We start from the raw sequence: 70,884 nt of genomic DNA on the forward strand, positions 1-70,884 counted from the left end.
AAGCGAACACTAAGAGCCTTTCCTGAGAGCTGTGGAATACTGTAGCGTCTGGCGCTAAATCATTGTTTGTTTCACAGATATGTCAAACACTAGAAAATATTCAGAAAACTTGAAAAATTCTGAAAAAAATCAATGTTTAATTCATGTTCTGATATAGCACTGAATTGATACATTCATAATGTTAAAAATTTTAAAAGCCTGATATTTTGTTTTGACCCGTAAGATCAATCATTAAGAAAAGCTCTTTTTTTTTTAAGAATACTTACAATGCGAAACGAGGAAGAGGAAGATGGCCGTGTGTCGGGGACTTTAGCGGGCTGGCACTTACAGGACTGCATCGGCCATGTTGGTGGGCCATTCATAATTGAAAGCCTAAAGTAATTTTTTTGTCAAATGTCATCATCATTGTTAGGTGGCCACTCATGGCATTGCTCCAAAGAATACAATACCATTTTAGTGCCAATATAAAATTAAAATAATTATAATCACAGTTTAACTGATTGTATTTTCCTGTTATTTCATATCTTGTTGATGCTGGGGTGACTGGGCTTTATGAAAGTGGATGACGCTGGAGAGGATCTACAGACTGCTGAACCAGCAAGTATGAACACAAACAGCATATACCTTAAACTGCTAACTAACCACGCTTTACCTTTTATGGGAATAGCAGTAGCACAGACCATAAACTGATGATTTATGTCCGCACTTAACCTTTTTCAAACCTTTTCTAACAGGCTGGGTTGTGGTATATGGCCAGAAGTGGCAGGAAATAAACAAACATGATGGTCTGGTCAGCGGAATGCCCATAATGTCCTGTAAGTAGTCTTAGTCAGATTATAGTGACAGCCGTTAGTCTTAGTCAGATTATAGTGATAATTGATAGTTTTCACAATTTATACAGGCAGTTTCCCATATTTCGATTGAGCCTAATCCTACACTAGATGTTTGGGTTTTTTTTTTTTTTCCCCAAAAGGAATCGTTGAAGTCCTTTGGTCATCAGCCATTGTTATCGAATAAACTTAAATTGTATAACTTCTCATTGATTGACATTAATAATAACAAAGTGAGTGAATGTTGAATGTTGACTTGATTGTTGCTGTTACAGTTGGCCTTGACTTCAGTTTCCCTGCCCCATCCGAATGGGCCCTTGACCACCTGGAGGTCTGTGGGTAGACCATGGGGTGCAGGACAGTTCACAAATCACTGTGTGGAGAGCCAAGAAATTGACTAGATCTACCCCTTCAGCTGTTCAGCTGCCCTTGAACAACTGAGCATCATTACATAACATTGTTAATACAATATTACTACCACTATCGTTAAGATAACCGCATCCAAAGTTGATGTTCATCTACTTTATGGAGAGAGAAAGAGAGAGACAGCGAGAGAGAGAAATTGACTGCAAGACAAAGTGGGATTTCTACGTGCCCAGGTCCATGAGTGTGAACCGCGCTCAGAGCAGCTCCTGAGACCATTCAGACACAGGACTCCTTTCAGGCCACCAGAATCACAACAAGCATTGGGGAGACCTGTCTGTTCTCACAGGAGAAAAAACTCATTATCGGATTAGAGGAAGTATCACATTGGGCAGAATGATTACCTCACTTATAGCCCTCACAACTCCCACCCCCCTTCCTGGTCCTGCACATCAGAAGCGAGTGTTGAACACTGATCTATAAAGAACCTGGTCAGTGGTGTTGAAGTGTTTGTGACTCACATATTGGTCATAATTGTTGCTGATAGGGTGATGCACTGCTTGACCCATCCCAATTGTCAGATATACATACGGTATTACAAGTGACATGTAGATAAGAGATATTGTACCAGTTCAACACTGTTTTCACAAGTTGTTCAAGTAGTTTATTGTTCTGTACTCAGAAAAGGATACAAGTGATTGCATTATTGTGCTCAAGACCAGCTCAACTAAAAATAATAAATTAAAAGTAGTAATTGAAAAGGTATATTGTGTGTGTGTGGGGCGGGGGGGGGGAGGGGGGGGGGATTCCAGACTTTCCCAGCTGCCCTGATCTGATACACTGTGAAGTTATTTCTATTTGGAAGTACTTGAACCCTTTGTGGGAAGTTGGAGTGAGTCAAGGTTATATTGTCTCTCAGGTCTTTATTTGAAAGGATTTTTTTTCTAAGAGTGATTTGATTATGAGTCAAGAACATGTCAAAATCACGAATATGGAGAAACCACTTCCTGCTGCAGGGCTTCCCTTTCTCACAAACTCAGGAAATAAACACTTGTGTAATGGTTGGTTATATGAGTTTTATGAGGAAATCAACTTTCCTATTGCAGCAAAAGTTCTAAATGTTCCAGGCTACTTTGGCAACAAGACTATAAGTACATTCACAAACACTAGCAGAACCTCGTTCAACTGTTTGCTTATTTTTTGCTATCAGCAAGCTTGTAGAATATGCTTACAGTTAAGAAAGGTGGGTTAGTACACCAAAATAAGCCACAAAATAAATTGAACCACTAGATGGCGGAAAAATCCCACCTTAAGCACAGGATCATGGACTGAGATGTTGTTTCTTTCCATTCTAAGAAAGATCCTTCAAGACATCACCATGACCTTTGACACTTTGACACACAGCTGGTATATTTCAAAATAAAACATCTTATGACAAAACAACATATGACTTGACAAGATGCACAAAGGAAAAACTACTACAAATTGTACGCAATATCATTCAAAAATATTTGCAGTAAGTGCCACAGGTGGAAAAGTCCAGCTTCAGAAAGTAAAAATCCAACCATGTATTGGTTCTACCTGTGCACTTAACACAGGTGATCTTACTAATTAGCTGCTCTACCTGGCTGAAGAGTTGCACTAATTAGAATCAGAATGGTTGGCACATATTATGTGGTAGGACTTTTACTCTGAAGCTTGTCTTTTCCACCTCTGGTAAGTGCTATATGAGCTGTATATGAAGAGTGTGGCCGCTGATGTTTTCCCCTGCCCATCACATGAGTGTGAGGCTGCCATCTTGGGACATGTTGGAGCTAGACCTGCTGAATAGACGGGTCATCCCAGGCTTGTCCTTCGCTGCCCTCTTCCGACTCCTCTTCTGGACCAGGCGCTGGAGGTTCCTGCGGAACTTGACCCCGACGAAGGCGTAGAGCACGGGGTTGATGCAGCAGTGCAGGAAGGCCAGCATCTGGGTGAAGATGACCGCCCGGTCGGCGGCCTGCCGCCGGACGCAGTCGAACTCCAGCAGCCGCGCCCGCATCAGCGTGTCGGCGACCACCACCAGGTGCTGCGGGCACCAGCAGAGCAGGAAGGCGGCCACCACGGCGGCGATGACCCGCATGGCGCGGAACCTCTGCAGCCCGCGGGTACGGCGGAGCCGGAGGGCGGTGGCACCGTAGCACGCCAGCATGGTCAGCAGCGGCAGCAGGAAGCCCAGCAGGTGGCGCAGGATGCGCGTGGTCAAGCGCCACTCGGCCGCGCTGCCCGTATCGAAGTGCTCGCCGCAGATCTCCTTCCCCGCGGCGCCGCCCCCGCCCGGCACGAAGACCTCGTTGTGGAGCGCCGTGGGCAGCGAGAGCAGGCCGCCGAGCGACCACACGCCGACGCACACGGCGAAGTTCCACGGCCGGCCGTCGGGCCCCCGCCAGCCGCCGCCCTTGGCCTCGCCCGCCCGCGCCACCGCCAGGTAGCGGTCGACGCTGATGCACACCAGGAACAGGATGCTGGTGTAGAAGTTGACCTCCAGGAGCATGCCGGTCACCTTGCAGGCCACCGTCCCGAACAGCCACCCGCGGAGCATGGACGAGGCCCAGAGCGGGAGGCTGAGGGCCAGCAGGAGGTCGGCCACGGCCAGGTGGAACAGGTACAGGTCGGACGGCGACAGGCGACGCTGCTTGCTGGAGCCCACCACCAAGCACACCACCAGGTTACCGGGCACGGCGACGGCGAACACCAGCAGGTAGAAAACACAGATGAAGACGTCGACGAGGGCAGGGAGGGGTTCCGGGCGGCAGCTGAAGGTGTCCTTGTCCAGCCCGTCGAGGCTGATGTTGCTGTGATCCGAGAGGTTGAGCTCCTCGTATAGCTCATCAAAGTCCAGCACCAAACTGCCTGCTGTGCATCACATGAGGAGCCATTAATGTTCACCCAATAAATCACACAATGGCCAAAAGCTGTTCTAAACATAGTTTCAAAGTGCTTTACGTATATGAAAGAACAATGGAATCATGACTGTGATTACTGTTACAGCATAATAATAATAATAATAATAATAATAATAATAATTATGATATCAATAACAATATTTTTATTCCAAATATTTTTTTTGTGCAATACATTATTGAGTATCAGTCAGATCACTGAAAGTGTTTATTCAGTTTTAACGTATTGGTTCAACATGGCAGAAACATTAGAAGAAGCGTAGTGTTTTCATAGTCCTGAATTTGCTCAAACAACAAAAATGAAACTCATAATTATGGGCATAAAACAAGTTAAAATTACCAAAGGACAGGTGAAGTAAAGGTAAATCACGTGTAGTGCAGTTTAAGAGCATGTGGGAGAAAAGAGAATGCATGTTTTTTGGTTCTGCTCCTAGATGTAGAGGTCTTACTGACAAACATATACAGGAGATTTTGATTATAAATTAAAAAAAAAAAAACCTACATAGAAAGAACAGGCAGAGCAAATCTAAGAAAATTAATATTTGTTGAATTTAAACTTCTCACCTGCCATCTCTTCCAGCAGCAAACAGTACAGTAGCCCACACTGAGGGAGAGCTGCCCCTTCAGTTCTCAGTGCCTAAGAACATGACGCATTTCCCCTTAGCCTGTTTGCCCAATAGTGATTTCATATACATCCACCTCTTGTGTGCTTCTTTTGTGAAATGAGGATTGCTAATTCCCTAAGACTAACTAAACAACATTTGGGTGTTTTGTAAGAAAAAATAAATAAATCGTCTTAGTATTTGATACTGATTTGATATATGAAAAGTTATATGTGAGAGCAAGTTATGGTTTTGTAGCTATAACCCTGATATCTGAAGAGTACTGTCTATACCCTAGCCTAGTTGTTACACTTGTTTTCTTGTTTTGCTTTGTCTTCTTGTAACCATATACTTGTGAAGCTGTGAAACCACAACCCCAGTAACTCTCTGCAACTACCTTTCTGATGGCAGACTGCGGTAGGATCAATCAACAAAACAACAGAAAATCTGAGTTATAAAAACAGCTGACAAAAAGGGAGGCATTTCTCTGCCTGAAAACACAGATGTGCCTTCTCTGCAGAGAGTAAAGCTTTGTACCTTTCCCTCGGTGTGAATTTATTTTAGGCTATAATACTAGTCAAAACAAGATTAATGTCCACAACAATTGCATCTGTTTTATTGCACTGATTACAAAAGCAGCTCATTTTCCAATGCTGTTTTGAAAAGTGAAGCTATTGTTGGGTAAAAGATACTGAAGATTTTTGATAATACTGTATGACTGACATTTATGTCTCCACACATTCACTCAATCACTATGGTTCGAAGTCATGAATGGTTAGACACACCATATCTTTAACCACATTATCTGGCTCTCACCCGCATAGGCCTGTGACGAAATCTTAAATGGAAACACAATGCGCAACTGAGGAAGTCACTGCACTGACAAACTGCTGTGGAAATCTAAGACTTGGTAATGAAGCAGGGTGGAGAGTTATTTGTTTGTTTGTATCACATTCATAAACAAATATTGAAATAACAAGTCTTTTTTTTTATTCTCAATTGAATATCAAATGAACGAATGGTACACGGACCAAGCAGCACCTTCTTTCCTCTGTTCATAAATTCATGGTCTAATTCTACAGTTTGTTGATTATTATTGGAGGTGGAAAAATCCAGCTTCAGTGAGCAAAAGTCATACCACTTATCTGTGCCAACCATTAATTTAAACCAGCTGATTCTAATTAGCTCAACCTGTCAGCTAGGTAGAGCAGCAAATTGATGAGATCACCTGTGCTAAGTGCACAAGTAGAACCAATACATGATCGGACTTTTACTCACTGAAACTGGATTTTTCCACCTCATAATTGATCATGTAAAATCTATGACTTGTTGGTGTGTGACCTGTTTTGACCAATAGGTGGCACTATTTCATCTCTTCCAGCATCTCCACCTGTAATGTACTTTTTGGGATGAACTGAACCACTGACCTATAATTGGCTATTTTTCACCCATTCAGTATTCACTCTATTCATTCATGACTTATGTTACATTATAAAACAATATAATGCATTCAAATCAAAGGAATTATGGGCCCTTGTGTATGTAGTGTATCAGTGTCATGTCAGAAAGACGGAAAGATTTGGACTATTGCACTTCACTATGTCTTGAGCAACAAATTTAAGGGAGGGTGTGGTGTGTGTGTGTGTGTGTGTGTGTGTGTGTGTGTGTGTGTGTGTGTGTGTAGTGTGGAGTTTCACATTCCCTAGTGAGTGATTAACTGCTGTCCCTGCCCTAAGACCTCACCTCAACATAACAGTAGTCAGGTATCCTGCATGGTCCAGGTCCAGGTGTTCTTCTTGTTGTGGGTGTGGGCCTGCTGGGACCTTTATGGGTGCTTGTGTCGGTGTTTCTCGGTAGTGCACTCTATGCAGCTCTTACCTGCACCGCTTTAAAATGACCACACACGGGAGGGGGCGCTGTGGAATAACTGGCTACTGGGCCCCCACCACATACTGTACTTGCAAGTGTCCACGGGGAGCTGGGCTCGAGTCCGCCCCGAGCCCATTCCGAGCCATTGCCCGATTCCACACAATCTCTCTCTCCCAATCATCTCCTGTCAGTATTTTAACTATCCTATCGTAAAAAAAGGTGAAAAGCTTAAAACTATGTACTTAAAATGACCAAACAAAGGGGCAGGGGAGTGGGGGGCGTTGGTTGTTTGAGTTTACTTGAACATTTCTGAAACACATATATCTGGCCTGAGGAGAAAACGTACATATTTAGAATAAGTTGAACCAAAAGAGGATTCTCTGACCTCTGAATACTGGTTTGAAGAAGCAATGAGGTCAAAAAGTCACCGAAGTTGAGAGATGCATGGTTCATTGTTTTATTGATTTATGGTTTCTCAGCATTCAATCATGAACCAATAAATGATCATTAAAATAATATCTCCCAGCCAATAATCAAGTGCTGGTTGGCAAAATGTGTTTGGTGAAAATGTCACCATAACGACTGAAAATAGCTCAATCAGGGTTTCCTGCCATTATTCCTGCCATTATGAGTCCATGTCGTTCTGGGGTGTGTTTTCCAAGACCATGTGCTAACCTGTTAGCAACTTACTTGGTTGGCAATGGGAAATTGCATTGCAACCAACAAAGCTGCTAACTTACTAACTAATCAACTATGTCAGCACTCTTTAGGGAAGAGAAGGGAACACCATATCAATAACCAACCCTAAACTGAGTTAGCAACTATGTTTTTGGGAAACGTGCCCCTGGATAAAAACATCTGCTGAATATTAGTCAACTTTAACTTTAACCTTAGATTAAAATTGACCACTGCACATTGCATTCACTAACTTGTCTAGAGCAAACAACATGCTATGCCTCTCAGTTAACCTATTACAGTTTTACAGAAAACCTGAAAAAAAGCTAGTTCTCACTCCTGTGTGTGCATTTTAAACATGAAATTCCAAACATGTCCAGTCAAAAAGACCTGTCATTCATTTGAAATAAGTCAGTTTGTTGTCCAAACTTCATGTCTGCGCCGTAATAGTGGTGCCTCAAGCATATTTTCTCTTGACTGGAGGTCAGCTATGTAGCCCATGCAATTTTAGCTCTTAGTAGGCCACTCTGTGTGAGTATGTGTGTGTGTGTGTGTGTGTGTGTGTCTGCACTTGTGTGTTGCTGTGTGTGTGTGTGTGTGTGTGTGTGTGTGTGTGTGTGTGTGTGTGTGTGTGTGTGTGTGTGTGTGTGTGTGTGTGTGCGTGCGTGCGTGCGTGCGTGCGTGCGTGCGTGCATGTGTTTGTGTGTGTGTGTGTGTGTGTGTATGTGTCTGGGTACCTAAGCAGGTTTATTGATGTAAAAAGGAGCATTCCCTTCTGTCCCCTAAAGAAACCTGACAGGATATGAGTCATAGGCTGACACTGTGAAACTTGACAACATTCCTAGGTGCAGAATGCACACAGGTGCATCATTAATGCCTTTAGCCAGAGGCAAACAGAGAGACCAGCTAAGCTGGCTAAAACTGTGATCGTGCAGGCACCACAACACATCCTTTGGCTTTAGAGATGCAGTCAGTGAGTTCTGTTGTGAAACAAAGCAAATGCTTCAGACAAATCTGAAGGATTATGAATTAGCAAATTGAGATGAACAGACAGAGAAACCAAGTGTGGAGAGTGAACTGGAACAGTGGAGGTCACTGTTTATGAATACCTTATTAGTACCTTATTCATGCCTTATTAAGATGTAATTGTAAATCCAATAGTGGTTTAAAAACGTTTTTTTCTCACAGCTTCAAAATCATTTTGATGGTAAACTTACTTGTACCAGGAAGAATGATGTGCCTTCTGCAACTGTATCCTACACGTCTACGAGAAACCAGCCTTGCGACTTCACTCTCCGCCGATCTCAGAGAATCACAAATTGCTTTACAGCAACTCTGCAATAGCCTTACTACATCGTGTAATATTTCCTTGTCAGTTGACATGGCTCTTCAGAGATGGCTGCTTCCTATCATACAGCTTGTAAACCAATCCAAACCCTCAATTTGCTTAGCAGGACAGTAAAAATGAAACCGCAGGCAAGTCACCAAAACGGCACCGTCAGACTTGTGCACCTAAGGTCATGTCTTACTTCACACTTACTGTAGCTTTTTTTTCTGCAGTCACGGTTTGTGAAAAGCCGATTTACAGATCTAACAGTGAAAGAGGCTTTGCGATAGATATCGCTAGATGTTAATGGGGGCGTTGTGCTACATATGACAAGGAGCTGTTGACAAGTGGCACTAAAAGACTAAGGAAGTCAATCCAATCCAATCCACTTAACTGATATAGCACAATTTAAACAAACACAAGGGTTTCCAAAGTGCTGGTCAGTCAGTCAGACAGACAGACAGACAGACAGATATACAGACAGACTGACTGCATGCTTGTCCAAACACGTTTCTCCGAGGGTCTAGAACGGCTCTTGAAAGAGGGATAGAGAGAGATGGAGGGGAGGGGAGGTGGTGTGGAGTGGAGCTGTAGGATTAGCATCACTGACTGACAACGTGCCGCACCCATGGTTTGATCCGCCGCTATCGGTGATGCTTTAGATAAAAGCATGTGCTGTGGCCCCCACTAGGTCCTACTGCTGTACATGAACCAACCCAACCCTCCTCCTGCTTGTCTAAGAAGTCAACTCCAATAGAGACACACACATTAAAATGTTTCAACTCATAAATGGCCTCACCACCTCACCACCAATCTATCAGACCTTAACAGGGAAGCCAGCAAGCACAGAACACACACCATTGCACACTCCATTTGACCACTCGTTTGTCATGCATGCTGCCTGCTCCCGACAGGACACAGATACAGGCCCCTGGCCTGGACATGCAGGAGCTCCCTGTCTGAAAACTGTCAGGTGAATGTACATGTACAGGGATGTTGTGTGGGTGATACACAAAGGGATGTTAGAATGTGTGGTGACTATGTGTACAATATAGGGTGATTGGTTGTCACTGTGCCGGCGCTACAGTATGTGTATGTGTATGGAAATATATTGGGCTCTGTGACAACAAATGTGCTTTATGGACAGACAGAGAGACAGAGAGAGAGAGAGAGAGAGAGAGAGAGAGAGAGAGAGAGAGAGAGAGAGAGAGAGAGAGAGAGCAATGGGGAGCAATAAATGATAAAAGCTCGTGACCGTACAGGTGGCAGAACCAGGCAGAGCTCTTTGGAGGAGCACAGTGGTTGGGAGATGACATAGTCCTGCTTGAGGGCATTCAAGTGAGTGGGTGCTGAACCAGATTCTATAGGCAAGCACAAGCACTAGCCATCGAAATGCTGTAGAGCTCGATGTGCAGTGGGGGTAATAAAATGTGACCTTTTAAGTTGATCAGAAGATCAGGCGCATCACCGCGTTCTGGTACCATCTGACAAGGTCTCACGGCGCAGGCTGAGAGGCCCGGATATCTGTCATTAATGTTTGTACATGATTCAACACAATTCAAAAGTACATCCGTAGTGAAAGATGTGTTGGATACTATCCAAAAGGCATGCTGACAGACAGTCACTTAAACTCGTGTCCTAGCTAAAAGAGCACGCTGAGAAATAGAGATTATATCTGCAACCAGCATTCTCATACTTACGGAGGGAGCCCAGATTAGGGTGGGGATTGTCTTTTCAGAGATGGAACACTATTTTTAGAGCCCAGCCCCATATTGCAATATGTTTTGCGTTCCCTCATAGTACTTTTGACTTGAAAGGGCTCTAAAAATAAATTCCCACCCTGGTCCTTCGGGGGCTCCATAGACACTTACATTCACACTACCAAACCTCAATGCTTCAGATCTGCTTCACTCAGAACTAACAACCTTTACACTCTATGAGCATGGCAGGAACTGTCAAGTGAATTGTGAGTTTGTTTTCAGAAATGTAAAACAATTATTGATACTACTTTATATGAACACAGCATCAACTACAAAAGCACTCAGCGAGCGCAAACCTCCGCCAAGTGAAAACATAACCGCCTCCTGGATCCAGACGGTGATACGGATCACTCCCAAAATGTAATCAGTTCTTCCTTGGGTCGTTTCAGACCTTCCCTGAATCATCAACATCCATCCATAACTTTTTGAGTTATCTTGCGAACAAACAAGCAGACAAACTAACTAACTAACAAACAAACAAACAAACAGACAGACAGACAACCCCGATGAAAACATAAGTTCCTTGGCGGAGGTATTAAAGCATTATGTGTTTATAATATATATAGCTTTATAGGACATTGTGATATGTTAAGCTGTAAGAGCTTATTCAACATCATCAAGATCAATGCAGTCATAATAATGTAAGTCCCTTTATGAATACTTCTATGTATTCATACTTCTATCTAACTTCTATGAATGTAATTCTAATGCGGATACTGTGTCCATAAAAAGTGCCACCCAAGAATTCTACTAAATGTGTTAACTGGATATATTATTAAACAGATACAAAAATCAAAAGGTAAGATCTGAGTTTTCATTGGTAGTGCGTGTGAGTTGGTCAGCCAAATATGGTGGTATGAGAGGGTTGGAATGTTGTGCTTTGGAAGCAAAATTTGCATGTAGTGCAGGACGAGGGGCAACAAAGAAGGATACATGATACATGTTCGGGGGCCCCCAATTGCTCAGTTCTTAAGAAAATTCCAAAGCGACAACCACCTTGTTTGCAGGGTCTTCTTGACAGCCGGGCTGAAAATATGTACCCATTGAAATCGGAGTGTTGAAACTTCCTTAAGTTGCCCGAGGCAGGTATGTCACCACAGTCACCCCTGTTATTTCCACATCTGAGACAGCCGGTAAATTCTTTAAGCCACTGTTAATTAAAGCATATCTAGACACAGAGATAAGGGTGCTGGTAGAAAAAACAAAGCCAACACCGGTAATCATCGGGGATGTAAAAAAAAAAAAGATCAAACAACAACCAAAAGAAAAACCAGAAAGGTTACATAACATATGTCTGCGTGAGGTATGTCTGCTGCGTGTTACCAAGGAGAAGGTCCACTGAGCAAACAGCCTGACGAGGAGCGGCTGTTCTACGCATCCCATTTGAGATGGAGGATGAGGACCAAGACAGGAGGGCAGCGGTCCATTAACCATGATGGCTAGAACGTGTAGGTCTCCTCTGACGAGATATAGGGTCAATCTCCTCAGGTCGTCTCAGGTCTCGCTCCTGTCCGAGAAGTGTCAGTAACATAAGAGCAGCGGTAACTCTCCCTTCCCCAAGCATGCAGAACAGGGAGGAACAACATGCACAACAGAAAAGCGCCCCCCCTCACCCCCCATTCTCTTTAGTATACATTTCCCATCTCTCCCTGGTGCGTGAAGATGAGATACACCCCATCACCATCCACAGACAGCATCAGACCCGATCAGAGCCAATTGTGTTCATCCGAACGTGTGGATAATATCCTCGCCAGAAACCAATGTCCTCCAGTGAGTGTTCACAGCCTGATGTCCTCCTATTGGTCCCCTATTCAGGTTGCTTATCTCATACATCCCTGGCTGTGCCAGTCTCCATATCAAAAGTCAGGGCATGCACACTCTCACACACATACACACACTCATACACGCGCGCACACACACGCACAGTCCTGAGCGCCAGTTACTCCAGTAATCCCTTGTTCCACTCCAAGGGGCCCTATATAACGCAGGTGTCCCGTCACGTCATTTGCATGAACCGGTCTCCTCTCCTACAGTAGCCCTAACCCATAACTCCCCTCCGGAGATGGGGAAGGGGTCTGTTATTTACTCATCCTCTCTCGGGGAGGAGCCTGGCAACAGCACGGCAGCAGCCCAGACTCCAAAACAACATTGACCTTTTCCACCTGCTCTTCTTGTCACCCAAATCTCCCTCTCCTCCTATCACTTCCACTCCCTGCGTATACTTCAGGGCATAGACCCCTTCCCCCCACCTCCCCTTACTTCACCACGTTAGCGTCTTAAAGATGCTGAATGCTGGTGGCCAGGGCTAGTGGGGGAGGGGTCATCAACGTAGCAACTGATAATCTGTGTGACGGAGAAGAGGCAGGCCACAGTTCTAAGAAAATCAGGGTCAAGTTGAAAGGCCGGTTTTTGGAGTGCACGCCATGTAGGCAAATATTTGATCTCTTCAAAGAGCACAGGCCCTTCCTGGTGAGCTTCCTTGTTGTCACTCCAAGTTTCGGTCAAATGGAACAGAAAGAAAAAAACTTTAGAGCAAGTGTCCTTATAGTGAACACCTCAGGCTCTTTCAATGGTGAAGCCATACTAGAACCCTGCTTCATAACACTGACATTCCCATGTCATTAACAGGCTATGACAGCCAGTGATTTGAAGACCACATACTATCCATTAAAGCAACACTGTAGTTATTTGCCCTCACTTTCAATACGGAGAGTTTCTGACTTTTCCAATTATGTTGGTATTGCGTTACGGAGTGTTGCTGTTGTGTGGCTAAGAGCGTGACCTTTTAGGTCCATTTTGATTTAATTGGATAGGGCCTTAGGGTACCCAGTGCACTGATAACTGATGACAAAAAGAGAAATTCCTACAGTACATGGTGCTTCTTTTATGGTCATGACAATTATTGATTATGGCAATATACAGTAGGCTATTAGGGTATATTTCAGAACAATGTCATGTGACGAAGGTAGAACCCTGAATGTTGTCAAAATGAAGCTATGTTTTTCATTTCAGCTATACATGTTGAGTGATGGATGATAACAAGAGAAAAATAAAGTCCACAGACTGTTAATGCTCTAGAGACCATTGATGCCCATTTCAGCCTGTAAGGATGGTGAGCCAAAAACTTTAAAAAATAGTTTTTTAAACCAGCAACATTGCTCGAAACAGCATTAAACCTTGTCGGTAGCTTGCTCTGGGTTCCTATACCTACACATAAAACAGAGCACCAACAATGTAGTTTGTAAACTCTGAGTTTATCACAGAAGACGGTTAAGCACACTTACCTCTACTACTCTGCAGCTAAGGCCATATCAATTTAGTGATAGAACAAGATTTTCTTGTTGACAACAGGCAGTTACGCACACAAAATGCTATCCACCACAAACTCTATTCCAGGAATTCAGTCAGTGTTTTTTTTTAATGCCAACTGCAACAGGATGTTTACAATTGCACACTACAGTACATGCTGCCTGTCCTGCATAATTCTTGCATTGTTGTAACTGTGTAATAGGCACTTAATGACAGGGTATCTTCATGGCCTGCGTCAAGCAGGCTCCTTGTGACCGTATGCCTGGAGGGTGGTCTGGCATATGTGGTTTCAGGCCTTCATAAAACTGTCACAAAAGAGATGTTGGTTAGATGGAAATATGTGAAACTTCCGCAAAGATGTGTAATTGCGGGTACAGCAGGAATAAGACTTGATTGAAAGGTATTCCCTCCTTGAGGTATTTGATTTCCTTCAAATTGCCAGAGGGAGATAGTTGTTATGGCTATTAATTGGTAGTGTTGACGGATTATGGTTAAAATTATGATTTGCTTTTGTTTACAACAATTTGTCTTCTAAATTGTTATGGCATTATGATGTTATGTTTTCCAATCCATACAACATTTCGAAACATTTCAAAACATTCTGTTTCATAACAAACATTTGAGGTCATCTAGCCATAAAAAAAACCTCTTTACTTGTATAACCACACCTGTCATTGAAACTAAGTTTACCTAGAGCCAAGCCCTGATGGGGCCCTAAGCAGAAGTTGATTTCCTCCTATGGCTACCAGTAACATTGAATATTAATGCTTGATCATTCACATCAATGGCAATCCTAGACTAGGCTACATTATCATTTGTTGTCATCTATCTATCTATCTATCTATCTATCTATCTATTAATGCAAGGAACGTCTGTCTGTGTGTCAGTCTGTCTGTCTGTCTGTCTGTGCGCTCCACGCTAATGCAAGGAACGTCTGTCTGTGTGTCACTGTCTGTCTGTCTGTCTGTCTGTGCGTTCCACGCATAACTCTCGAACCACTCATCCGACTGACCTAAAATTTTACACATGTATTGCTAATGACATGCGTGATTGCAGTGCAAAGTTTGGTCGCGTTCGGACAAAAAATGACAAAGATATCGGTAAATTAAGCAAAATACACTTCTACCGCAATCCCACAATTCTACCGCTATCCGCATTAGCCAATCCCCTTCTCACTCCCACTCCAGCATAGAAACAAAAAAGGCCCATTTCGCTGACAAACTCACGTGTTGCCAATCATGGAAATGACGATGTCTCACTTAAACAACGGACCCAGAGCCTGAACGGACCGTTTCAAGATTGTTGATCTTGGATAAACATGCTGGGTCCGACACGATGCACACATGTTGGTAAGCAGGCTGTTATAACGTTGCATAGGCTGCTACATCAACAACCGCGCTTGCCTAGGCCTAGGCCTACTGCCCTAGCGGTTCGGTTGCCTGATCAGGTTGCTGATCTTTCAACAATATGCCGACACACACACGTCGGTAGCATTCTGTTAAAAATTGCATTTAAAACAGCCGCTCTTGACAGTCTCTAACTGCTCATCATGGTCATTCAAACATCACTTCCGTTACAGTAGCATTGGCATGGCCATGTCATGCCCTTAGCTTTATAATTTCCCAACAACAGCAAAAACACAAGGGTATGTAGGCCTAATGTGTCTAATATTGCCATTAGCTGCAACTCAAACGCCTTTCCCCTTCACTTTTTTTTACTAAGTCAGTAAAAACCGCTACTGCATGGGTCTGATTGATTCTTACGGAGCCCCTAAAGGGACCTGACGAAACTTTTATCTTTCATGTGCGCACTAAAACTTTCACGTGCGCACTTAAAACTTTCAGGTGCGCACGTAAAACTTTCACGTGCGCACGTGAAAAGTTTTAGGTGCGCACCTGAAAGTTTCAAGTACCCACCTGAAAGTGTAGACCAGCCGGACGGCAAGATGACAAGTCGAATCAATGGGTTCTGATGGGACGTATAGCATAGCTCAGAGATTATAGTGAGATTTACCTTCATAATGTCATATTTTTTTTATAATGAAACAACATCCGATTTCTTGATACAGATATATTTTGCTTTGTTTTCTTGAGTGTTTTGGGAGTGTTTCCACTACGATTGCACTGTCATCTTGTCAGTCTACAGTTCAGCAAGGGTTGTTATTGCAACCATAAACTCTGAGGGGGACGGCGAGTTCAGTCACAGTGCTAGGATAAACGTTAGCTAGGATAGCTAATAATAGTGTTCAATGGCAGCTAACATTATTTCATATACTTGTTATATTTTGACTATGTTATATCTTGTTAAGAGCATAACAAATAAAGTGGCCAAATCGGTTTGAAATATTTTAGCCCAGAAATACTGGGTGTTAATATAGGCTACAGTAGCCTAGGCTAATGTTAACAGTACGATCTAGCTGCCCTATGTTAGTGCTGTTATCACCAGCTTTAATTACTGTAATATGTTTCGTGGTCGGAGGAGGAGTTAAATCACATGCAGACAAGGAGTCACGTTTTACAATTTATTTAAGGTTACACACACAACCAACCTCCCAAATGCACCCACCCTGCATTCATCCGCATGCAACCCACCTAAAACAGCCCTCTCTATGGCGGAGTTACGCTAGGGGAAGGGACTGGCCATTAACCCCGGCCTGGGGCTAACTATGCCCGCACACACACACACACACACACACACACACACACAGTCCTGTTAGCTCGTAGAGTCCATGGGTAGTCCACAGCCAGCTCGCAGAGTCCAGCGTTAGCTCGTAAAGCCCAAGTAGCCCACAGTTAGCTGGCAGAGTCCAGAGGTAATCCACCGTTAGCTCGTAGAGTCCATAAGTAGCCGAACGCTCCGGCTGGCCACACGACTCAAACCAGCCCAAGCTCTGTCTGGCACACCCCAACTCGCAACTCGTTATCCCTGATCACACACAGTCAACAAGCTGCAGGTGTACCACTCCTCAATCAATCAATCAATCAGTCAATTTGGTCGGTGCGGTGGCACAGCCGTTGTGGCCAGTAACACCGTTCACTACATTATATGTAAATTTGCGATCATAACCCATTTCACCTTAGGCTACAACACCACTGGCAAGTTTATACAACTACCAGACGCTGAACAAATACATTGAACTACAAAAACTGAAGGTGTTCACTTCTCCATAATGTAATTTGCCATAGGCTATCTCCACTTTTTGCCGTCCAGCATGGCACCGTCCAGCGCTGTCACGTAATTGGTCTTATTTCAGGTGCGCACTTGAAACTTTCAGGTGCACACCTAAAACTTTTCACGTGCGCACGTGAAAGTTTTACGTGCGCACGAGAAAGTTTTACGTGCGCACGTGAAACTTTTACGTGCACACGTGAAAGATAAAAGTTTCGTCAGGTCCCTTTAGGGGCTCCGTAGATTCTACATCATCGCCAATCTAACATGATCTACCTGCATCAACGTCATTGGGCAACACGTTTCTTGGAAAACATTGTTTGTACGGGCACTGCACTAGTCATTTGTAAATGGCAGTTGCTGAGAAACAAATACTTGGCAAGACACATTGAACTTGAATCAAACTTCAAAGTATATCAACCATCTGCTTTTACTTCCTTGAATGAAATTTGATCAAGAATTTGCAAGAATGTCGTTATAGCCTACAGCAAAGAGAACAATGTGAAGCAATGTAGAATAAATCAACCTGCTGGACACAAACACTTCCTCTCCATTGTATTTCACTAGAACTTCAGTTATAGGCTACTTACTGCATGTGAGTGTGGTAAATTTTCATACAGGCCTCATGTGTTGCTGGGCAGGAGCAAAGGGATGATGTCACAAACGCGCGCGTGCTCACACATGCATACACGTGCACACATATACACGCACACACACACACACATACACACTCACATACTCACATACACACACACACATACACACATTCACACACTCACATACACTCACACACACACATTCACATACTCACACACACACACACAGACACAGACACACACACACACACACACACACACACACAGACACAGACACAGACACAGACACAGACACAGACACAGACACACACACACACACACACACACACAGACACAGACACAGACACACACACACACACACACACAGTCGTGCGGTCATGCCCCGGTCATGAACCAGGCCTACTGTAGACCCAGGCCTACTGTAGAGTAATTAATTCATCTAAGGGACAGGCCAAGTGGCCTCATCCACGTATGATATCATTTTGGTATTGATTGGAAGATAAGAATCTCCTATTTACATAATTGGAAGACATTTGGGTAGGATTGGCTAGAAGTAAACAAAGGAGGTGTTGTGGGGACACTTAAAACCCCTCTCCCGAGGGGGGCCTCCTCAGAACGTGCGCACCTTCTCCCCAAGGCCTGGGTCGTGGACATCCCGCTGCAGAGGGCATCCATCATTCGTGACTCCTGCTCGGCAACACTTAGGCTCTGCTTGTTCAGAGTTGTGCCTTGGAGGACTCTGCGAATAAAGGCCACAAGCGGCTACTTCTCATCTCAGATCATTCTCCGCTGGTTTTTTGTTCAGAGTGCTAAGTTAGATTTAAAGTTAAGTTAAAGTCCGTGGTTTTTCCACGACATGAGCTTCCTGTTCAACAACAGGGAAATACAATCGGGACTAAGTCACATAGCCTACATATGATCCCTTTCAGATATGGAATGATTTTGAATATACTGCTTCTTGTATATCTAGCTTGCGAACAAACAGACAAACAGACGAACAGACAGACAGACAAACAAACAGACAAACAAACAAACCCCAATGAAAACATAACCACCTTGGCAGAGGTAGTAACTTACTGGATGGAAGTGTAATGATTATAGGTGCTACAGTGTGTGTGTGTGTGTGTGTGTGTGTGTGTGTGTGTGTGTGTGTGTGTGTGTGTGTGTGTGTGTGTACAGTATGTGTACAGTATGTGTGGGTTTGTGTGTGTTCGTGTGTTCTTGTGCAGACATTTTGGCATTATGCGGATCAACTGTGTGTCTGTCTGTCTGTCTGTGTCTCTGTGTGTCTGTGTGAGTGTCTGAGTGTCTGAGTGTTTGTGTGTTGTCTTTCTGCATCTGCTATTGCCAAAGTAACAACATTGTTACATTTCAATTACCTTTGCCTGTTCTGATAAAGTTCTGAGAGATAAGCACCAATGATCAAAAATCTTCTATTTTTGAATCTTCTATGTTTCTATTTTCAGCTTTTTTTTAATAAGGAAATTTCCTCAGTTTCTCACAGAAAACGGCAAATATGGACCAACAATTATGTCTATATCATTGGTTGTTGAGCTAAAGTAAACATCTGTTTAGTATTTTTTTTAACGTAAATTGTTATGACTGTATTGATTTAAAAGCCTGATGATGTGGTGTGTCCAAATGCCGTGTAACAAAATGATGAACCAATTAGAAATGATGAACTAATTAGATTAGATGCCTTTAACTGTTTGTGTCCGTAGTGGCTTTTACTTGGAAACTGGGTGTGCATAAGGATAGTAGGATGCAAGTCATGATGTAAAACTAATGAATACATATTAAACACCAAACAACTCAAAGAGAACCCTTCTTTGAACCCAGAGAATTGCCATACAATGTTTCTGATCATTTGATGAGCACTGCACAAATGACAAGCAAACATGACAAATTATTGTAATTTGATAGCTATTTGTACAAGGAACTAGGGCTTAGCTCCTTCTAGCTATCAGGTTACTAGGCTATTTTCAGAAGTAAGTTTGCTAATAGTTGCATAGCATTGCATGGCATAGTTCCTGACGAGTATTTGACTGCACGCGTGTGTTATGATTAGATGGAGTATGAGATAGACACCAAAAGCACCATTATAAGGACCGCTGCACAGCGAATTGGGCAGTCATATAGATGTGGTCGCATTTTTTGTGTGAAGCAAATTTCCACCAAAACCACCATTATTACTACCTACTATATTAGTATTAATATATACTATTATTACTTATTATTATTATTATTATTATTATTATAAAGTCACATAAGGCTATAAGAACATTTGGTGAATGAACAGCAAAAGGAAATACTGTATGTCATCTGTGTCATAATGAAAAAGTAAAATAAGATTTTTTATGCAAATATACGTTTTAATGATGATTTAATGTAGTCATTGCCATGTACAATTATATAGACCTACTGTATGTCAATCAATATTGATATTTTACATTCCATCAATTTGGCTTTAAGCAAAATGCTCCATCTCATGTTTAACAACTTGCTTCACTCACCTCTTGAATACAGTACAAATATTACACAATGGGACGGTTTAGTGTGAGATTGACAATAATTCCAAAGCAATGACTCAAAGTATGTGTCGACTACAAAGAACCCCCTCTCCTTTGAGCCAAAAAAAGGAATGAAAAGTGGACACAAAAAAAATGCAGCAATGTCCATGGCTCGGGGTGGTGAGGCTCCATATGTCAACACAGTCAAAGGGAACATGACTCAAGTCAATCAAAGCCACCCAGAGATAGGCCCCAGGGACATTTACTGTCTAGCCCTGGCTCAGGGGCTTAAGTGCTCATAAAAGTGGCTACATTGTTCTGTCACTGACTGGGGGTCGCCCACTCTTGTCGTCCTGCTGAGGTGGATGTGCATGTGTCTGTCACTCAGGCAGGCAGAAGACTAAATCAGCTCCCTTTCACAGGATGGGAGAATAAATGTATTATCTCCTTCAATGCACTTGACTACTCATGCTCTTTTTTTTTTAAATGTTGTTTTCCAAATAATTTCAGTGGAGCTGTATTGGGTTATTGTTAGATGATTTATCTTTACCCAATCAAAACAACACAAGTGCACTTTTGCTGATATTACAGTACCTGAAATATACAATTAAATAACATTACCTATTAATGTTTTCAAAAATGGATTTATAGCGCTTTGGAAAAGAGCTCTTCATTGATTGATGCAGTATGTATTGTCGCCTAAGGTCTCCTGTGCATCTAGGAATATTTGAAGAGTAGTTCAGATGCAAAAGCCTCTAAACGCCGCCACCGTCAAAAATGAGATAACGATGGTGAGTGAATAATGTCTTCCACACATACATACTGTAGTACACGTTACAGTAATCAAATAATTTTGCTTCAAATCGCTAATTACCACTCTCTTCCTGGTCTGAAATATTGATTTGTAGGCAAAACCCTGTAGGAGCTTGATAAAATGCTCAACAGAAGTGGTCAGTCCGATTTAGAGGGTTTTCCATCTGAACTCTTGTTGCTTGAGATAAAAGCATCTAAACAAATGTGAAGGGATACATGTCAATGTAAATTTACCCTAACTGATACAATTGATCAAATTAGCTTGAGTGATTTGAAAAGGAATGAATAATTACATCTACATCCACATCTGCAACTACATTTGTCATGTTGGCTGTAGTGTTACACCACAAAGAGAAGGGGGGGGTTGTCTTATGTCACAAAGTACTCATACTCGTGTGTGTGTGTGTGTGTGTGTGTGTGTGTGTGTGTGTGTGTGTGTGTGTGTGTGTGTGTGTGTGTGTGTGTGTGTGTGTGTGTGTGTGTGTGTGTGTGTGTGTGTGTGTGTGTGTGTGTGTGTGTGTATGTGTATGTGTGTGCTTCAGTGGAATTCCAAATTGTTTCTCAGGAATCTCTTCGAGCACATGGTTTACCGGAGACACATCAACATCAGACATCTTTTTGTTTCTCTTTCAAACCTCTAGTCTAGAATGTCAGTGGTCCTTAGTTCTTCAGAATTGTTCCTCTTTACACACGCAACAGATTTTTGAACACAAGCCATCTACGAGCAAAACAGCCGTTGTTGTTGTTTGTGTATGGTGTGTTTGTATGTATGTGTGTGGGTGTGTGTGTGTGTGTGTGGGTGAAACCAAAGTCTGACATGCTTCAAATTGCTAAGCATTACACAAAAGCCTTATCTGTGGAATCTCAAAGCCATCTTTTTATCTGATGACATGTCAGCAGGCCTTCATAATGAAATTATAATTGATATCAATCAAATACAATGTCCTCACGCTCAGCCAAGCATAAATATGGCTAAATAGGGACTGCAATCACTTTGACATCTTTCAGGTTATGTCTTTGATGCATCTGGGTTTGTTGTTGTGACCAAGGTAGGCATAGCATTTAGTAAAGTAAACCCAGCCAAACCATTTGGCTAACCATTAACCTCTGTGAGGAGAGCAAATCAGTCATCACAACTGAAACATTAAAGCCATTCACATCAGGTAATTCTAGCCACCAAGGCACCAACATGCATACTTTGCGTACTTGTGATTTTATAGACATTTGATGCTGTTCAATGAAGCAGAACTTTTTCAAACTGACCCTCATAAATTTAGTTTCAGCCAGATAGGTTTTGGTTAGTTGCATGCATACTGTATCTAAAGGAAAGCTGGACTGTGCTTTCCAGTGATAGATTGCTCCTTCTTCTCTGATTGCTGGTGATTGCTGGTGATTGCTGGTGAAAATGTGTGCTTCGTGTTGTTGTGAATTGAGATTTTTGGCCCAGATGTGGAAAATTGGTGTTTGTGTGCAAAAAGGAAACTTTAACTTTCACTGCCAGACAATGTCCCCTGCACTGTACTCCTCTGTAATCATACGTCTAAACCCACCAGAATGCCTCTGAACATGTATGGACACACATGGCTCGTGCCTCACAAGACAAAACACATGGCTCCAAAAATGTGGTTTCTTCAGCCTAACATTGACCTCTGCCCTTTGTAGGGGCAATACTTTCTCTAGCCAGGGAGCTATAGCGAACCCTGACACCGGGCCTGCTATTGCACATCCCATCCAATGTGCCGCAGGGGGGGAAAGTGGACTGCATTTGCTCATACACTGCATTTGTTAAAAGCTGCCTTCTTCACAAGGATGGCTGTACATTTAGCAGAAGCTTTTGTCCACAGTGACTTAGAAAAATAAAACAATGCAATAGTTTGAAAATGAACAGTAAACAATTTGAAAAAGTATGTAGACTGCATTAAAGAAAATAGCAATAATAATAATGTCAATATGAAAATAAACAGTACCATAGTACCATAAATACTGTATAGATACAGTCATGTTGGATTCATTGAATGCATGGGTAAATATTTTAAAAAATATTATTTTCATATAAAATATAAAATGCAATCTGTAATTTTGTCAGTGAAAGACCCAGTTCCCATTCCTCATGGCCTCTTTGAGGACAAGTGCATTCCTATCTAGCCCCTCTGTGTTTCACCCCCACGTTCAAATGCTTTGCTCGTGGATGGTGGGCGTGGTCGGTTCTAACCTATATTTTGGTGGGCTGGTAGAAATTTTTGGTGGGCAACAGCAAAGTGGTCAAATTGGATCAAAATGGACAGAAACACCAAACGCAAACACACACACACACACACACACACACACACACACACACACACACACACACACACACACACAAAACAGTACTACCTAACTCAAGTTATTGCAGCCAACAGCCAAGAATGGACAGTATTTCAAATACAAAATCGTATTTTGTCATTTGTATTTTATTCTGTTGAAGATAATGGCTTCGTATTTTGTATCAAAATGCTTAATAGGTGTATTTTTGTAGGTTAAAAATACTGGCAAATATTAGGGTAGCCTAAAACCAATAGCCTACCTTTGGTACTGTAATGTGATGGCATCATAAAAGTGCAAAACAATGAATGTAGCCTCTGACGGGTGGTAACTTTGCCAAGACTTGCTGTGCTCATAACATTGAGATTCAGGAAGTTATGTCATGGTCAGGAAGATATCTAATGCATTTGTGTGTGTGTGTGTGTGTGTATGTGGTATTTGTGGTCTGGCATATTCACAATTCCTGTAATGCATCTGTGGAATTCCAAATGGTTTCTCAGGAGTCAGAAGCATGATACCCATTTTCACATTTCCAGTGAAAAGAGCTATCTGGAAGTGACCTGACATAAACATCAACCCCAGACCTGAGACAAATCAACACCAGACATCTTTTTGTTTTTCTTTCAATTACTGTAAAAGACACCCATGTCATTACATTCTAAAAGTGCTAAACAATGAATAGTGGTGCCGACTTTGTAAGAATTGTTGTGCTGATAATATTGAGATTCAGGAAGATACACACAATAACACATACCAACACATATACACATACCAACCTCAAATACTTGAGAACTTTAATGATCAATTTATTGGGAATTTTAATCATCCAATCGGAGCTGGTTTGTGGTTTGTAATTTGTACCGCTTGACATGATCAGTTGTGATATTTTGAGTGCATCTCTGATACAGTAGTGGACCAACACATCCGCGTCTACCTCAGAACCCCTGGATGACACGGGGCGTCCAGCAGCTGCTGAGAGAGATGAGCACCACCTGGAAGTGCGGCAACAAAGAATTATACAGTTCCTGTTGCCTCAAACAAAAGCCCAGAACATTAGAAAGGATATCCACCATCCCAGTCATCCCTGTTTGAACTGTTGCCTTCAGGCAGATAGTACACATCCATTAACGCAAGGACAAATAGACGCAAAGCACAGTTTTTATCCAACTGCAATAACCACCCTAAATGCTGCAAAAAATAATGTGCAATATGGAATCTAACGGGAAATGGATGAATGCAATGAGAGAAAGTCTACATGTCTGTAGATGTACCGGTATGTTGTTCATACTGTTTTTATGCAATGACTGTGTGTGTACTGTATGAATGGTTAGGTTAGGTTATGTTTCTTTATTAGTCTCCACCAGGGAGAAATTTGTCTCGGAGACTGGGAGGTTGCAACATTACACAAAGGACAAAGAAGACAACACCAGTAACAAAACAGATAAAAGTAACATTCAATACGTTACTGAGAAATACGAGAAGGATAGGTAGAGTACAGGCTCAGAAACATTGCATATCCTAACCCACTGCCCGATAGTGATCAGTACATGATCACTATCAGATACAATGACATTTGCCTGTCTAATAGTGGCCTGCTCAGAGAGCTCCTGTGGGTTAAGGGGGGGAATCACCCCCATAATTCTGCCTGCAGTTTTAATGAGGCTTGAGATTTCCGCCTTGTGTTTCACTGTTAGATTGCCAAACCAGTAGGTAATCCCATAGCGGAGAACAGACTCAATCGTGGCTCTGTAGAAAATTAACATGATATTTTTACATGAATGACTATGACTTGGTGTGTGTGACTTTGACTGGGTGTGTATGACTGTGTTCATGTATGCTGCTAATGCTGTCTCTATCTCTATATGCCACACTGCATCAGACACTCTGACTCAATTATGGTCTTTAAAAGTAGACTGAGAACGTATTTCTTCTATTTTTGTCTTATGAGAGGATTTTACAACCTTGTGAAGTGACCTTGGGTTTCATGAAAGGTGCTTTAAATAAAACGTATTATTATTATTATTATTATTTATTTATTATTATTATTTATATTTTTAAAGACTCCCTGAACGATATACTGACTGGAGAGCACTTTACTGTAAATTTCATTGTACCTGTGACAATGACAATAAAGATTGTCATTGTCCATGGATTGTGTTGGGGTTGATGTAACAGATCAGCATATTGATCGGTCGACTGTTTGCAGGTTGTGGCATGTCTCATAGGTAGAAAAAAGCTGTTGCTCTCAAACACTGTCCACTTAATCAACAGAGTCAGTGTACTGATGAAGGAATAGATTAAATAGACAGAGATGGAACCTTTGCAAAGTGATCATGTTCCCTATTTCATATTTTATTTTAAAATACTAGAGAAGCCAGACAGTTACAGTGCTATACTCTGGGGGTATCTTTAAAATCATGCCTCTCAGAGTATAGCACTGTTTTTTCTCGTACCGGCAGTAGGGCACTCAGTGACTTTGAAGAACAGAGATGGTTGACTTTGGGTGGGCACGACAAGATGATTGAGTGGGCTTAGCCCTGCTAGCCCTAATGGTAAGATCACAATAACTTTAAACAAATGAAAACAATTACATAACGACGAGGTGATGGTTGTATGCACCGGTGCTGCTAGAAAAATGTGGGCCCTATGACAGAACACAATCCCTGGGCCCCTGGTTGCCTGGGTCAATGTATTTGCCCTGGAATGTGTTTGTGCTTTCCCCACCTGATCCAAAGAGTGCAGCGGACGTGTTGTGACTGGCATCTCTGTCTGCCACCATTCTGGACTGTGTGATTATCCCTAAACAGTTGTGGCTGTTATATAATCCATACATCTGTGGGGTGGATTTAACATGGACAAAATGCTCGCATTCCAGTAACATTTGAACAGCTTTTTAAGACTACAGTGCCCATTCATTGAGATTGTTATTGTGTGAGGTTAAATCTCTCCGTATACTGACACTGCAGATTAGGAATCCTTATCTTTACTTCTCTGGCTTTCAAAATCTTCCGAAAAAAAAAAAAAAAACCCAAAAGGGTAAGAGAGATGAAAGAGTCAGGAAAGAGAGTGTGAGACCTTTGTTTACAAAAATAGTCACATGAGTTTGTTCCTCCATCTGCCATGGGAGAGAACATTTCCCATTTCAGTTGCTACTGGTCTTGAAACAATTATTATCTCATGATGATGATGGTGGCGGTGAAAATTATTATTAGTATTATTATTGTTGTTGTTCTCATTGTTATATTGATTGGATGACTGATACTGTAGATTGTTGAACGAAAATAAAAGACCAACCACACTTTTGTTGCAGGTCAAATCAAATGCCTTTATTTGTTCACATCTTAGTTTTCTGCACAGAAAACAAAGCCCCTTCCCCATCAAAAAAACACATTTGTGTTGTTATTTTTATTTATTTGTTGTTGTTTCTTTTACTTTGCTGGACTCTGTGGAGGGCCGTCAGGCTTATCCTTGTCATCAGCCTGAGCTTTGGCCTCTGTCTTGTCCTTTGGGGCCACTTCTTTCCCCTTGCCCTTCTTAGGCTCTTTCTTCTGTGGGGGCTCTGGGGAATTAAAAGGGGAAAACAGACCGCAAAATTGAATTGTCATTCCAGACAGATCAATAAAAGATTCGGAGCGACTTTTTGGTAACATCAAATGGAAAATGGTAAATGAACAGCACTTGTACATCAGCAATTCTCCACTCCGAGCACTTTGAGTAAAGTGCTTTGCAGAGCATCACATTCACCCGTTCACCCAAATATGGAACAAACATTCTGTTAAAGCTGTTGTGAGCCAACATCATTCCTTTGATTTGGATCAGATTTGATGCATGCTTTTATTGATCATAAGGAAGAGAAGCTGGACACAATGAATGACAAAAACATTCCCAGACAGGCACGGCAAGACCGGTGATCAAATGGTCCAATGACTGTAAAACAGAACGATTCTGCAGCCATTGGTTACATCTGAATAGATGCGGGAGGCATGCACAGGCAGGACAAGGTGATGGACAAGCAAAGATGCAGACTGGTGTTAGGAGACCCTACTCGGCCACACAAGTCTGGATCCTCAAACACTGATGTAGCACTTAGGACAGTCATAACAGAGAGATCTGAAGCGGAGCAGTCCATGATCAAAGACCTTTGTTCGTGATATCCTTCATCTCTAGACTGCTACTGCTGGGATATGACAAGTCAAACGTGTCCTTCGTGCTACATGTAAGTTTGAATATAATATATCTATGCCCTGGTTTGTAACACTCATCATGCGCTACTGGAAACTGTCCCCAAACTCAGAGCCTACTGGCTTAGGACCAGGCCTCGACCAACTTACCGCTGTTTAAGGCCTGTTCCAAGGCGAAATCGCCGCTGTGTGGAGAGAACATGACAAACGCACGGCTCTTTCAGTATAGACAAAAACAGCACATACATGAGCATGGACACAGCCGGTCACAGATTTCAGCGAGTGTACTCTCCGTTCCGATTTGGTAAATCTTTCCTTCATAAATTGTCTATGACTCCATTGCTCTATTGCGTAAGTCTTTAACTCTATTGCTATTGATACTGTTGGTGAATGATGGTACAAAACCCTGAGTGTAAATGCATCAAATCACTGAACAAAAACAACATGACATTCTACCATTCCATAACAAGGGGCAATATATCTGAAGATATGACAATCATGGCATGTAAATGTCAGTTTGAGGATTGAGTGTTAGCAAAAGATAGCAAAAAACTGAGTGTTATTGGAGGGTTGAGTGTGTGTCTGTGTGTGTATGTGTGTGTGTGGGGGGAGTGGGAGAAGGGGTTGCATCCTCACGTGCTATCGATGCCATGCAGCAGTTTGCGGTAGCTCTCGATCTCGGCCTCCAGCTTCATCTTGACGCTGAACAGGGCCTGGTAGTCGTCGCCCTGCCGCTCCACCTGGGCCCTCACCTGGGTCAGCTCCGACTCCAGAGACTGCAGCACGCGGCTCAGCCGGCCCAGCTCGTGGCCGTAGCGGCCCTCCGTATCACGCAGGTTCTCCTCCAGAGAGAAGATCTGCAGCACAAGATACAGAGATATGAGTGTGTGTGTGTGTGTGTGTGTGTGTGTGTGTGTGTGTGTGTGTGTGTGTGTGTGTGTGTGTGTGCGTGCGTGTGAGCGTGAGTCTTTGTTTTTCACAGAGTGATAAAGAGGCTAGTGCACTTGCTGCATTTGCTTGTGCATCATAGCATAGCCTACCATTGCATTCATAGCCTGCACGTCAATCTCCAGGGACTGTTTCTGCCTACGTAGGTCATTCAGCTCAGTCTTGCTGGACTGGATGGACTCCGTATTTTTAGCCACTTCAACCTTGATGTTATCAAACTAAGAGAGACAGAGAGAGAGAGAGAGAGAGAGAGAGAGACAGAGAGAGAGAGTATTAGAACATACTGCAAGAGCTTCAGTTGTTTTAAGTTATTGAACGGTGTCAAGAAATGTCTTTATTAGGTTTTGAAAATTCCAATAATTAAAACAATGTGTGACGGTTGGTAGGCCTACCCTCTTATTATACCAGGTCTCGGTCTCCTCACGGTTCTTCTCGGCGACCTTCTCATACTGCGCGCGAATTTTGTTGAGGTTGCCGGCCAGGTTGGAGTCGGGGGAGTCCACTTCTACAGTGACGTCGGAGTCCTTCACCTTCAGACGCAGCGACATCACATCCTACGGTGGTAGTGGACAAGACAGTTGTAGTTCAAAGTCAAACAGACTAAATATGGGTAGTAAGTCATAACAATAACCAGGGGCTAACTTACATCACGGTGATCCTTCTTGAGATAAGCCAGTTCCTCCCTTACGGCCTCGATCTGACTCTCCAGTTGCATCTTGGACAGCTGTGTGTCATCGATGACCTTGCGCAGGTCGGAAACGTCCCGATCCACATTCTGACGCGCCAACTGCTCGGTCTCCAACCTGTGAAGTGACATGGGTCAGCAACATTTTACTCTTCAAAAAAAATATATAATAATTTTAAGATAATAATTTTTTTTAAGATATACATGTTTCGATAATTCGATTAAATGGGCGAAAGAATATAAATGAAATGTATTTTCCCTAGCCTATATATCGACGTGTTGCCGAATTATTGCGCCATCTTGTGTCCATGGCATTATGGTTTTGAAACTTTCCACACTGCTGCTATTTGCAAGATTGTTAGGGGTTATGGGAGCATAAATCAAAGTATAATTTACTTGTTTTTGAAGTCTTCGTTGGCCAGTTTGCTGTTGTCAATCTGCAGAATAAGACGAGCATTCTCCATGGTCTTTTGACGAACCTGCAGGGAATATGATTATGATTACTATAGTTATCCATCTGTAGCATCTTTGCGGATAAAAACGTGAAGGATTTTACTTTACCAGCTTCCTGAGAGCTGCCAGGGGTTTCTCAATCTCCTCCCAATCATGGTCGGTCGTCTTCCCTCTCCTCTTCAAAATCTCTTTGATTTTTTCCTCCAGCTCCGTGTTGGACTTCTCCAGCTGGCGCACCCGACCCAGGTAACCAGACAGGCGGTCGTTCAGGCCCTTCATGGTCCGCTTGTCATCAGGCTGAGCCGGGCCCATGATGTCGCCATCTCTCCTCTGGGAGTCGGGGCGCAACGCGCTCCGGAGACCCTGCAGAGTAGACACCGACGCACGGGAGTCCCTTCCCCCGGCCCCACCGAACATACTCGCGGAGCTTGTACGAGACATCGTGATCTGATGGTTAGAGGATGATGGTGACGCTTAATAGTTACCTGTGCAGGTATGGAGTGAGGTGTCGATGCTAGAATCCTACTTATACCCACCCACCCATCCGGGGCGTCAAACAACTAGACTGAATTATAGGTTTCTCCCACCTGACCGGGAAAACCTGTAGTTTCACTAGCATTCACTTTTCTCGGTTATTTTCCACGTTATGCATAATTCATTAGGGGAGGCCCGTGCTTCACCTTAATAAGCAGGTGAGGTTCTCCACTTTGCAATCTTGCATGCCAGTCTGCCCGGAACACTCCTTATCAACAGTGACATTGTAAGATAGCAAAAATGGCCAGCGTAAAAAAGAACGGAGGTTTCAGCAGTCAGTCCTACAGTCCCTCAAGAGGGTACCCCAGCATGACGCCGGCCAAGAGGGACCTGCTCAACCCCATCGACACAAAGGTGGACCCCGTTGACCAGAAGGCGAAGACAAATGAGAAAGATCAAATGGTTGGACTGAATGATAAGTTCGTTGCATTTATTGACAAAGTAAGTAGGCTACGGTTTAATTCTTCATGCAAAGTGATTTAGAGACTGAATTTTGTATCCGTTTGTTTTCAAGTAGAGAGGCTCCTTGATTTTCGAGTCACAAGTTTGTCTGCGAACTTTTAATCAAGAGGAATATTTTCTAGATGGTAATCAGAATGAATATTTCAGTTAAAATTAACTAGGGTTATCGCCAATGATAAGTTTCCATCTATTAAACAGCTATAATTGGATAGTCCTCAATTTGTCTCAACACTAGATGTATTGTAAATGCAATCTTCTAACAAATGAGTCTATGTTGCACATGTTAAATTGGGCAGATCCTGCAATTTCACATTGTCATTTTTCACGCCAATTCAAGGGCGTCAACTATGCTCATGTAGGCCGATATTTTAACTCCTGAAAGTGAAAGACATTGCATTCTTAGACTTATTATACTGCTGAATTGTTCCAATTAGTAGTTACGTATTATATTGCCAACAAAAAAACCTGAAAGACATATTTTAAGCACTGTTGTGGACGTCATGGCATGTAGGCTACATGACTGAAACATTTTGTTAATAAATGTTTGTTGCATGCGTAATGGACAGTGTGCGGGACTTATAAGCGTTGTTGTCATGGAATGTTGTGTATTGTTGTTGCCTATTTCAGCCTACTGATTTGTATTGCATCGCCTTTGAAGTAGCCTACTCCTCGCCTCAAAGTAACGCCTCCAGAAACTAATTCCATCCCACCACTTTACTAGCCCTTTGTAGGTGCAGTTTTCCCTTTCGTCCGCATGAGGTCAGACAAGATGGCCCACTGACCTTCCCAATTGTTTTACCACAGGTGCGCAACCTTGAGCAGGAGAACCAACGGCTCGAGGCCAAACTGAAGATTCTCCTGGAGCAAGAGCAGTACAAGGGCAACATCGACGACATCGTAGCCGAGCTGAGCACCAACCTGCGCCGGCAAGTCGACAGTCTAGAGCGGGACCAGCAGAAGCTGGAGGCGGAGCTGGACCGTAGTCAGGATGAAGTGGATCAGACCCGTAACAAGTGAGCCTTGTTTTCATAGTTAGACTGATTGCTTGATTGATTGCATTGTATTTGTTCACTGGTGTTTACAGCAGTTATTCTAATTCAGTATTTCACTCCGTACTCCGTATTTTAGTCAGATTAATGACTGTCATCATTGTCATCATCATCAGTATCATCATCACAAATGGGTTTGTCCTGCTTCCCTACGCTCTATGTCTCTTCTTGGTCTACCCCATCTTCCACAGTTACAATTGAACCTCCCCAGGGGCCCATAGCTAGGAGGTTGCCCTCAAAATGTATGCTCTTCAATTTCACAAGAAGCCTGTTGCAACACTTAACCATTAGGGGCGCACTCCTGTGGCTCAAACTGATTAAAGTGGGACTAATTGTCCACCTACTAATTTTCTCTTTTAAGCACAAGGCTATTCTATATTTTCTCTCAGTTCCAAATCCTGTTTCATTGACACGCTTTTAAAAGTGCTTTGCTTATTCTAGAAATAGTGGCACAGCCAGAGTCTGCTCAGTGGCTGCATGTAGTTGAACGATTAAGGCATGACACATTTTTCCTAGAGAGCAGCTCACCGAATTGTCCTCTAGTGTCCGTCCAGATGGCATTACGTAAGGGTGCCTGGCTGTGACCCCCATGTAAGGGACGAGCAAAGGTGCAGAAAAGACATGGAATGCACTACATAATGTCTGTGTGTATACACATGCTGCCTCCCCCTCTCCCCGCCCCCCCCCCCCCCTCTCCAAGGCTCAGTCGTTGCCTGGGGGCTGGTCCGTAAACCCTGCACTCTCTCTGGCCATCCATCTGCCACATGTTTCCATTCAGCTTGCCTTGCATCCCCTCTGGTGCTCGATCTGGTTCTGCTCACAGCCAGACGTTTTTTGTTCCCTCCTCACCTCTGTGTTCGCGGAGGCTCAGGAATCTTTCCTGGTCATAAGTCAAGACGTGCATCTAGCTATATGGCGATGCTCGCGGAGTCCACTGGCCAATGTAACGCGCCGGCGTCCGGTTTGTCTCTGCAGGTTTGAGGAGGAGCTGCAGAAGAAGATGGATGCAGAGAATGACTTTGTGGTCAACAAGAAGGTGGGTGCTGCAATAGTGTGATTGCTTGATTGGGAGCTGTGAGTTGCACCAATTCAGGGGATTCTTATATATCGTGATGGTGTTGTATGACTTAGTCAGTCTCATTTTAGATAAATTAGTTTAAATAAGTAAAAAAATAAAAAAATAAATATATATATAGAAATAGGGAATTTTATTTTCAAATGATGTGGTGAAATCAGTTGACATTTACATTTACATTTATTTTATTTAGCAGATTTTATCCAAAGCGCCATACATATAAATTATATTACAGGGCAAAAGCCTCCAGAGCAACTAAGGGTTAAGTGCCTTGCTCAAGGGCCCAACGGTGCATTGTGCATTCCACTGTCAGGTGATTACAAGATTTGTTTGTTTGATTGTTTGCCTATGATAGGACGTGGATGAGGGCTACCTACAGAGAGTGGAACTTGAGCTGGACCTCGAGGAGCTGATGAATGAACTGGATTTCCTGAAACGGGCTTACAATGAGGTTGGTCTCAGCCAATAGGCTAAACGGTTACAGATTCCTCAGCCAATAACAGAAGCCTTTGTCATCCCCCATCCCTCCCTGACCAGGATTCCTTGTCTCCCGCACTACACAGGAAATCAGAGAGTTGGAATCCATGATCGTGAAAGAGAAGATCCGGATCAAGGCCAACAACGGACCTGACCTAGACCTGGATGAGATTGTGGCGGGCGTAAAGAAACAGTACGAAGACATGGCAGCCCGTAGTCGGGAGGATGTGGAACAGTGGAACCAGAAGAAGGTGGGCTCAGGCTATACGTCTCATAGCGCCCTACTTGCACACTTCCAATACTTAGTTAAAAGTGATGCCCCAGGGACATGGGACATCACTTTCTTCATCCCCACTTCCCTTGTCCAGGGGACTTTACTGTCAAGGGCCGCGATTCCCAGATTCGTTAAGAAGCTCTTAAGTGCTAAGAACTTCTTAGGAGTGTTCTTAGAACGCTCTTAGAGCGCACCTTAGAAGTTCTTAGCACTTAAGAGCTTCATAACGAATCTGGGAAACGTGGCCAAGGGCAGTGGAAGAGTGGATCATTTTAGGGAGGATTTTAAGGGGAAACTAGCACTTCACACTTGCTCCCTAAAGTAATGGGACACCCTACCCTAAACGGGAACATGCAAAATCTAGGGTTTAGGGCAAAAAATCTAGGGGTAGATGAGAATTGGGACAGGCCCTAAGTATACTGTATAGTGCAGATACTGAGACTAATACTAACCATAGAAAAGTGGACACAACGCAAGTGAGCGCTCAGTGCACACTAGCAGTGTGCTGACAGAAGTATGCGGTTTGAGACTCCTAGGGTTAGCAAGGGTGGGGTCACATGGGGACAAAGCGTTGGGGCCCTCCTCTCTGCCAAAGGCCAGCTGGCAAATACACCGAGATATATTGCACAGATGCAGTGATAGCATTGGAGGGTAGTTCACTGTGTATATGTGTCGTTCCTAACTGCTTGACTAGGCCTAGATGTTTCTGAAATCTGTTTTGATTAGATTACACTATGGATATCAATGCAAATTAGCCTGTGAGAATATCTTGTAAGACTGTTATAGAGAATGAACAAAGTAGACATTCGATCCTTGTCATCGCACCACTCTAGATGCATAACTAATCTCTCTCTCTCTTCATCTCTCTCTTTCTCTCTCTCCATAGATGAACGCTATGGTTCTGACAGCTGGGAAGTTTGAGGATGACCTGCGCGATGTCAAGAAAGAGATTGCTGACCTACTGAGGCAAATCCAGCGGCTGAAGCATGAGCTTGAAGCGCTGAAGAAAAAGGTAAGACCGCACCACTGAACACACTCATCCAGCCATCCAGAGGTGGAAAAGTTCAGCTTCAGAAAGTCCTAGCACAAATCTGTGCCAACCATTCACTTAAACCAGCTGATTCTAATGAGCACAACTCTTCAGCTGGTAGAGCAGAATATATGTGAGATCACCTGTGTTAACACCTGTGTTGGACTTTTCCACCTCTGCTTTCATCTCTGTGAAGCCTCCATGTCTCTTGTCTACAGCCCTCCTACATCCAATACCTTTAAAGGGTCATCTCATCTCATGTATGCAATCATATTCATTACCAAATGCGCATGGGTATCAAGACTCAATACTGCTTTATTCTGTTTACATAAGCACTTGAATAACCAGATAACTATACAAAACCCCGATAATAATCGGTTTCTTAGTGTGCATGTGAACACGCTCATTGTCACCACCTGTCCATGTCTTGATGCACCCTAAAATGGTCAAGTATCATAGAGTCTCTCCATAACCCCTCCCCTATCTCTCTATCTCTCTCTCTATCTCTCTCTCTCTCTCTCTCTCTCTGTAACAGAAAGAGGCGTTGGAGGTGGAGGTCACCCAGGCTGAGGGCCGGGGTCAGGAGAGCATCGACAAGGCGCGCGGCCACCTGGTGGAGTTGGAGGAGGCCCTGCGCAAGGCCAAGCAGGTGATGGCGCGGCAGGTGCGCGAGTACCAGGAGCTGATGAACGTCAAGCTGGCGCTGGACATCGAGATCGCCACCTACAGGAAGCTCCTGGAAGGAGAGGAGATGAGGTACAGACAGAGCGAAAGGAAGAAAAAAAAGATCTCATTGGGCCTCTCTCATTCATCTTTTTATCTATCCTCCCTTCCTTCCTCGGTCCTCGTTCACACTGATCTAGATAAAGAATGATGGGGCGGCAACAATGGGATAGTCTATCCAGTGTTCTTTATAGATCAGTGGGAACGAGCCTGGAGGACAGAGCATCGAGGATCGAGGAGAGAGGTTGAGAAGGGGCCAGTGTTGTCTTAAATCAAATCTCAGAACGTTTCATTTGTTTATTAACTTTATAGACACTTCATTTGATTTAAAAGTGAACATTAGACATTAGCCAGTTATCTCTGAGCATCTGGATGTGGGTAAGGATTTGAAAGAGAAGTGTAAAGGCAAGTCTGGTTAACAATAGTGATTGTACTGCAGCAGGGCTTTCTGTTCTCATTGACTTTCTTCTCTTTGTAGGATGAATGACTACGGACGTGACCAGTTAGGTGAGTTATGCACTTCAGCCATTTGAATGAGGCAAGACCAATATCAATATCAGTCTAATGTAACCCTAAAAAATCCCATCTGATTATACTGTACACTGAAATTTAAACTGAAATTTGGTCTAGGTTTATCTATTCATCAAACCAAAATTTGTTCACAACCAATTACAGTATTTCCCCTAAATCTGATTTCGTTTCTTGCTCAGATTTCTAAAACATACCCAAACATTCCAACCCGTCCTTGCTCACGCAGACGCCCTGACCCCTGAAAACTTCCTTCCGGAAAACTTCCTTCCGGAAAACTTCCCTCTGGAAAACGGCGACACACAACACTCTCAGCCCACCGACGCCCCTGAGCCCAAGAAAAGCCTGCTCGTCAAAATCGAGGTGAGGGACGGCCGAGTGATCTCTGAAAGCTTCACTGACTCATGACGAGATGCCGGTCCCTTTCGGTCCCCTTGTTGAGGGAAAAAAAAATAAAAAATCATTGTCCGTCTCGATTTCTGCCTGTGAACGAGCTGTTGCAAATGTGTGTTCATTTGTGCAGTTCGCCCCTTAAAAATGTGAGCACTGATGGTTTGTGTCTGTTCCCCATTTCCCCGATTCTGACTTGATTCTGTCAATAAATCATGATTTTTCTTTCACAAATGTCTCTGCCTCATCTGTGTTTACTTACCATTACTATTAGCATTTTTGGAAACAGATCTGTTTGCAGTCTAAAACAATACATTTGCTTTAGTCTAAAACCAGAAGTCTGATGCTACTGTTGGTCTTTATGTGTTTGGTTCATAAATACTGTATATACTCTTTAGATACAGCACATGTACTTTAGAGCCTTATTTTCTTTGAATCCGAAGACCACCATCGCAGAAAATAACCCTTAAAGATCAGCCTGTTTAAGAGGCACAGTATTTTTTTGGTTTGATGCTGTTTATGAAGCCGTAAAGCCACCCACATTTTACACTCAGGAGGCCTGAAAAACCTCAACGGAGCATGTCATGGAAATCTCTTGTGTGTATGTGGGACGATTCTGAAGTTTATAGCTCAGTCGAGCCAGGGCAACATCCATGTGTCGGGCGCAGCCCAAAGTAGGCTTCTGGTTAGGCTCCAAACGATGATGATGATAAGTCCAGAGGATGATGCTTCGCAGAGGAGTCGGGATGCTGTCCAGTCCGACTACTCCTCCGACTGTCTCTCCAGGGTTTTTTTTCTCCCCCTTTTCTTTTCCTCTTCTCCTTAACGTTTACGTCGTTTTTTTCTCATCCTCAGTTCTCTTTCTTCATCACGCTCTTCCTGAATCGCTCAGTCTTCCTCTCCTGTCTTCGGCGGAACACTTTCCTAAGACTTACAGCGTCCTTCTCGTGCGCAATAGACCTAGTATAGCCCGACACACACACGGCATACACACATTCTCTCCCAGCGTGTAAGGTAAACAGCCATATCTCAGCATAGTTCTGGCCCCTGCAGAACCAATCCTCCTCTTTGAGCCTCGGAGATAAAAGTCGAATAACAACTGCAGTCTTTGATTCAGTGGTTTTTTTCTTTTTTTTTAAATATCAACTCATGCCTTACAGCATGAACAGGGAGATACAGTAGTTAATTGGCACGTCATCCAAGCCCTTTTGAAATCTATTTTCATTAGTCTGTCTGCCACTCAAATATGTTAAACAAAACAAGGAATGATTTGAATTGACGTTTGATTGTACAAACACCATTAGAGAAATGTCTTCAACAGTACACACATTCTCTTTCTCACACACACACACACACACATGCAAAACTGGAGATGTTTATTCAGAGTCTGTCTCACTGCTCCAAACATGCTAAGTTATTGTGTTTCTCTGTTAAGCTAACACAAGTGTTATTAATGGCTTATATGCCAACATGCAGACTGCTCTCTATCCATGTTCCCAGGCGTTCTGCTCCAGGATTCTCATCCAATGGGATGCCATGAACATAAAGCACATAGAATATTATTTGAGCGACTCTTTGAGTAAGACTTAAAGAGACGTGGCATGCTTCATGAACTCTTAACAGAACTGTCCGGTTGTCAAACACTGAACCAGATTCTTAAAAGTCTAAAATACAGAAACAGTCCTATCAGGGTCTATGATCTCACTGGACTCCCTTTAAAATAATCAGATCCCACTTCAGGGGTTAATGACGGTCATCTCAGCCATAAGTTCTCGATGTTCGATGATCACTTTCCAGAAATGAGTTCATGCAAACAGATTATGACATCGGTTCTCCACTACTTGTATTCTCTACATAAATATGTTCTCTTGAAAATGAAAAAAATCTGTAACTAGTTAATTACATTACATTACATTATATTAGCCACCCAATAGGTGAAACAAATGATGAAATCACTTCCTATTACTCAGTAGCTTGGGTCTTGCCCAAAACTGTTTACATTTGAACCAATGTCATTTTCTTTCCACTGAAATTGGCAAAAATAAGCATTCCTCACACCAGCTATCCAACATTTCCTCACTGTCCACTTCCTCATAGTCTTGTTGCAAAATCCTGGATAGGAATTCACTCGGAATTCACTCGGAATTCACTCGGAATTCACTCGGAATTCACTCGGTGCACTCAAGGAAAGGCATCACAGGGCGATAGTCTCCGCGCTCCACCTTCTCGGCCGCCAGCGGTTGTGGAGTTTGCGCAAGAACTTGCGTATGGGGTCGGTGTACTCCCGGTTGGCGAGGCCCAGCACGAGGGGCACCACGGCCATGCCGCCCACGCCGGCGCACGACAGCACGATGTGGGCGGTGGCGTTGCCCTCGGCGCCGGGCCGCAGCAGGAAGGCCATGCCCACGTGCGTGTAGATGATGTAGGGCACCCAGCACGCCAGGAAGGTCAGCGAGACGGCCGCCACGCAGCGGGCGTAGCGCACGTCCACGCCCAGCTGCCTGCCCCCCCCCCGGCTCCGGCCCCGGCCCCGGACGCCGGACGTCACCGACAGCTGCAGCCGGCGGATGTCCTTCAGCTGGCCGTGCGTGATCCACAGCACGCGGCCGGTCATGGCGGCGATGGACAGGATGGCGGGCGCCAGGATGCCGTACACCTCCAGGTAGATGAAGGCGTTGGGGAAGACGTGGCGGTACGTGCAGCAGCGCTCGCCCGACCCGCCGCCCGCAGCGGCCGTTAGCGAGCAGTTGGCGTCGTCGTCCATCGCGCCGCCTTCCGCGTGCCCGCCGGTGCCACCCGGGCGGCAGCACCCGCTCCACGCCCGCCCCCCGCTGGCGCGGCGGTTGTTCCAGCCGAAGGCGGGCAGCAGGGCGAAGAGCAGCGGCGGCAGCCAGAGCGCCAGCAGCACCAGCGGGAAGCGGCGGTGCACCCAGAAGGTGCGGTGGCGCAGCGGGCTCACGATGCTCAGGTAGCGCTCGTAGTGCACCATCACCAGGTTCAGCAGGAACGCCAGGAACAGGAAGTTGGGCAGCACGTGCACCAGCAGGCACGCGCCGAAGCTCAGCGGGCGACTCAGGCCCATCCAGGGGATGAAGGGCAGCGCCACCCCGGTGCCCAGGTCGGCCACCAGCAGGCTCAGGAAGAAGTAGTTGGGCGTGGTGTGCAGCCGGCGGTTGCAGCCGATGGCCAGGATGATGAGCAGGTTGGCCAGGATGATGGTGCTGGAGAGGGGCATGGTGATGGAGTAGATCAGCTGCACCTCCACACTGCCTGAGCCTCCTCCTCCTCCACCTCCTCCTCCTCCTCCGCCTCCTCCTCCTACTCCTCCACCTCCTCCGACGCTGCTGGAGGCGTTACTGAGGTCCATCACCGTGGAGACTCACCTCAGGCCTCAGGACATCAGCATCACCCCATCAAAATGACCGCTCAATTTGGGACGGATGAAATCTGGTGTCATACACTCCATGTTTAGGGCCCAACTGTGAAATACAACATTGACCAAATAAAGTGTGAACAAACCACTGAATCTACTTCCCAAAAGCACTGAGATATTATAAAGATGACTGATGCCAAATCTATCATGAACCAAAATGTATAACTTAATTGGAAATGTGAACTCTCAAACTAAGTTTACATTTCATTCATTTTTAAGTATCTTTTCAGTTCCCCATTAGCAGTCCTTATCAGGAGCTATAACTGTCTGTCTAAAGCACAGCAAATAGGTTCCCCCACAGAAGATACCCAACACCGGGCTTCTGATCTTTGTATAAGCAGCAAGGTTAGCAAACAATGAGTCAGCATCATGGCTCTTTCATTATTCAGGTGGCTAGTTTCCAACGTCTCACACTCCCATTCACCGTGACTGTATTTTTTTCGTCAGGCCACTGCTAATTGGGTGTGTGTGACACGGATGATTATGTTGCTCCAGTGTGCGCAGGTTGTCACAGTAGGTTTCTTTCCAGTGAGCATCTGGCTGTACATTTACTGCTTGGAGAACACCATGTCTCCTCCCGTTTGGGCAAACACATAAATTTAACAGTTTAAGCCGAATCCTTTCCGCTACAGATACCGTGAATTTAATGGCTTAGATAGGCTTAGCTCACAATTGAGTTTGTGTAATGAAAGGAAACTATATACACCGTGGCCCAAGTTTCATCAAAGCATCAAATTCATTATGGGTTATGGAAAGACATAAGGCAATATGGAAAGTTTCTGTCTATAGAATTCTGTCTATTTTACTTTAACAGAAAACATCCACATATTTTGAATTTAAAACTCATAACAGTTTTTTTGACAACTGGCACAGAGCAGAATAATGTCAGTTATCTGCTTAACTAATCAAAACTATGCAAATAAAAAGGAGCTGCAGACCCTCACCTCAGTTTTAATAACACTACGATTCATAATACTGAATGAATAAAAGTTAGCGGGAAAGAAAGAACTCACCTCATTCAGATAAGAGATGGATCACAAAATATGCTATGAGTGACCCGACCAATCAACCAACCAACCAACTTTTCTTCTCATAAACAACAAGACATGAGAAAAACAGTTCTTCTTGTGGTCCCCAGTGTAGTGACTGTCCTTGTGCCTAATTCAATAGTGTATTCAGCAGTGCAATGAAGGAATAGATCCCGTTTGAATGGACACTCATGGCAGTGTCCCCCCTCCTCTGCATCTGAGAGACGGCACAGGGAGAGAAGCCTCACTCTGCTCACCTTAAAGGGGAAGCATGTCGCTCTGGACCTGAGGTGAGGACCAAAGGAAGAGTCCGCAGAACCAGACACCGCTGTCAACCGGAGCAGAACCACTCACACACACGCACACACACGTATGATGTCTGCATACGTGTGTCTTTGCGCGTGTGTGTGTGTGTGCCGTTGTGCAGAGTAGAGATCCCACAGAGATGACCCACTTCCACTTCACCCTCATGAACCACAAACAGAATCTAAATCTGAAACAGTCCAAACACAAGTGAGCGGCTCGTACATAACCAGCTCCACAAATGGCCTGAAAGTGTTCCGTTTAGGTCCAGCGGAAGTGTAAGTTCACTTCAGATTGGAGAAGTTAATACAATAGAGGTGAGGAACGTGCTGAGGCTCCTGAAACTGAAGTCTCAAGTTTCTCACTTATTGATCTCACTTCCCCCCCAATTGAAATCTGTAATGGTGAAGATGCACTGCTATTGTAATTGAAAGTAAAGCCATATTGGGATATTGGCTTGTTTTTTTCCTCCCAATTTGTTTTTATTTCTCATCATTTATGTTTTTTTTTTGCTTTTTCAGATTACAGTAGACCCACGTCATACCAACCCTCTTACCAATACACTTCATGGAAGCATGTCGAACTTGGCCAATTTTGCCAGGTGCAGTTGAAACATACATTACGAGGTTTACTCAAAGATTAGCTTTGGGTCTTTGGAGAAGCAGCCAACTTCAGAGGCTAGCAATAAACAGAGGGGCCTGTGTGTATTATGTCCTGCGTAGCAGACTTGTGCCTACAGGTGGAGGAGTGTGGACTTGCTGGACACTTCTGGTCAAACTTGTTTGACAAAGAGCTAACACATCCCCCTACAGGACCCTATATGACACATCCCCACACAGACCAGTGGTACAGGCCAAATAAAGACAAACTAAAGACTCTCTGCTTAATTGAATTAGTTGAAAACGAAAGAAAGTCTCCTCCATGTTGAAACACCCATTTAAGCCCATTTATACAGTATACATATGTTTACAAATGTGCAAGAATTCTTCATACTTGACTGCAAACACTTGTGGAATGCAGCCTCAGTGGCCAACTGATCTGGGGCCCATTTCTCCCAAAATGGTCAGATATTTATGGCTGCAAATCACGGCTCCAGCACGCAGAGACAGTGGAAACACCTCTGGGAACAGCTGCAAACACTCCAATCTCGGAATGGAGTGAGCCAGCGTGACAAAGGCCCTTAACCGGTTACGTAACAATTATCAATTCTCTCTTCTCCCAACACCTCACGTAGTAGATATTTAAACAGGTGCTTCAAGCCTACGTCAGAATTATACGAGTCCAACGCTGGAATTTTTTCAGATAGCTATATGTGTGTAAGACAGAGCAATGGGAGGTTACAGACACAGAAACCTTTTCCAAGTTTATTCCTGACCCACAACCTTCACATTAATATCACTGGATGCTGTTTTTTTCCTAGTAGGACTCAACACGGAATCTCTTCATTTTTTTAATGACTCATGAGAGTACAACTGACAATAATAGATCATTAAAAATGGATTTCAAATGTTGACACAACTTTAAAGATGAGTCCAGTTAAACAAGCTGGGTGACATGATATTAAATTAACTTCTTCCTCAGTGTATAATATGAAAAAACTAATTTCCATTTTGCTTCCTTTAAATGAGTGCAGCAATTAAAACAGGTATTATATTGTATTATTTTGTCATCCATGTAATCATTGAAAAACATTTCCAAACATGTCAATTGAACAATCTGATCCATACTGATAACAGAGCCTATTATCTGAAACACTTCTTATTTTTACTTCACAAGATCTGCCAATGATCTAGCTAGCACATGACAGGCCAATAAGCTAGTAATGTCTCTTGGGGCGTGGGCTTGGGTGTGTTCAGATATCTGTGTGTGTGTAGAGCAAACACCATCCTCCAGGCCTCCAAGGGGCCGTGAACTGTGATGTGAGGCAAGAGAAATGTCCCGGAGGGGAGGGAGGAGAAGGGGGAGGGGGGTCTGTCCGTGGGTGTCAGTCCTACCGGTCGGGTCTTTGGAGACAGAATACTTTGGCTTTGTGGTCCCCGGCTGCTGTCACCGCTATGGAGGCGTCTCTGTCGGAAATAACAAAAAAAAGAAACAAGGGGTGACTCACTTGAAGTCTGGAGGTACATCAATCACACAGAAAGAGGGCTTAAGAGGCGCGACAAGCCCTTTTCATTGTCTCAAAAAATCTCATCTCTCTTGATGCCTATCTGAGGGAACTGGCTTCAAACAATTAACACAAAGTAAATTGTCCTACACTTGTTAGAATTGCTTTTAAAAAGCTTAAAATGTTTTACCATATTTTAAGTTGCTTTGGTTAAAAAGCATCAGCCAAATGTAATGTAATGTAATACAAATGCTGACAAAGCAATAGACAGAAACACTTTAAGACAGTATTTCTTTCTTTCTTTCTTTCTTTCTTTCTTTCTTTTAATTATTTGTTTATTTATTTATTTTTCAAATCATGCTTTCAGAAATCAAACCATTTCTTGGGGAAACTATAAAAACAATAATGGCCTGTGGTCATTGTATTGCCCCAAAATCTACTTTATCTGCAACTGCAGGCCATGATTATGTCCAACCAAAAGGAATTGGAAAAGTATAGAGCTGTCAAAGTTGACATGACAATAATGACAATAATAACAATAATAACACAATCTGGTTTCAACAGTTTTGAAAACAAATGCACCGTTTACGCATCTTTTACCCAGTAGCCAAATAGGCTATTGTATCCGAAAAAAGCATCTCAAGTCGAGACTCGAAATGGAAATGTGGTAAAATGTTGCTTAACAAGTTGTCTGTCTATTATTCAAAAAAGGAAGATAACGTGAAATCACGTGTTCTGTCTATGCACTATTCTTGCAATATCATATTCTGTAATGTCTCTATCATGGTCAACAAACATCAGCCTTTATTGAAAAGATCTTTTAGCTGACGTGAACAGGACGGCAAACATAACATTTTAGCTCAATTTGTAAGTAGACTATTTCAACCTTGCTTTTGTCAAAAATTGTCAAAAAGCGTAAAATCTTGCATTGGGGTAAAATTTCAACAGATTTGAAAATGAAATCATTTCTATGATTAATCAAGATTTACCACATAATGTGATGTGATTAATCACAACTACATTATTCAACAGCCTTAGAGAAGTAGGATACTATGTACATATTTGTACATACCATGTACATATACATGTTTTCAGAATGCCAAGCTTGTAAATATGAGTTCAGGCCCCTATGAATTCATCACAGGTGACAGTGAAACCTTGATGGATGTCATAATATGAAGGGGTAGACAACGTCTCAACATTTATCATGCCGTTCTTTGTAGATGGACCTTAAAATTATGGAGCATGGAGGTGATTTTTTACGAGCAGTTGAGTGACAGCCTGAAAGAGGGTCATTTCAACCCATCCATACAGATGTCCTGCCCAGGTCCAGCCTTAAAGAACCTGTTTTCGAACACAAGCAAACGCACTGTTTTGCACTCAATGTTCCGTCGACCACCCCTACCCCTGAGGACAGTCCTGACCTTTTCTGCCTTGACAATCACCACACCAAGCATGACAGGAATGATGTGAACTTCAGGTGAGAGGTGCTCACAACCATTCCAATAATTCTTTGGGGAAACATGAGACCTGTTGTCAGACAACAGAACCTGGCCCACAACATAAATTTGACAACCTTGTTTTGCGCAATATCTGCCCGACATCCACACAGAAATACTTCTATCAAAGAGTCCACTGCGACAGCAGCACGGAATGGGCTGCTTCTAATATAGTGGATTTTATAAACTCCTTTTATATAAAGCTTTTCTCCTCGAAACATTCTTTCATACCGTCTTCCTCCGACAGAGGGAGCTGCCACGAAAGGCATGCCAACCTGCATATCGGGGGCAGTTCTGGGGTACAGGGTCTAGCTTTGACAGGGTCCAAAGGAATCGGGCTCCAACGACTCCTCTGCATGGCAGTGGATGAGTGGATGGTGACACTCATGCCAGTCAGCTGTTGCAATATGGCATGACAGATGAGAGACCTCTCAAACATGCTGACATATTACATGAGCATCCACAGACATTTAACTGCTTAATTACGCCACTCTCGGGTGAAAGCAGCTGCCTGTCACACTAACGATTGTTAATGTCAGCTCGAGATCTTCTGGAGCTGCGACGAAACTGCAGTCTTGCACACAATGATATCAGTCAGGTTTGCCATTCCATCCTCACTGAGACGTATTTTCAAAAAGTCCTCCGGGCACTGGAAGCCCTTGACAGCTAATATTTCAACGATTACGCCTTCTAGTTGCCATGGAACTGAAGCAAACACCATACAAACAACAAACACTACCAACATTGATGATGATGATGATGATGATGATCATGAAGAAGGTGACATTAAAATGCTGACCTCACGTGTCACAGCAAATCACGCAAACAATGGGTGGCATTGCGATAAAAGAGGCGTAACACCTACTGGTGGATACAGTATGGACCACAACGTTACAAGTGCACGTGAGACAATGCGGAGTCACATCTGTTGCTGCATGACCCACCTGTTTAGTGTGAAGTCCAGGATCTCGGCACCGTGTCCACGGTACTCCGACACCATGGATCCAGATCGGGCGTCCCAAAGCCGGACAACTCCGTCCAGGCAGCAGGTGGCCACCAATGATGAGGATTCTTCCCACTGCAGATGGACTATACCTGCCTGTGGATCACACACACACACACACACACACACACACATACACATACACATACACACACACACACAATTACTCATGAAATACTGTTTTTAGCAGCTACCATCAGGCCAGATGTCCACCAAGGCAATACACGCACACACAACATACAAATATCACATGAAACTAGGACAGAACAGACATCGCCTTCAATCAAAGAAAATGTTCTAACATGGCAACATGTTGGACAATAGAGTGTTCTGGATATTGAGTCATGAATCTTGACAGCTGACTTTAATCAGTAGGAGTTGAACTAGAGATGCTCTAAATCTTTGGTTGAAGGCAGCACGAAGGATACACATACACTGCCTTCAAATTCCGGCCAAATGAAAGTATCAGAAGGCAGCATTTCATAGAAACATCTGATTTGGACAAGCCTTCATGCCTCACTGCCACCAAATACTATCTTAGAAGACAGCATGTTTTTTTTTCAATTTTGGACACAGCCAGATGGCCGATTTAATCATGATGAGGGTAGGACTTCCATGACACACTGCATTACGTGAAAAAAAGAGGCATGAGCCTCACAAACAAGTCTCTCCTTTGGGCGCGCTCTTTCAGGATGTAGAGTAACCCTGGGGGCTTCACTTTAGCAACATCAAGCATTGATTACTCTCAGAAAGGCTTCAAGCAGCTACTGACCTGATGCTGACACTTGTGTCTCAGAGCCTGAGTGGACAGGTCATAAATAGCTAGGGTACCATCCAGGTATGCCACGGCAACCACCGGCAAACTGAAAGGGAAAAAAGATGACATGAAATTACTGCAGGGACAGAATAAGCCATTACTGGAATGCAAAAAATGACATCTTGTGCACAGCACAGGATTCCTGACATTGTGAACGCAGCAGTAGGCGGTTTCACTCACACTTTGCAGAAGCCCACTGACTCGACAGAGTTGGTGTCCTCTTCATCCATGGAATTCTTCGCTTTGCCACTCTCGATGGAGAAGGCACAAACAACCTACCAAATATTTCACATGAATTAGTCAGCAAAGCCTCTGCTTCACTCAGCAACAGTCCGATAGCATTGCTTGCTAATCCTGTAGCATTGACCACCCCCTACCACCCCCAAAAGATAACTTCCCTCATGACTGTAGTAGTAAGTCTGTGAGAGAACTTAATGGCCCACAACATAGCAAAGCATAATTACTCATAATATGCTTCTGGTTCTTATCTCATCTTATCTTCTAACTATTCATCCAATGACTGTGCATCTCTGTTTCCTTGTATTCTGAGTTATCAAGATGCACTATGGCATACCATACCATAGCACAGCATGGCAGCACTCTTTCCACTGAGCTTGTATTTCTACTACAGAAAAGTCAGAAGATCACCTTGCATAGCAAAAAGCACTATAAAGCTGTCTTCACCTCCCTCCGTCTATCTATTTAAGACCAGTGTCTCTCTATCTAGCTCCCTATCTACCTACTCATCTTCTCAGATAGTCACGATGCATATTATAGCACTGATGTACGACATTGTTCAGATTGTTCATATTTCCGGCACAGGTAAGGCACAACCAGTGACCTACCTTGCCTGTGTTAGCGTTGATGAGCTTGGCCAAGCCATCCACCGAGCCCGTCAGGATCAGCGAGCCGTCCTTGTTGATGTCAAGGCATGTTAGCGCCCCCTGGTGGGCATCACTACCTATAGAAAAAATAAAGACAACACATTTTGAAGAATTGTTGGGGTGGTTTTAAAATAACTGGTTAAGATGGCTCAATTAATTTAAATGCATCTTAAAACACTTAAATACTTTCAATGTCCTGGTTCAATTTCAAGTTCCTAAGCAAGTCCAAACTTAATGCTGGACTAAATACCTAATTTCCATATCATTCTAAATAAAGATATCATTGTTAAATTTATAAACACAAATGCTGCAAAAGTGACATGGCTTTATGAAGTGACATAATGTACAATGTGAACAATTGAAACAGGTTAGCTACTAAACTCAACTCTATAGTTTAAAATGTGAGCTAGGGAGTTCCAACTCTTCAGTGACAATGAGGAGAGGAGGACTTACCTTTAATGACATGTACAGCATTGCCCTGTTTAAGGTCCCAGATCCTCACTGAGCCATCTTCATAACCAACCACAGCTCTCTTTCCTGAGGAGAAACAAACAAAAGGAGGAGGTCTGTGAAGCTGTGCAGAAACCAGGAGCTCATCCATTACACAGGGTATCTGCACATTTTTTATCAACAAATTTAATGACTTTTAAGACCTTTTTAAGACCTCTAAGAATAAAAATTAAGACCATTACCACGGCAAAAATATATATATAAAAAGTACACTCTGGGCTGTTCAGTTTACCAAAGCACATTTGACAGTGCAAATAGTGCACGTCAGGCAACTGCCTTCTCAATACTACAATAATACTGCTGTAAATAACGTACAAACAGTGTGTAAACAAATCAAGTTGCAAATTACAAGTGAAACACAGAATGGACAAGGCTCCCGACTAACTTTTTGCGTTGGTTGCACTGGTGCGCCTAACTTTTTTTTCAGGTGCACCAGCACAAAATGTATAGGTGCACCCACATTTTTCATTGCATAGCTTTCTAACAGCAAAAGGTCACATTTTTATCACACTCCTTTCATATAATGTGAATGATTTTTTATAAATATATTTGATAAAAAAAATCATTCACATTATATATATAGTCATTCAAATAACCCCCCCTCCCCTCCCCCATTTTTTCCCCTTTACTTTCTATATACTGAAATTTCTGATATTCATGACTGCACACTTTATGCAGATTATATAGCCTACTATTTGTATTACAACTCTAGGCCTACCTCTTTAATTCAGCTGTCTGATTGATGCCTCAAAATATTGTAAACAAAGTAGCATAGTTGGCTAGCTTATCATAGTCTACTGGTTGGACTGTTCAGTTTCCCCCACATGTGTTTAAGTTTCAAGGTAGGCTGATACTTTTTCTCCTTGGGACAGGTCCTTTTAGTCTTGGAGTTAGAAAACATTGGTGATGAGGTGATCACTCAAACTGAATGCAAGAGTTTTAATAAAATGTGCAGCATGCTATGATGCTAACCGGATTTCATAATAATTTAGCTAGTCGTTGCTTTTTTCACGATTGTGAATGTTTTATTTGGATTAAATGTGCATGTCGCGGGGTGGGTGTCCATTGAGTGCGCACGAGAGAGAGAGAAAGAGAGAGGGCCAAGCCGAGGAGGTTTACTTCTGTATTGTTTGGTAAAGTTGCACGCATGGTCTTCAATGAAAACAGGCGAAAGAAATGTATGCTCTCACCCGGAAAGCGTCAGGTGCACCATTGCAACCTCGCATTCTTAAAAATCTTGGCTCGCATCTGCCACTCTGAAACACTATATCCGTCTGTAGGAACGCACACGCTACTTTTTAATGTGTTGTTATATTGTAACACCCACAATATTTGAGTGTGTCTACATTCGCAAAGCTGACAAAAGGGACTCGGCACGACATGAAATTTAAGACCTCCTCATCGGAAATTCTAGAATTCAAGACATTTTAAGACTTTTTAAGACTTTTTAAGGACCCGCGGGGACCCTGATTACATTGCGTACTATATTGTCGGACTGCACACCACCCATAGAGACAGATGGACACATTTATCTCTTGAAATATGTTTCCCCGTCTCTGTCTGTATACACAACTTTTAACTTTAACCCTAAAATGCAAAACAATCAATGCTTGATTAGCTTGAAAATACACTTCAGGAAAGACACTGGACCATGGTCACATCTCCAGGACCTACTGTACCAGAGGGACACGCTGATTTGATTTGTGAGAGCACAGTAACAGCCTATCATGTCCACAGACAACCACTTTTGGTCATAACAGTCATAGAGTAGCCTAGAAATCTAGATGCCCCTAGCGGCAGCAAATGCAATTTGGCTGGCGGGGCAGAGCTTAGGAGCTAGGAGCTGAGAGCTCCTAGAGCTTAGGAGCTGAGAACTGGAAAATCAAGCGGGCCAATCACAGCGTGTATAGAGTCGGTGGGTGGGCTTAACATAATGGTGACTGACATACGACCAGAAGTTGCGACGGTAGCGCACCCTGCTATTTCAAAACAAGAAGATGATTCGTTTAGCGTTATCCTATTGCGTGGAGAGGGAAGGTTACGCATCCTGCTACTTGAAAACAAGATGATTCGTTTAGCGTTATTCTATTGCAAGGAGGGAATTTGAAAGACAACTGTTTATCCCACCCCTCCGATTGAGCCCTGTCTACAGTGAGTGTCCAGACCCTACATCTTGATGTGGGTCTGGCTCGTCAGGCTAGTCATAGAGTACTCAGGCAACTGATTTCCAATGGCCTTGTTTTTTTTTACATTTACAATGACCACAAATAATGCAGGACGTTGGGGCTAAACTTCCAACACACACCATCTCGCATGATCTTGCCACTCGTTGCTTGACAGCTGGGGCCCTGGAAGGTCTTGCAGTCGCCTCCTGGAATCTTCCACATCCACACGTTTCCACCCGCGGTGCCCGCCAACAGCACAGGGGCACACGGGTGCCACTCCAGCCACTGGGACAAAACCAGAGAGACATCGAGAAAACATCAGCTACTTTTTAACCATAACTTCTCCCTGTTGTTGTCTGTTGTCTGTCTATCTGATGAGCTGGGGCACGTTTCCCAAAACCATAGTTGCTAACTAAGCTGCAAAGCAATTTCCCACTGCCAGCCAACTAAGTTGCTAACAGGGTAGCAACTATGGTTTTGCGAAATGCACCCATGTACAATGCAAGATTCCTGAAAGGATCAATAAAATAACTATCAACACAGACATACACACACTTTACAAAACCCAGTTAAAGATGCCAGTTACAACTGATGAACGACCACGTCGCCTACCTCCAGGTCTCCAACTTCGAAGGACCAGATCTCTTCTTTAGTCTCCACTTTCCACACCTTGATGAGGCCACTCATGTCTCCAGATGCCACAAGCTTGGAGTCATGGCTGAAGGTGGCACATGTCACGGAGTCTTTGTGTCCTGATATCATCCAGAATACAGAGAAAGAATGGAAACCAAGAAGTTGTGAGAAACACAATCAGTGTGTCAGTGGTTTAGTGTGTATTACACAGCATCACCAGAGACAGTCTAGACATAAAATACGCAAGTCTTGGCATAGCGAATTTTCTAGCACTGTGGCCGATCAAAATCGCTTCACATAGACAGACAAAGACAACATAAACATTTAATATTAAGTCCACGGGCATTGGACAGGGATGATTCTCCTAGCATCAACAACACACCGTATGGTGCTTTTGAACAGGCTAGGCCATCAGCTGAGCTCAGGAAGCACATGCCAGTTGAGCAGTTTCTCCAGGCAGAGACTGGAAAGCTAGCCTGCAAATCAGTAGCTTAATGGACGAACCTCAGACAGCGACACAGTACATCAGCTGTTAAGGTACATAATATACACACACAAATAACACACACATACCTGTGCACTCAAAGAGCACCTCTCCATCACTCACGGTCCACACATAGGCCTTGTCATCCTCTCCTCCTGAAACTGCTAAACTGTTTGTTTGAGGGTCCAGACTGACACAGAAGACGGAGCCTGACAGACAACACAGACGATTCAGTTATGAGATTAGCTACAGAACAACATATTAACGAAGTGAAGAAAATCTATATTGACAAATGTGCAGATTACATTAAAAACATGGCTTAAACTGACAGAGGGTTCTTAATCAAAGACTGCTTAATCCATTACCAAAACAGCTTCAAAAAGCACATCATCGCAATACATGACTGTTATGACTGGGGGTTTATATTGTGGAGTGAGTGAGTGAGAGAGCAACGCACCAGTGTGACTGGAGAAGGTGATTTCACTGTCATCTTGATCTGCCTCCATCTCGTCCTCTGTCTCCCAACCCTCATCGTCAGCTGCTGCTCCAGCATCTTCGAAGTCTACGTCTTCCAACTCTTCTGCCAGGTCATCTTCAAACATAGCATGATAAAATCGACACTTAGTTATTCCCGAAGATACTGTTTCTTGAGGGTTGTCCATGTCTTGTTGACAACAGTACGTTACTCACCTGGAGATTGTTCGGCATCGTTGAGATCAATAACCTCGACAATCTCTTCGTCCCCATGCAGTTGTACTGTGTCCTCAGAGGAATCATCCATACTTTGTCTCTACCCACGATACTTGTGTATCGTTGCAAAGTTTGCTGTGCTAGCTATGCTATTAGCTAACTAGTTAGCTTTCCAAGTTGGAAGCGAGGTCAAGATGAAAGATCTTGCGGAGGAATTCCGAAATGTCTGTCGCTATAATAAATTCAGATCGTTATGAAGTTACTGGCAGAACTGTACGGTTTCGGAGCCCCAGTTAATCTGAAATCATGTTGGTCATCGTGAATGTGCAGTATCACAATAATTTCACGTGTTGGTTCATGGTTCCTTGGAGGCTCACCGGAATCTACTTGATTGGCAGGTTGGTAAACCAACGACATCACGATTCCACGCCCAGTCAAGGTGGGACTTCCTTTACAATCGGCCTCACCCTCGTGTGTTCGGGAATTTTCGGAATTTTCGAGCAGTGAAAGGTCTATGAGTGAAACAGAAACACTATGGTGGAAATATGCCAGCCGTCAGTGGTTAAGATAGGGGGCGCCAACCCTCAAGGTTTTCAACTTATAGGCAAAGCAAAGTCCTGGAAACGTTTGTCCACATGATGACTGTACCAGAAAGTCAAAACGTTTAGCATGCCATGGATGGCTTGGGTAGGCTATGTGTGTTTCAATAAATGTATGTGAAAATATGTTTACAGATAGAAACAGAGAGGCAGAAGCAAGCACAGGTAGCAAGAGGAGTCCACACACACACACACGCGCACACACGCACATCACACATCACTGTACGCGACATTCACACTATTCAAACGCAAATTCACAAATTCAAACGCTAGATTCAGGTGAGAGAAAATGTTTAAGAATGAAAACTCTTGGCGAAAAATATATTTCACGAAAGGCTAGATTGTTATCCCATGTAGCCTAGGCCTACATGTAGGCTACTGTTTGGAGCAGGTGGGAGAAAATGTTTAAGAGTGAAAACTCTTGCCTGAAAATATAGCCTATTTGTCATCTTGCATAGGCTATGAAATTATGGTTCGTTTAGGCTACATTTTTAGTGAGGCTGTTATTGAGACAACTTGCAAGAAAACATCTCTGATCATTATTCAGGCAGTTTGCCCGACTAGTGGGATTGTGAAATGGGACAAACACTTCCCAGAATATGGACCAGACACATAATTTTTTTTTTTTTTAAATGTTTAATGGTGGAAGTAAAACATAGTTTTAAAGAAAAATTAAATAGTAACCAAATGAATTAAAGACAAATATGTAATAATTAGAATATGTGATCTTATTTTCCATTCCCATCCAATCATCTGTTTCCTTAACAGTTTGTTCTTGTTCTATGCCATTAAAGGCATCGAGGTTCCTGTCAGGATTTTCATTTGATTTTAGAATGCGGGCAAACATTTCCCAGAAAATGGACCAGACTCAAAAACATATTTAAAATGTTTATTGGTGGAAGTAAAAATAGTTTCAAAGAAAAATTAAATAATAACCAAATGAATTGATGACAAATGATCTTATTTTCCGTTCCTATCCCATCCAATCATCTGTTTCCTCAACAGTTTGTTCTTGGTAGAGTACATCTTAGTGCCATTAAACGCATTGAGGTTCCTGTCAGCTTTTTCATTTGATTTGAGAATGCGGGCCAACTGTGCTTGGCTTTTGGCGTGTTTGCTGTCCTCTTTCCTCTTCATCTTTTTCTCCTTCTTTTCTTTATTCCACTCAAGCCAGGATGACTCCAGATGCTGTCTTGTTGCCTCTGCGTTCAGCAGGCTCTTACGCTTCTCCTGCTCTCTAGTGGCCCGGGTCGTGAATCCTCTGAAAGCTAGAGAGAGAGAAAATATTTAATGACTCATGAAAGCATTGAGGTTAGCAGAGAAGTTAGAGGATGATGAAAATATAAATATTCTATTCAGAATTTGAGTCTGATATTGCATGATTGGAATGTGATTATGGGCGTGTTTCAACTACGGGGAGAATGCCTTTGCACTCAATTGGATAGACTAACAGCCAAACAATTTGACCGGTGTGAACAAGTCTCAATGTCCAGACTGAATTTCCCGGCCTCAAATTTTGTAGGCAAGGTTAAATTCAGACTAGTGCTCAGACCAATTTAGATGTACATTTAAACAAGGATCTCAGTCAGGATTTACAGATTTATTGGGTACTTACGTTGAAAATAAGGTTCTTCACCTTCCTCCTCCTCTCTCTTGAGGGTCCTCTCAATTTTCCTCTCATTCCTCTCCTTCACCTTTTCATTGATCCATCCAATGAGCCTCATTCTCATATACTCTTATCTTGTCACCTCTCTGGTCCTCCTACAGTTGAATGGGAAATCTTGATTTAAGACTGACAGTGCCTTTCCTATGTCTTTAAAATTGATTTCGCGCTAGAGCATACACAATTCCTTATCGTTTATAATGGTCATAGTCCTTTAAATTATATTTAGACAAATTCCATAGAAATTAAATGAATTAGTCAATACAACAGATGTGTCAACAGTGTTTTTTGCCCTCCTACATGGAAGAAAGGCCTACAATTCATAATACAAAGGAACTTACCAAAATGTAACGGTAGAAAGTCTGAACTTTTCTTGCTCAACAAAAGTAAGTGTGCATTCAAGTGTGCTTGTCTGATACAAATGACATTTATGTTTACTTATTATATGGCTCTCTAGAATGTTGAGGGAGCTCCCATTCACTTTGAATGGGCCTCTCAACGTTCTACCGGTCCGTTATATCTGCATATTGACCGCTCCGAAGGTATAATGACCGCTGCCAATGGCAACGGGTTCACTCCGCTAGTTGTTGCGGAAGCCACGAAACGGTAGCCAAGTCATTGCTAAAGACACATTGAGATAAGTTGATTTTCTCGTTTTGGCAAGTAGCCATATAATAAGCGCGATAATGTATAGAACGCCGGTCATTATCTGAAAATAATTCCCTTCAGTACGAAGCAAAACCCCTCCGCTGCGCGTCGGGGTTCTGTCCGTCCTGTCGGGAATTATTTTCCGATAATGACCGGCGTTCTATACATTATCCCTTACATAAGCCTCATTCTCATATACTCTTATCTTGTCACCTCTCTGGTCCTCCTGCAGTTGAATGGGAAATCTTGATTTAAGAATGACAGTGCCTTTCCTATGTCTTTAAAATTGATTTCGTGCTAGAGCATACACAATTCCTTATCGTTTATAATGGTCATAGTCCTTTAAATTATATTTAGACAAATTCCATAGAAATTAAATGAATCTGTCTGTTCTCATTCTTTAGTCAATACAACAGATGTGTCAACGGTGTTTTTTGCCCTCCTACATGGAAGAAAGGCCTACAATTCATAATACAAAGGAACTTACCAAAATGTAACGGTAGAAAGTCTGAACTTTTCTTGCTCAACAAAAGTAAGTGTGCATTCAAGTGTGCTTGTCTGATACAAATGACATTTATGTTTTCATATTCTGTTGTGTTTATATGTTAGAATTCCAAAACCATGGTAACATGCCTATGATACTATGCCCATAAAGTGACATCAGAGTTCTATAGGTGTCATAAACATATCATTTCACAGCACAGAACAAATCTAGCCTGTTGAGGGGTACGGTCAGAGAGGGTTGAAGTGGACCCTGACATATTTGGCAGACACCTTGGTCCAAAGCGACATACAAAAACAAACAATACAATGATTAATTTAACAGTGCAACGTTTCTTTTCCATTTCTTTTCACTGGATCTAACCAAACTGTCAAAGTGGCATTGAATGCAGACATGTGGCATTATTATTTTCAACCTAATAAATTGTTTTAAATGTAGGCTACATGTTTTACCTGCTTGGCAGCACCTACATAGCACAGATTTCCCTTAGAAAATTAAACGGAACTTGAGGAAAGATATACCCATATGGCCATGCTCTCAGTTTATGGTCAGTAGTGGGAACCAGATAACTCCAAAATGTCCTCTTGCCTTGTCTGTGTTCCCTTCATGATTTCCTTTTTTAAAAAAAATCCTTGTATCAAAAAGGACATAATCAATTATCAACTACTACACTGTGTAGTGACTTACTATAGTATTTACTACAACACTACAATGTCTGGAAAATTACTATAGTAAATCTACAGTACACTACAGTGTCTGGAAAATTACTATAGTAAATCACACACTATATTTGTAGTAAATACTATAGTAAGTCACTACACAGTGTAGTGTATAGTATACTACACTGTGTAGTGACTTACTATAGTATTTACTACAGTACACTACAATGTAGTGACTTAGTATAGTATTTACTACAAATATAGTGTGTGATTTACTATAGTAATTTTCCAGACATTGTAGTGTACTGTAATAGTAATGTATAGTATACTACACTGTGTAGTGACTTACTATAGTATTTACTACAAATATAGTGTGTGATTTACTATAGAAATTTTCCAGACATTGTAGTGTACTGTAGTAAAATAGTAAATCACACACTATATTGTAGTATATTATAGTATACACTGTGTAGTGACTTACTATAGTATTTACCATAGTTGTAAAAGCACATTGCTCAACATGCTTAGTTCATGCCTCAAAAGCATATTTCTGTATGCCAACAAAATGGTCAGTGCAATCAAAATGACATGTTATGATGCCAAATGAAGTCATGATACCACCCCCCACAAGTTTGTTTCAAGACAAGGATACAAAAGCAGTTAAAATAGATACAAAAGGCTCCTTTTTCCCCTTATACACAAATTATAATAAACTAAAATATATCAATATCAAATACACTTTGTGAGATTTATACTGCCATCTGCTGGTCAAAGAAACCATTGGCTGCTGTATTCTGTGATCTACCAAATAATTTAACTATCACCGCTGTGATACACATACGTAGCCATAGGCCTACACATAAAATCCTATTTTTGAAAACACACACACACACACACACACACACACACACACACACACACACACACACACACACACACACACACACACACCTTCACACAAGTTTCATCCATTAAAGTAGGCTATGCCAAAGAATTTATTTGATGTAGAATTTTAAAGAAGCAATAACTGTAACAACAATAATGATTATGATTATGCAATGATAGTGTAATACATTGTAGTTTAATTGAAGGGCAGCAGCTGAAGGGTAGTTAGCAGATGTAACAAGTTTCATGGCTGTCCACACGTATGGACTGTCTTGCACACCACATTATACCCACTCATCCCTGGTCAGAGCGCCCAGGCATCCTGGAATATTAACAAGGTATGAGATGTTGAAAAAAATCTAATAAAAAGTGTGATGGTTGTACTCTCATCCAGCAGCAACAAACAAACAAACAAACAAAAAAACGGAATGTTCAGCACAGGCACCAAACTCTTTCTTTTGGAGTACATTGGGTTTGTGCTTGAAATGTGCAAGATGACTTGACTTGACTTGTTTGTCTGTATCAAAGATCCTTCATGAAAGCTCCTCTCTGTCTGTATTCCATGGAACCAAAGATTCTAGAACGCTCTGTTCTAGAATCTTTGCATGGAACATCTATCATCAGTGGATTTAAATAATTACAAGTTCAGTTCTAGAATGCTCCATCATTAGAATGTTGGTTAAAGTAGAATCCTGAGGTAAAACCCTGAATCACTTGGACCTTGTACACCAGAGATAACACTGAGAGAGAGCTTTCTGCTGGCGATTTCACACTTATTCATTGATCCATTTATTTCAACTGCTTGATATCGGTAATCCTGCCAAGGACACAGAAGGAGTATAATTTCTATTCTGTTACACTTGCTGAGGATGGAAGTCAGAGGCGAAGTCAGAGGCGAGGTGAGAGGGGAGAGAGGTTGCTTCATGGGAGCCATGAGAGCCCTCATGAACACCATCCGAAACCGGCTCAAACCAAAGAGAGCACGACAGAGAACATAGAACCACCGAATCTGTCAAAACTCTGCCATGGCCCTGATGAAGTCCGCAAAAGAGAGAAAACTCAAGAAGCAGCAGCTGCTGTCATCTGGGCTGAACATCAAGCCGAGCAAGCCCAACCCTGTGGCTAAAGGCACACCTAACAGCACTGCTCAGAGAGGGATGCAGAAGCAAACTGAAACTCCTGGAGAAGTCCAGGAAAGATTGAAATCTTCTCTGCAGGCTTTTAGAGAGAGGCGCAAGCCACGCTGGGTGGTTCAGACCAGAGTGGAATTCCCGCCTGATCCAGCGAGTGAGGCCAAGGAAAACATAGAGAACACTCAGGCTGGAGAGGATCTCCAGTCTGGTGAACCAGCAAGTAAGAATGCAAATAACATAACTTACTGTATGCTTTGACTTCAGCTAGCTTATACCCACAGTTTACTTTAATTACATAGACCATAAACTTATCATTCATGCCCACAATGACCTTTTCAAACCTTTCCTAACTTTTCAGGTTGGGTTGTGGCTTATGGCCAGATGTGGCAGGAGATGACCGAACAAGATGGTCCTGTCCCTTGCAGCATGCCCATCATGTACTGTAAGTACAAGTTGTTATTGCGAGTACAAAGGTGACCACTTTGATCATCTGCCATTGTGATGATTTGTGCTTAAATTGCGTACACAGACACTGAGAGTAGCCACCATAGCAAAAACATTTCACAATCATAAAACCAACAGAAAATAATTAAAATAATCATTATCAGATTCAGCAAGTGAGGTCACAGACATGGAGGAGACTCCAGCTGACGAGGATCTTCAGTCTGATGAACCAGCAAGTAAGAACACAAACAGCATAGACTTCAAACTGCTAACTTGCCATACTTTTCCCTTCAAAGGAACACCATGGACCAAGGACTGATATCTCATGCCCACAGCTGACTTTTTTCAAACCTTTTCTTACAGGCTGGGTCGTGGCTTATGGCCAGATGTGGCAGAAGATGACCGAACAAGATGGTCCTGTCCTCTGCAGCATGCCCATCATGTACTGTAAGTAAATGTTGTTATTGCGAGTACAATGGTGACCATTTACAAATGTCTTGGACTAAATGCTTTTTGCAGAGGACATCTTCGATGTACAGGAAATTGACACTTTGAGTGTCTGCCATTGTGTTGATTTGTGCTTAAATTGTGTACAGAGACACTAACATTAATATGACAAAAATGTGTGAATATTGAATGTCACGATCTGTCTGTCAAAATGTGTGAATTGTTGTTGTTTGTGTTGTTGTTGGTATTGTTGTTGTTGTTGCTGATGTTGTTTTTGTTGTCACAGCTGACCCTGGCTTCAGTTCCCCTGTCCTACCTGAATGGACTCTTGACCACCTGATCGAGGAACTGAATTCATCAGCAAACAAGGAAGGGGGAGAGCAAGGTATGTTTAATATTTGCTTGAATTAGAAAATGATCATTGGAACAGCTTTAATCACAGTAAGCCTAAATTATTCTTTGTCAAATGTCAACATGGTCAGGTGGCATATCAGCATTCATTAGACTAGCCAGCATAACAAAACCATATCACAATCATAAAACCATTTGAAAATAATTAAAAATGACTTTCATCAGAATCAGCAAGTGAGGCCACAGACATGGAGGAGACTCAGACCGGAGACGACCTTCAGTCTGCTGAACCAGCAAGTAAGAACACAAACCTCACACACCTCAAACTGTTAATTAGCCACAATTTACCTTTTGTGGGAACTGCAGGATGTGATTATGGTCCTTTGGGCTCCCACTGTCGACTTCAAGGCAGCGCTGTGTGGAAGGCACTAGGGTTAGGGTTAGGGTTAGGCCAGTGTTAGAATTAGGATTAGGTTTAGGTATAGCAGCGCTGCCTTGAAGTTGACGGTCTGGGCCCAAAAAACCATCAAGCGAACAGCATAGGTCATAAACTGATAATTCATGCCCACAGTTAACCTTTTCAAACCTCTTGAACAGGCTGGGTTGTGGCTTATGGCCAGATGTGGCAGGAGATGACCGAAGAAGTCCCTTGCAGCATGCCCATCATGTACTGTAAGTAAATGTTGTTATTGGGAGTACAAGTGGCTATTTACTGTATAGAAGTCTTGGACTAAATGCTCACTTTTCAGTGGAGATCTTCAATGTGTAGGAGAAGCCTCAATCAATGTACAAGAAACTGACACTGTTATCATCTGCCATTGTGATTAAATTGCGTAAACTATAGATATCGTCAAAATGCACGAATTTTATGTCACCTGTCTGACTCAAGTGTTGTTGTTGTTGTTGTTGTTGCTGTTGTTGCTGTCATAGCTGACTCTGGCTCCAGTTCCCCTGTCACACCTGAATGGATTCTTGACTACCTGGTGGAGGAACTGAGTTCATCAGCAAACAAGGAAGGGGGAGAGCAAGGTATGTCTTTGCTTGAATTAGGGAATGACAATTGGAACAGCTATAATCACAGTAAGCCTAAGATGATCTTTGTCAGATATAACTTTGTTAGGTTTCCAATCATAGCATTCATTTGTGTTTAGTTACTACGAGGACAATTCTAATGATTATTTATAATCTATGTACAGGACACTCACTGACCCTTTGGTCATCTGCCATTGTGATAATCAGAATTATAATTAGATTTGCTTTGCCCCCACCCTTCTAATGTTCCAGGATGCCTGGGCGCTCTGACTGGGGATGAGTGGGTATAGCGTGGTGTGCAGGACAATCGTCACTGTGGACAGCCAGGAAACTGACTACATCTGCTAACTACCCTTCAGCTGCTGCCCTTCAATTAAACTACAATGTATTACATTATTATTGCACTATAATCATTATTGCTGTTACTGTTATATTGCTTCTTTAAAATTCTATGTCAAATAAATTATTTTGCATACCTCAACTGATGAAACTGTCTTTATATGTGTGAAGATGCATGTGTGACTGTGTTTATGTGTTAAAACCAGTTTAAATGGCATTTTATGAGTATCACAATATAGGTAATTAAATGATAATTGGTTTGGTAGATCACAGTGCAGCTGCCACACGTGGTAGTGGACAAGTTTTGTTTTTTTTTAAGATTTATTTTTGGGCTTTTTATGCCTTTATTTGGACAGGACAGTAGAGAGAATGACAGGAAGTGAGTGGGAGAGAGAGTCGGGGTGGGATCTGGAAAGGACCACGGGGCGGGAATCGAACCCCGGTCGCCAGCGTACGGTGCAGGTGCCCCAGCCAGTTGCGCCACTGCCGGGGCCGGTAGTGGACAAGTTTAACAGTAGGCTATAGTGAAATGACAAGAATGACAACATGAACAACAGCAGAATCAAACAACATGTGGGTCTACAACAAGATTGTCAAGCCACAGGAAAGTCAACATAAATATCAGCTGAATGAAATGATAGCGAAGACGACATGCATAGCAACAGAATCAAATGATACAATAGGGCACATAGGTCCGTGTAACGCTTTGCAGTGCTTTGTTCTATTTGCAGAATTCAAATGAAAAAATGGAAAATGGGTTCAAAACTTTCATTATCCATTTGTAAGACTACTCAGCAAATGGACAATTGATGCTATTTTTAACTTTCGAATGTGGTTTTTGAAACGGTAAATAATGAATTTGAAACAAAACTAAAATTGAGTCCATTTTCCAATTTTCCATTTCTGCATCGTGGTTGGACTGAACCAAACGCGCCAAGGGATGTAGGCCTACGGGTCGCCTCTGGCCAGTTGCAGAGATAGGCTATAAATGATACAGATCGAGTTATCAAGTCAAATTCATGCCCAGTGAGTTCGAGACATAGGCCTATCTACCAGACCGACTGAAGCGATTGAGGACCGCTCAACCCCTCATTCCCTCACCTGCGCCCTCGATGGTTAGACTTCACAGACCTTCAGATAGCCTAAACGAAGGTACCGAATGAAAGAGTAGACTCTCTTCTTTCACCAGGAAAAACGGTTTGTTTCTATCGTTTTCCGTTCTTTAGTAATCGTCAGTAGAACATGGGTTAGTTTTGCTAAAAACACCTGTTTTTGACCAAAACATTGAGAAAATGATATTTTTGTGAAAATCAACTTTTTAACGTTAGCGTTTCAGTAGTAGGCCTATGTGCACTGTTATCTCGTCAGTCTCGTCAAGGTTGCTAGGGACTCTGAACAGGACGGTAGACTTAGCAAGCTAGCACTAACAAAGTTGTTGTTAGTCTATACAATATCCAATGTAATGGATCATACCGTGTTTTCCATCCTTGATGTAAGAAGTAAAGCATATTTATTCCCTGCACGGTGTGCAAACTAGATCCACTGTGGTCGATCTTCAGTGTGTTTGATTGTTGTATGTCTCTGCATGTGCACTCTGCAGGCAGATACTAATCATCCAAATGGCACTGCTGCCATTTAAAGGGCCAGTCACATTACAGGCGGCATGCGCTGCGCTCACCGCTAGAATGCTCTAGGTTGAGGTAACGTTCTAACGATTGTTGTTGTGGTTACCACTGGGTTCCGCGCAAAAGACCATTGAGTTCAACATATTTCAACTTTGATCGCGGTAGCGCAAGAGCGGCAAAAATGCCGCTATACTGAGCGCAGCGGCAGACCAGTTCTTGCGCTCTCAATCAGTAATGGGTTTCATAGCGCATGCCGCGTCTGATGTGACTGGCCCTTAACAGTTCGGATCGCTAGTACAGTCTGTTTACAAGCCTGAAACTCTGCCAGATCGTTCCCAAGCCCACCCATGAGCCCTCCCCATTGAAAAATGCAAAGTATGCAACGTATGTGTCTAAATTGACGTTTAAAGACGTCAATGGCAGTGAATGAAAACTCTTGCCTGAAAATATATTTCACGAAAGGCTAGATTGTTTTCCCATGTAGCCTAGGCCTACATGTGGGCTACTGTAGCCTACTTTGGAGCAGGTGGGAGAAAATGTTTAAGAATGAAAACTCTTGCCTGAAAATATATTTGTCATCTTGCATAGGCCTAGGCTATGAAATTATGGTTCGTTTACATTTTTAGTGAGGCTGTTATTGAGACAACTTGCAAGAAAACGTCTGATCATTATTCAATCAATTTGCCCGACTAGGGATTGTGAAATGGGACAAATAGGCTACTTCCCAGAAAATGGACCAGACACATAAAAAAATTTTTTAAATGTTTAATGGTGGAAATAAAAAATAGTTTTAAATAAAAAATGAAATAGTAACCAAATGAATTAATGACAAATATGTAATATTTAGATGAATGTGTGATCTTATGTTCCGTTCCTATCCCATCCAATCATCTGTTTCCTCAACAGTTTGTTGGTAGAGTACATCTTAGTGCCATTAAACGCATTGAGGTTCCTGTCAGCTTTTTCATTTGATTTGAGAATGCGGGCCAACTGTGCTTGGCTTTTGGCGTGTTTGCTGTCCTCTTTCCTCTTCATCTTTTTCTCCTTCTTTTCTTTATTCCACTCAAGCCAGGATGACTCCAGATGCTGTCTTGTTGCCTCTGCGTTCAGCAGGCTCTTACGCTTCTCCTGCTCTCTAGTGGCCCGGGTCGTGAATCCTCTGAAAGCTAGAGAGAGAGAAAATATTTAATGACTCATGAAAGCATTAAGGTTAGCAGAGAAGTTAGAGGATGATGAAAATATAAAGTCACACAACTTCGATGTAGTCATACTCTAATCTATTCAGAATTTAAGTCTGATATTGCATGATTGGAATGTGATTATGGGCGTGTTTCAACTACGGGGAGAATGCCTTTGCACTCAATTGGATAGACTAACAGCCAAACAATTTGACCGGTGTGAACAAGTCTCAATGTCCAGACTGAATTTCCCGGCCTCAAATTTTGTAGGCAAGGTTAAATTCAGACTAGTGCTCAGACCAATTTAGATGTACATTTAAACAAGGATCTCAGTCAGGATTTACAGATTTATTGGGTACTTACGTTGAAAATAAGGTTCTTCACCTTCCTCCTCCTCTCTCTTGAGGGTCCTCTCAATTTTCCTCTCATTCCTCTCCTTCACCTTTTCATTGATCCATCCAATGAGCCTCATTCTCATATACTCTTATCTTGTCACCTCTCTGGTCCTCCTGCAGTTGAATGGGAAATCTTGATTTAAGAATGACAGTGCCTTTCCTATGTCTTTAAAATTGATTTCGTGCTAGAGCATACACAATTCCTTATCGTTTATAATGGTCATAGTCCTTTAAATTATATTTAGACAAATTCCATAGAAATTAAATGAATCTGTCTGTTCTCATTCTTTAGTCAATACAACAGATGTGTCAACGGTGTTTTTTGCCCTCCTACATGGAAGAAAGGCCTACAATTCATAATACAAAGGAACTTACCAAAATGTAACGGTAGAAAGTCTGAACTTTTCTTGCTCAACAAAAGTAAGTGTGCATTCAAGTGTGCTTGTCTGATACAAATGACATTTATGTTTTCATATTCTGTTGTGTTTATATGTTAGAATTCCAAAACCATGGCAACATGCCTATGATACTATGCCCATAAAGTGACATCAGAGTTCTATAGGTGTCATAAACATATCATTTCACAGCACAGAACAAATCTAGCTAGTCCATGGGCCAGACCAGCTACCGGTACCATCTGGGTGGGCAAATTCTAGTTGTGATTTTTTTATACCTACACATCCCTAGTTTATGTTTTGATGTGATAGACCTCTGAGATTGGTAGCTTTTTAGTGGTTATCACCTAATGAAGTACACCACCCCCTTAAATAAATTGCATTTTAGACACCTGGCGCATGTCCTGGTTGAACCCATGGTTAAGATACTTGTCAGTGTTGTTTAATATTGAGTGTGGTATCATATGAAAGAGTACATTCCAGGCTTTCATCCAAGCCCATTGGTGGAGCCCTCTGACAAACACAGAGGTCACTGGAGCTCTTTGAATCAACAAAAACACAACATTTTCTGCCATTTCCGCCTAAACTATTCACATTCTTTATGCCCTGTGCCATCAGAGAACAGTACAGACATAAAAGTCAGACATTGAAATACTCTCAGGACTCCAAGGATTCAGAAAATGTATGCTTTACCCATACTACTTCATTGGGGGGATGTCATTTCAGGGCCAAACGAAGAAGGACGTATTTCCGCCAAAATTCCGCACATGGAACTTCAGTGGTTTGTTAGGTGTATGTGTTTCTATTGTCATGCCAAGTGTAAATACATGAGTGGAAATGTAACATTTTGGCTACAGCTACATCAGGTAGCCTATATAAGGTAGCTAAGTGTGTATAAATTGACATGGTAAGTAACATCATAAGTTCATAATCATGTTGTTTCCAGAGGCAGGCTTTACATAAGGTACAGTAAGGTAATAAGTGTATAACCATGTTGTTTCCAGAGGCAGGCTTTAAATAAGGTACAGTAAGGTAATAAGTGTATAACCATATTGTTTCCACAGCAAAGTCATATAAGGTAAGTGAGTAGGTAAGTGTATGTTTGCTTCCATGGGTATAAAAGAGTATGCCAGGTAAAGGTATAGTCAAAAAGAGTTTTTGTGTTTTAACCCTCTAACCGCCCGGGTTTTTTTGGATTTTTGCATAAAAAATGCAAAAGGCCATGGCTTAAAAGTGGTCAGAGATAAAGTCCTACTGTAAATGTGAAAATCATTGAGTATGAACTAAAGTTTATAAAGGGAGTAAATTTACTCATCTAATTTGCATATTATGACGTCACAGATTGGCAATAGCGTCAAATTATGCACATTTCAGTAAATACTGATTGTTGAACACATTTGAGCAGTTTTACTTTGATTTTTGTAATTTCTCCGACATAACAAACAAACAGGACCACAGCCACATGTAAACCAACAATAGTAAACTATTAGTATTACCACAATCCCTATGTTACTATATAATAAAGTAGCCTGGTCAAATCAGTTCCTATCGCGGATGACTTTGTAGTTCTTCAGAGCCCTATTTTTACTAGACCTGCTGTCTGTACCATGTCAATTACAGACACTATCATCATGATTATCACTGGCACCAAGCACACCATGCTTATTTGAACCCTTTGGTCAACATTGCTGCAGGTAAACATTGACGTACACACGCAAAGACCCACCTCCATTCACAGACGCATCTTGACTGTCACTGCCAATGAACGACCGATCATAATCTCCAAAAGGCAGATATTCTCCTTCAGAATCAGAGTAGGTGAATGGCAGACCCAAGACTTCATAACACACGACTTTGTTTTTTTACATTTGCCGTTTTTCTGCTTCAATTTGTGCATAGCGATCGCGCATTTCACTTCCGCGTTATAAACAGGAAATGCGTCTTTTTTTTTTGTTTCTCGCGAGTAATACAGGCACTTCCTGAAAACTTTCTTACTCGAATTTGGGCTTGAATCGAAGCTCTGGATGTCTGCCAACTAGTGGTGGAGAGTACAAAGGCGATTTGTCACCCTACTCGGATCTACCGTCTGTTTTAATCAGTGATGTTGCTTGTCGCCGTACGGCGCCTTGGGCGGTTAGAGGGTTAAAGAATTAATTGTATTTAATTACTGAAACAACATACCACCCATCACTACAGTTCAACATCATCATCACTGTCATCAATATCTGAGTCTGTCAGCTGTGAAACAGGTTCTTCCTCACTGCGTTGGTTGGCACAGGTTTGTAATTTACACAGGTTTGTGCACTTCAGGCCATTAAGGAGGCACGTGCACTTTGGTAGTTGGCATGACCTAACACACTTGCAAGACAGTAGATGCAAGACAGCATCTGGTGCTGGAGAACCACGCATCCACTGGATCTGAAGCTGCTTTTCATCGTCTAGTGTCCATCCATGGTCCTTGGGGCTTGGTACAGTTGGCTGGGCTTCAAGAGACCGCTTCCAGACTGCAGCCTGATAGTTGGCACGCAGTGAATGCATGAATAGGCAGTCCTTGCATGGCGGAAGCTGGCTAGACTCTACCTCACCACGTCTGGTGCAGAAAAGTTGGTACCGAAGAATATTGACATCTGTAGTGTGTGTGGAGTGTACATACATGCGGCATGTGATTTCTTGCAGCTTCTTGAACAGCTCATCAGACATATCCCAAGTACGGCCAAGTTCACGGAAGGCTTCTTGGTATGTCCTGTCTGATTTCATCAGTTTAAGGGTTCCAACTTTCCCACGCCCTGCAAATGCACTAACAGTGTCACAGCCGGTGAATGCATGCATACCAATCAAAGCACCAGAAACACTATTGCCAAGTGATTGGCAGAGTTTGGTGATGTCCAGGAACCTTGTCTGACTCTGTGTGCCACATTTTTGGTAAAGTTGGCATGGGATGTCTTTGCTCAAACCTAGGGCCAGCACCAGAACATCTGTGTCATCAGCTGTTATGATCACAGCCTTGTAGCCAGACTCAGCTGCATGGAGAGCATGCAATAGCATACGAGTGTCAGCTTCTTCTTGGGAGGATTTAAGCTGTTTCTCTTCCTCCCACTCATTCTTGTTGATTTTGAAGCACAGCTCCTCACAGGTAACATATAAGGTCTTGTCTTTTAGTTTCTGTCTGTGCATGGGTGCTTTCCATTCCTCAACCAAGAACTTGATAAGACAGGCTTTGCTGGTAGCACTGCAAAGTAGTTTTCTCCACTGCTGGATCTTGTGGCCAGAAACAATGCTCCTAAACTGGATGCCCAAGTCTGCGCCTCTGTGTACCCTTTCTGCATCTTTGATTGACGTCTCCTTATAAACATCAAAGACCACATCAATGCGCTCACTCTTAGCACCTTCATGTAAAACCTTGGCAAGCATTGATTCTGCCAGCTGTGCAAATGTTTTATCATTTCCTTTCATCTTTTGCACCAAGCTCATCCCATCAATGATGGTTGTTGATGGCTCTGGAATAACTTCTGCTGGGCCAACACTCCTCTCCAACTCTCTGGCGAGAGCTGCCTTGTTAGTTTTGCGGAACGATCCATCCCCATTAGCTAGGGCCCATGGCAGTGGTCCCAGGGGATGGGCCAACACATCGCTCATGTGTAGCTCTCGGCTCTGGGCCACCAGAACCATGTGGCCGAACAAATTCCTATCTGCCATAAGAATTACTTTATTGGCTTGACTTTTGCTTTGTGTTTTTCGCCGAATCTCTGAGAATGTCTTTAACTTCTTTTTTTTCATCTTGTCATGGAACTGTGTGATTGGTGGTTTTGTCTCCAGACGCTCATGTTTGAAAACTTGATATGCTTCCTCTCCTATTTTTTGGGCCTCAAGCAGGTCTTGGGCCACATCTGGTGGAGCAACTGTGGCACTTGACAAGCTCACAAACTCATTTTGGTCTGGACTCAGCGGATTCACCCAGGAGTTTTCCAGGATATCAACAATGGACTGTACATCAGCAGAATCTCTCTTGATCCGGGGCAGTTGTAGGTCTGGGTGACTTAGCTGAGAATTGCCTCGACCCACCATCTCTCTCAGTTGCCTCAAGTAGGTACTGCGATACTCTGATGTTAAGTAGTACTTTGACACAGCTCCAGGCTTGAGGCTAAAACCTTTAGTTCCACCGGGTGTTTGCGTGTCCTTGTTCACAGTCTCTTCAATAGTTTGATCCACTGGAATTCGCCCAAAAGGATTTTGGCTACCAATTTGTACAGCAAAGCCTCCCTGCAGGAAGTGGCCTTGCACTTCAGGGTGTTCCACAGGAAGTCGCGTCATTTTTGCATAGTAGTAGGACATGTAGCGGGCATAGTTAACCTTGTCGTAAGCGAAACACCAAGGGATCATCTCCCTGATGCAGGCCAGGTGCAACATCCAATTACCCTCCCTGGAGGCTCGAATCAGGCCTAATAAGATCTCAGTCATTTCAAGGTATGACATCCAGAAAGCGGCAAGACTGCTTTGGTTCCGGAGGGAGCCCAGGTAGATTTGGAACAGTTCCATAATGCAGCTGACTGAATCATCATCCATAAGATCTTTGAATGTTGCCTGACTGATGTCACAGTGGAAGCTGTTAATGCTCTTCAGGGCTTGTTCAAGATGGTAATATGATGTTGGATGTTGACCTTTAAGCCATGGAGGGAAGCCTTTCCAGGCAAGCTGCATCAGTGCCTCATAGACAAGCTTGTGTAGCCTGACAGCTCTGTTGTACTTCCTGCCTTCCATCACACCAGCTACCGACCCCTCAGCAATGACACCAGATTCCACACAAAGGTTCCGCAGCCCTGCATCTTGGAAACGTTTCCCCAGAATGGAAAGGAGATTGCAAATGGTGTGGAACACACCCATCCTAATGACAATGTTGTTGAACTTGTCATGTTTCCATGCAATTTCTGTTGCTTTAGCATAGAGAGCTTGGTCAAACACACAGACAATTGCTTTCAACTGCAGGGACTCCATGATGCTTACAGACTGGTTAAGTATTTCGTACACAGTAGACAACTCTGTAGCAGGGGCATTTATTGTCGGTAGGTAGCTAACAGTGTCCTTTACTACTGTGACATCATTGCGGACCTGAATGTTGAATCCAGTCCAGCTGCTCACTGTCTGAGCTTCTGACATACACATTCGAGCAAGCACCCAGGCAAGATTTGTTTCCTTTGCAGTCTTGATCTGTGTTGTAGTGTCAGGCTCCAGACTTCGGGTGAATGGCGGTCCCGCTCTTTGTCCAGTGTTATAGATGGGCAGCATGACTGTTTTGGGGCTGATGCTCCTCTCCTTTGACTTGATGACTGTAGGGATGATTCTTTGAGATACAGGTCCAAAGACTTTTGCCTGAACGGCAATGCCATTGACTCGATGAGAGGTTCCTGCTCCACTAACTGTCTCCTCTAGCCGGTCTATGTTGTCAAAGGCCAGGGTAGTGAAGACATTCTGAGAAATGTTTTCAGGTAATGGTATCCCATCCCTTGAGAGTTCCATCTTCCGCAGACACAATGCTGTGTCAATCTCTTCAACCTGAGAATAGGACACACTGTGGCCAAGACGATTCAAGGTGTGGACAAGTTCTGTATTTCCTGTCAAGGACTTTACTGCAAACGGGAGAAGTAAGTGTTTTGTTGGCTTGATTCTGCCACAGGTGACTGCAAAGATCAAGTCACTGCCAAAGGAGGTGGTAAGTCGCTTGACCCTTTCCGATGGACTTGTGCACTCACAGTTTCCAGTCAGCAGTGTTTGTAGGAATTGAGTGATTAATTCAGGAATAATGAATTCATCCTCTGTATCAGGTGGCCATACTTTTTTGCTGTCACTTTGTCGTATTTCATCTCTCATCAGCAAAGCTGCTTTTGTTACAACATCCCCAGAGACAGATCTGGAACAATGTAGTTCCATTTTCAAGGAGTACACAGTTTTGGCCAGCTCAGTCCTTGATAGGCTGTCTGGGTACAAAAGAAGTTTCCCTTTGTCATCAGAAAAGATGTGGATGGATTGACCAAGTTCATTTTCCAACCTACGGCGAAGGTGTTTCTTGGTTGAGTCCTTTATCTGGCAAATACCCAGAGACCTCATTGATGCCAGCAATCTTGATGAGAGGTATGTCATAGGAAGGATCTCTGGGTTGGGAAAGAGTTCATTCCTTATGTAACAAAACAGTTCCTCATATGCAGATTTTTCAGCTACTTCATACTGTGCTTCTGCATCACCACTTAAATCAACTGAGTTACAGCTTGTAGTAGCCTCTTGGCGTGTATATTTACGGTAGCAGGACCTATGGTACATGCCCTCTGCCGCAATAAGCTCTCTGCTTGTGATGGCAATCATCTTTTGGTCCAATTTGGTGAGTGCTGCTTTTCTAATTCGGTCATCTGCCCGAAACTCTTTACACTGCACAAGAGGTTCCTTTGTTCTTTGGCCCTTCAGATACTTGCTTGATTTATCACAGAAGATGCATATTTCATCATACACCAATGATCTGCTGGTAGTATGTCTTGGTCGTCTTGCAGTATCAGTGGCAGGGGCAGGGGCAGGGGCAGGTTGGTTTGTGATAGAATCCAGGGATTTCTTCATTGTGAAGATACTGCGGCACTGGCGATGATACTGCACAGGCGGAATATCTCCTTCAGTCAGGTTTTTAGCAAAATCTAGAATTGGTGTGTATTGCTTAATTTCTGCTGCCCTCCACAATGTCTTCCAGGACTCTATGTTTTGGGGTGACAACAGGTTCGATATAGAGTCACTGCAGTGGAAGATACAGTCTGAGCGGGCCCGCTTCCTTGGCTGCTCACTGTTGCCTTCACTGTGGATTGAATCCATCATCACTTCCTGACAGAGAGGAATGATTGTTGTTATACACAAGTTCTGAATAGTTACAGACTTCATTTTTCCCTGACGGATTTTGTTCATTGCTTAAAATGTGACTATATTTAACCTCCTGAGACCCGGGGTATACATTTAGATGCATTTTGTGTGTGTGTAAACACTGTATGTGCGTGCAGCGCGTGCGTGTCTGTGTGCGCACGTGTGCTCCTATATGAGTGAATGTGCTTGTGTGAGTATTTCTTTCAAGCATTTGAGTCAAATTTCAGTAACAATTAAAGTAACAAACAATTTATGTGTGTGTGTGTGTGTG

At 42.9% G+C, this 70,884-nt stretch overlaps 5 protein-coding genes and 2 long non-coding RNA genes across 10 annotated transcripts; 1 reads left to right on the forward strand and 6 right to left on the reverse strand.

The window, feature by feature from the left end:
- Window positions 1-1,997: 1,997 nt before the first annotated feature.
- Window positions 1,998-4,754, reverse strand: LOC134071562 (C-X-C chemokine receptor type 2-like). 2 transcript variants are annotated; one of them, XM_062528331.1, is made up of 2 exons: window positions 4,700-4,754; window positions 1,998-4,085 (listed from the first exon to the last, which is right to left on the reverse strand). In XM_062528331.1, exons 1-2 carry the CDS (start codon window positions 4,704-4,706, stop codon window positions 2,968-2,970), a joined length of 1,125 nt encoding a protein of 374 aa, XP_062384315.1. In that variant the 5' UTR covers window positions 4,707-4,754; the 3' UTR covers window positions 1,998-2,967. The 2 variants fall into 2 exon arrangements, with proteins under 2 accessions (XP_062384315.1, XP_062384314.1); XM_062528330.1 differs by having other exon boundaries at window positions 1,998-4,088; window positions 4,700-4,745.
- Window positions 4,755-26,370: 21,616 nt separating this feature from the next.
- Window positions 26,371-29,844, reverse strand: LOC134071643 (keratin, type I cytoskeletal 18-like). Of its 2 annotated transcripts, XM_062528442.1 has the most exons (8): window positions 29,441-29,844; window positions 29,276-29,358; window positions 28,841-28,997; window positions 28,587-28,748; window positions 28,287-28,412; window positions 27,883-28,103; window positions 27,397-27,431; window positions 26,371-26,624 (listed from the first exon to the last, which is right to left on the reverse strand). In XM_062528442.1, the coding sequence occupies exons 1-8, from the start codon at window positions 29,771-29,773 to the stop codon at window positions 26,494-26,496; spliced, it is 1,248 nt and encodes a 415-aa protein (XP_062384426.1). In that variant the 5' UTR covers window positions 29,774-29,844; the 3' UTR covers window positions 26,371-26,493. The 2 variants fall into 2 exon arrangements, with proteins under 2 accessions (XP_062384426.1, XP_062384427.1); XM_062528443.1 differs by lacking the exon at window positions 27,397-27,431 and having other exon boundaries at window positions 26,457-26,624; window positions 29,441-29,843.
- A 194-nt stretch (window positions 29,845-30,038) lies between these two features.
- Window positions 30,039-36,108, forward strand: LOC134071498 (intermediate filament protein ON3-like). Of its 2 annotated transcripts, none has more exons than XM_062528244.1 (9): window positions 30,039-30,307; window positions 31,133-31,341; window positions 32,353-32,413; window positions 32,808-32,903; window positions 33,016-33,180; window positions 34,090-34,215; window positions 34,769-34,989; window positions 35,435-35,463; window positions 35,714-36,108. In XM_062528244.1, the coding sequence occupies exons 1-9, from the start codon at window positions 30,107-30,109 to the stop codon at window positions 35,890-35,892; spliced, it is 1,287 nt and encodes a 428-aa protein (XP_062384228.1). In that variant the 5' UTR covers window positions 30,039-30,106; the 3' UTR covers window positions 35,893-36,108. The 2 variants fall into 2 exon arrangements, with proteins under 2 accessions (XP_062384228.1, XP_062384229.1); XM_062528245.1 differs by having other exon boundaries at window positions 35,667-35,857.
- Window positions 36,109-38,068: 1,960 nt separating this feature from the next.
- Window positions 38,069-39,169, reverse strand: LOC134071780 (G-protein coupled bile acid receptor 1; the record flags this gene model as incomplete). The annotated part of the gene is made up of 1 exon (XM_062528621.1): window positions 38,069-39,169. A coding segment is annotated over one exon (1,101 nt), but the record flags the coding sequence as incomplete, so codon positions are not given.
- Window positions 39,170-41,998: 2,829 nt separating this feature from the next.
- Window positions 41,999-51,798, reverse strand: aamp (angio-associated, migratory cell protein). Its single transcript, XM_062528249.1, has 11 exons — window positions 51,428-51,798; window positions 51,195-51,329; window positions 50,827-50,946; window positions 50,233-50,372; window positions 49,761-49,905; window positions 47,399-47,482; window positions 46,907-47,022; window positions 46,242-46,336; window positions 46,017-46,107; window positions 45,186-45,340; window positions 41,999-42,704 (listed from the first exon to the last, which is right to left on the reverse strand). Exons 1-11 carry the CDS (start codon window positions 51,516-51,518, stop codon window positions 42,629-42,631), a joined length of 1,248 nt encoding a protein of 415 aa, XP_062384233.1. The 5' UTR covers window positions 51,519-51,798; the 3' UTR covers window positions 41,999-42,628.
- Window positions 51,799-52,986: 1,188 nt separating this feature from the next.
- LOC134071609 (uncharacterized) lies at window positions 52,987-54,116 on the reverse strand. Its single transcript, XR_009937096.1, has 3 exons — window positions 54,031-54,116; window positions 53,642-53,787; window positions 52,987-53,294 (listed from the first exon to the last, which is right to left on the reverse strand). It is a non-coding gene; the product is annotated as an uncharacterized LOC134071609 (long non-coding RNA).
- Window positions 54,117-62,701: 8,585 nt separating this feature from the next.
- LOC134070916 (uncharacterized) lies at window positions 62,702-63,775 on the reverse strand. Its single transcript, XR_009937002.1, has 3 exons — window positions 63,703-63,775; window positions 63,296-63,441; window positions 62,702-62,920 (listed from the first exon to the last, which is right to left on the reverse strand). It is a non-coding gene; the product is annotated as an uncharacterized LOC134070916 (long non-coding RNA).
- Between the last annotated feature and the right edge of the window lie 7,109 nt (window positions 63,776-70,884).

Source organism: Sardina pilchardus, chromosome 23 (genome assembly GCF_963854185.1).
Source record: "Sardina pilchardus chromosome 23, fSarPil1.1, whole genome shotgun sequence".
Taxonomy (NCBI): domain Eukaryota; kingdom Metazoa; phylum Chordata; class Actinopteri; order Clupeiformes; family Clupeidae; genus Sardina; species Sardina pilchardus.

Excerpts from the sequence above, each read along its gene's own strand:
- LOC134071643 (XM_062528442.1), bottom strand. The coding sequence starts at position 29,773 with ATGTCTCGTACAAGCTCCGCGAGTATGTTCGGTGGGGCCGGGGGAAGG. Across the intron at positions 29,359-29,440 it reads TGGCAGCTCTCAGGAAGCTG|GTTCGTCAAAAGACCATGGA; the intron begins GTAAAGTAAAAT and ends TATTCCCTGCAG. Across the intron at positions 28,413-28,586 it reads AGACCTGGTATAATAAGAGG|TTTGATAACATCAAGGTTGA; the intron begins GTAGGCCTACCA and ends TGTCTCTCTTAG.
- aamp (XM_062528249.1), bottom strand. The coding sequence starts at position 51,518 with ATGGATGATTCCTCTGAGGACACAGTACAACTGCATGGGGACGAAGAG. Across the intron at positions 46,337-46,906 it reads TCAACGCTAACACAGGCAAG|GTTGTTTGTGCCTTCTCCAT; the intron begins GTAGGTCACTGG and ends AATATTTGGTAG. Across the intron at positions 42,705-45,185 it reads CTGGACTTCACACTAAACAG|AGACGCCTCCATAGCGGTGA; the intron begins GTGGGTCATGCA and ends TATTTCCGACAG.
- LOC134071498 (XM_062528244.1), top strand. The coding sequence starts at position 30,107 with ATGGCCAGCGTAAAAAAGAACGGAGGTTTCAGCAGTCAGTCCTACAGT. Across the intron at positions 31,342-32,352 it reads GTGGATCAGACCCGTAACAA|GTTTGAGGAGGAGCTGCAGA; the intron begins GTGAGCCTTGTT and ends TTGTCTCTGCAG. Across the intron at positions 34,216-34,768 it reads TTGAAGCGCTGAAGAAAAAG|AAAGAGGCGTTGGAGGTGGA; the intron begins GTAAGACCGCAC and ends TCTCTGTAACAG.